The sequence below is a fragment of the Arvicola amphibius genome, chromosome 10 (assembly GCF_903992535.2).
Source record: "Arvicola amphibius chromosome 10, mArvAmp1.2, whole genome shotgun sequence".
In the NCBI taxonomy this organism is placed as follows: domain Eukaryota; kingdom Metazoa; phylum Chordata; class Mammalia; order Rodentia; family Cricetidae; genus Arvicola; species Arvicola amphibius.
In genome coordinates this window covers 30,344,979-30,417,067 of record NC_052056.1, presented here as the reverse complement: position 1 = coordinate 30,417,067, position 72,089 = coordinate 30,344,979, and the positions used below count along the sequence as shown (strand labels likewise).

Here is a 72,089-nt window from a genome sequence, read left to right as displayed (position 1 = left end):
ATGGATCCTTGAAAGCAACTTCAAAAATTAAAAACAGGAGAATTACATCCTCAAGCACCACATAGTGCCTTAAGTCACACACCTTTTAGAACTCTGCCGTGGACAAAATGTCATGATGGCACAACAGCAAACTTTGCTAAGGCGAAGTAAAAAGGGCCTTGAACTGGATTATTAAAAGACCCAACTCTGTATTAATTTGGGGTCGAGGATGTGTTTGTGCTTTTTTCACAGGAAGAAAATAAAGCCGGATGAGATGACTGCAGATAGAGTAAAGGAGTGGCAGTCCTGATGACTTCATAGCTGCTAATGTCCCCACAGAGGACTGGTCCCACTGCCACTGTTCTGCACAGCAGGACACTAAGCTGCTTCCAGACACTTGGGACCCACACAGCCATTGAGGCCCTGCTGCGACCGCCATGATAATTACAACTTACTGCGGTCTGAATCCTGTTTACCTTGGAGCTAGACTAGAAACACAGACTGAACATTTGACTGTTTTTGGAGGCAGAACTCAGATTGACAACAAGGTATTCAGTTTGCTGTTGAAATGTTAAGAGAAACTGAGAACTGAGATCTCAATTTTTCCCTCGGGGCAGTGGGGGGGGGCGGAAAGATTCATTTCAAGGAGTGACTAAAGCCCCTCTTCAGATATGAGGAGGGGAGCCTAAGGGTTTCTGCTGCTGGGATAATTGTTTAAAAACAGCATTGCATTTGGACTCTTACCCATTACAAATGTCTTTTCTTGTATTTTAGTTAGAATGAATTTAAGAGAATTGTGAATTGCTAAGTTGTGTTATGGTATTGACTTGTTAAATCTTGTTATGGTATTGACCTGTTAATGCTTTAGTTCACTATAAGATGTTAATGGTTAGAGAATGATTAGAACCTGTCTAAGGAAAGTTTGACACTAGCAATGAATTCTTGAATTTATTTGTTTGATAAGAGAAATTTAAAGTTTGATACAGCTGAATACTCTAGACCAATTCAAAAGTGGGCATTGCCAATCCTGGTGATCCTACACACCTTTAATAAGGAGATATATTAGCCATTGAAGTATGCATAGCACAAGGTATTATCTGCTTGCTTACCATTAGCTAATTGCTGATAAACTCTCTTGACAGAAACTTGGCTCAAAGACACAGAGCCCGGTACTTTCTCCCTTAACATTTAGTTTACAGAGGTCAGCAGTTAGAGATGGGTTTTGATCCTTTTTCCCCCAGGTGCCTAATGCAGGACTTGCATGGTTAGAATGCATGTTCTGAAGTCAGGTAAGTCGGGGAAATGGAATGCTGTAGGTAGTCTTGCAGCCAGTGGTTACCCGCCCACTGGGGCATGGCCTCTTATTCTATTTATGCTGATGTAGAACATGCGTTTAGCCTGTTTTCCGGCTGTGGGATTCGGTTACTGATCTCCATTTCAGCAGAGGATTCTGATTTGTGAGTCTACCCCTAAATAAATAGCCATCTATTTCTCAATTCTGAGTTAGTGTGGGATTTCTTTTAAGCACTCACTGAAGAAGGATGTTTCTTCGCAAGGCAGATGTGTTCAATTGTTCAACCCAAGGCAGATGAGATCATTTGTCCTGTTGCAGAAGCACAGGTTTTATTAAGATTAATAAAAAGGGAGGAATTGTGGAGGCCCCAAAACACCTATTTCCACATTGAGCAAAGGTCAGAGAGTTGGGACTTGTTTCTGGTTCTTTCAAGGGTATTGTGCTTCTGCCTTAGACAAAGGTCCCAGCTAGTTTTAAATCAGAGAGTTCTGCTCTCTCAAGGTTATTGTCAACAAGTGTGGCTAATTGCCAGACCTTGTGCTCCTGGAATAGGAAAGTAGTTTGTTCCTAACTCAAACAAAAGTCTAAGGATACAACTAAGTTCCAGTTGCCTTTATGGAAATAACTTGGGATTCCACCCAGGGAATGGTTTGCCTACAGAGTGTATTGTTCTAGGGAATAAGCATGACTTGGTTACTTATTTTGTTCTAGCAACAGAATGTTTAGCCATATATGTAGCCTGTGACATTCAATTGGCATGTTCATTTTCTTGTATCATGTTAATGCAATCTTTTGTCTTATTCCTACTTTTTGGGGTCAGGGGTATTTTAAGCAGTTGGAAATTAAACATGGGTGAATTTTCAGTACCTACTGAAAAATTCCCTTCTGGTACTATTCTATATATTTTACCATTTTATTATTTTTATTTGCATCTTCATATTCTCTACTATATTCCTAATCCCACTCCCTTATCCTGACAAGAGGTATTTTTTGTTGAGGCTGGTTCGCAACAGTTTATTAGAGATTTTATGGTCTGTGTATTTCATAAAAGATGTTGGCATCAGTAAATGCAAAAACACTTTTGAGTCATTCTCATTCCACTTGAAATACTGCATAATCTAAATAAAGAATGTTATATGTGATGGGCACAATATTTTAATTTGGCAATTTTGCAAAACTGTGTCTGGCAGTTTATAAATTATATGAACGTACAAAAATTCGACTGACATGCATTATTAAAGAACAAATACTAATCTTTATTTTGTGTATTTTCTAAGAAGGTAACATGGAGGTAAAAATTAACAAGAGCTATTACACAGGATTAGACATTCCTAAGACTCCATATAGATACATTTCTATGGGCTATTCAACTTTGTGTCATTATGAAGAACTTACTGTTCACAGCTCTTTTTTTCTATATGAGCCCCAGGATGGGAAAGACTATTGAAGTTCTACCTGTCTTGTTTTCTAATGACTCTAAGCTGTCAAAGTGCCTTTGTCCTATGCTCTGAATTTCCTTTCTTGATTCTGTAAAGGTTTCTAGGATTTCAGAATATTTTGGGGGGAATAGTTTTTATCTTTACAATTTGAGTCTAAAACAGAGTCATGTGGAATATCAAGACTCTGCTTATACTGCCATTAAAATTTCCCTAAGTAGCATGGCTGAGGATGCTTACCAACAGTTACATGTTTGGTAGTGTCTATTTTATGCAGACACCCAAGGCTTTCTAAGTTGAAAAAGTTTTCAGAACTAGAGGAAATAATAATAAGGAGTTAAATAATAATAACAAAACATCTTCTTGCATTTAGTGATCACCACAAAATCATTCATAGCAGATCAATACATATGATTTGGAGGAAAAGAGCTAAATCTGATCTCTCAAGGAAGACTAGTTTTCTCAGTACTAGAAGATGCTATGCAGGCTATCAAAAGCAGAAAGCAATCAATAGCCTTACCCAGCTTTGATGCCTATAAACCACAACAAAGACCATGATAGCAAAATATCCCTAAGATGTAATAGTGGCATGCATATCTTGGTGTTTAATTGAACTTGAATGCCACTAAACAGGAGGAAAATCATGCCTAGTACTGTAAACCTATCCAACTACTTATTACCAGTGAGAACATGGATCTTAGAGAAGAACATGATGCTGTTAATTTCTATACTAGTGTAATTTCTATTTACATTCTAAATATATATTCTTGTATCCATAGATGGATGTAGCTCTTGGTCTTCTTCAAAGAAGCTTGTTTTTGCTGTAGACAGACCATTACAGAAAGTCACAACTGGTCAAAATAGAGAAAAAAAATCATCATTGACTTCCGATCCCAACTGATCTACAATGTAAGCCTGTACTTAAGCATCACAAAGAAAAGATAGGGAAAAAATGTAAGAGCTAGAAGACCAAAAATCTGATGAATTTGTATCTTTTAGATCAGACAAAGAAGCAACACATATGACATCACAACATTATGGGCCTGATCAAGTACAAGACCAATAAATATGCTAATTTGTAAAGGAACAATCTCAAGAGGTCCCAACCCTAGGCAAAAAGCTATAAGTGCTTAATGAGTGTTGAGAGAAGAAAAATAGTCTTTCATAGGGAAGAGGCTTTCCAATTGGTTATCCAATACCAAATGGTCAGCCCCTAAAACATTATATATATACATATTATATATTAAACAACACTATACAGATGCTATATATATATATACATATATATGTATATATATGAAGAGTTGTAAGAAGGAGAAGGAAGTAGGAAATGGCATAATTTTAGCCAAGATTTGATATCAAAAGAAAAATTACTAAGGATCATCTACATATTTCTTCTCCCTTCCTAAATATGAGAAAGCTTAGACTTTGTCTAAAGCTACTATAAAATATCTAATTGTATACAAGCAGTAAGCTATAGATGAAAGAAAATTTTCGTCTATTTCTTTAGTCTTCAGGTTTTTCATTTGAAAATCAAGAATGTTTATTATTAGAGGTTACTGTACTCACAGTGTATGATCTAACCCCTTCCTTGGAGTTTTGTTAGCCTCAATCATTCTAACATTCTGACAACATGAAAAAATATTTTTTATTGCCTCCAGACAGCTACAGTTCTACATTGTTATGAGATTTATATAGACTTCTTTACCCAGACAAATAGAGCATGTTTATACATGGAGAGAATTCTTTAATATCAGATAATGCCTTGCCAACTATTACATGAAAAGGTAAATAAAGATATTCAGCTCATATATACACATATGTATCACATTTAGTGAGATCAATCTACATCTATCTATCTATCTATCTATCATCAATATCTGTTTATCTAGCATTCAACTATCAAATGATATCTTTCTGTGAAATGTATTTGCAACACTTTATGACACAGGGAACTTGAAATCCACTGATTCCTTCTTATGTTCTAACCATGTCAACAGTCTTTCTAATTCTTATAAAGGTACAGGTGACATAAGAAGATTCTATCGCTATAATGGTATGTAAATGTCAAAAGAGAATCAAGATTGAATTCTAACTTTCAAATTTGTAACCTAATCTAAAGATGCAGATTTGGGGAAAAAAATCACTCAAGGCACTTCTGAAATTATTCAAAGAAGATTACACTGGCAGAAAATTCAGCATTAACATTCAGATTCCATAATGTGACTCTTCCCAATGCTAGAGTAAAAATGTGTCCCAAGGCTATCTGCACAATTCCAGAGGAAATATGAGTTGAAAACATACTTTCATAGAACATGGAGAAAATTTTAATCTCTCAAGATGTTCAATATGAGTGCTTTAGGAAAGAGATAAAAGGAAAGAAGGAAGAAAGGGATGGGGTGGAAGGGGATAAGATCAAGAAAGAAAAGATAATTGGTAACAAATATAGTAAGCATGCAAAACTCTCTTAAATCCCTCACAACTCAGCTAAGAGAATTCACTACTTAAACGCAATGATTATAAAGCCAAGAGTAACCTAGGAAATGACTACAAATATGAAGTTTGAGAATGTGATATGCATTGTCTTAAAAGACATGTCTAGGATGTACCTGAGCATCTATCTCAGCCTGTGCATTGCCATATACTGAGCCCTTTACACACTGTGCAAACAAGTACCATCTCTCTCTCCCCCCCTCTGTATATATGAGAGATTGATTGATCACATAAAACAAACATTAAATGAGAATGTGGTTCCTTCATGTAGAACTGTGAGTAGAGGCATTTGTTTTCAGTTTTTGAAATTTTCCTTCCTGCCCCACCTCTGTCTATATATATATATATTTTCTATTAATATACAACAATATTCATTTTTCAGTCTTATTCTACCTAAGTGTATGCCAGCTTATTTTTGGAAACTTGGCAAAATAGATTATTTGATGAATATGGAGATTATACAATACAAGAAACCAGACTGCACTTATTGAAAACAAAATTTAAGACATAAGGCAGCATGTATTTTGTGCAGCTACAGTCCTGTCTCTGTCCAGGGACAGCAACATTGCCCAGGAATGACTTCTTTCTGGTTTAGTCATGAGCTAGTTTTTCCATTGTACATTTATTCCATAGCTAATAAAACAGGGCAGCTTCGCTTTTTTTTTAATGTTCTGCCAATGAACATACTGCTAAGAACAATAAGTATGAAATGCTTTTTTTTTCAGAGGGAATTAGTTCTTACAATGAAGTTTAGCCAAGTTAGGCCAATTAAGCTTACACTGAAAGCTTCAGTTGGGTACGATGTAATATAGATGCTCTTGATGAGTCCCTGAACAGACAGCTATTTCAGAAATCCTTGCCTAGTCTGGGGAGATGGCTCAGTAGATAAATTGCCTGTTATATGAGCATGAGGATCTGAGTTTGGGTCCCCAGCATCCATGTGAATGCTGGTTGGGTGCTGTGACCTAATGGTAACCCTAGAGTGAAGAGGGCAGAGATAGGAGGGGGCAGAGATAGGAGATCACTAGACACCTAGCTAGTTCGACAAGACGCTGGGTTTGACTTAAAGACCCCACCTTAATACGTAAGATTGAGAGAGCAATTGAAGAAGACACCTGACATTAATCAACCTCAGACCTCAACATGCAAGTGCAAACATATGCAACAATATACATAAAAATAAGCTGCATACAAGTTACACACACACACACACACACACACACACACACACACACACACACACTAGATACTATGACATATACGTTGACCTCAGACCTCAGTCTGCTTTTAGAATCTGGAGAGGTCTATAGATGGAATGCAAGACAGTCAAACTTTTTAAAAATTTACTTTTAGATTTATTTATTTTATTGTTTTATGTGTATGACTGTTTTATCTGCATGTGCGCATATGTACTATGTGTGTTCCTGGTACCCATAGAGGTCAGAAGAGAACATCAGGTCTTTGTGGAGTTACAGACCATTGTGAGCTACCATGTGGGTACTGGAAATCAAATCTGGGTCATCTGCAAGAGTAAGAAATGTTCTTAACCACTGAGTCAATACTCCAGCCCCTGTCAAACTCTTAATTTCAGCCTTATGCATTTAAATTCACAGATGTGTCTTTCTGTTTGTAATTATCCATGAACCAATTCACTCAATTATTTGTTCAAGAAATACATATTTGTGTTCTATCACTTACGAATGTTATGGTCTTGGATAAGTTTCTAAATGCTTTTTTTTACTTCAGTGTCCTCATACATAAAATGCAAGTGATGCCTCTGCCTATCTCATAAGAATTGCTAGAATTAAGCAAACTAACATATGCAGTATTTTAAAAAGTCTGGGAATAAGGTACAAACTCAGTAAGTGATACCCTTCTTTTAACTTACTGGGCTATGGACCAAGAATTGAATGTGTGGTGATGGAAAAGGTAGGACTTACTCCACGGTATCTTGAAACATTGTGGATAGCATTACTTCAAGGCAGTTCCACGTGGGTCACCCATATTTCTGCATGCCTGGTAAACAACTTAACTGATAATAGTAGTACAACTTTTTCAGGCAACAATAAGGTTCACATAGAAAGTAATCTTCGAAGATAGTGTCTTCTTTTAGTACAAAGAATGGGTATGCTTACTATCACATATATCCATGCACACACTTGTAGCACAATTAATAAAACCCAGAGACAGATATTGAGGTTCAAGCTGAAGATCAGAAAACCAAAGGAGTATCAAAGCCACTAGAGAGTGCTTACTTCTACTAAGGCTCAGACAAACAAAGGAATGATTCTGACCTCAGTGTGACTGCAGACTGCAAGGCTCTCCAGCAAACCTCAGACTGCAATGAGCTCTTGTCTCCTCCTGCCTTATATGCCTCTCTCTGCCCAGCCATACCACTCCTGTCTCCACCTCCCTTGTGCTAGGATTTAAAGGTGTCTGACTCCCCGAATGCTGGGAGCGCCTCTGTGTGAGTTCTATTCCTCTTTTTAGACAGATTCAATCTTGTGTAGCGCAGGGTGGCCTTGCATCCTGGGATTAAAAGTGTGTGCCCTGGCCTGTAGTGGCTTAGCTCAGCATTCTGATCTTCAGGCAAACTTTATTTATTAAAAAACAAATAAAATATCACTATATCTACTTTTTCACACACATATTTTAAAGTACATATGACAGTAGTGTATTCCCCAGGAAGAGTGTGTATGCAGGCTTTCTTGAAGCAATTAATGAATTAATGCACTGTGGTTTCCTGAATTTGGGATTCCTCTTTTGCAATATATCTTATTGCCTGAGCAGATGTTACAGTTTGATATCTTAGGAGTCTCATCTCTTGTGTCTTTCCTTCAAGAGATGACTAAGAAATCTGTGTCCTTTTCAAATGCTGCACTCTAGAGAAGTAAAATAAAAATGGCATCATCATCTTCACCCTACTTAATGAGTTAAAGTTTGATTCCTTAATATTAAGCCTTTCATTCCCATCCTTCCATTGGGACAAATGACAACATTACCACTAGCTTTTCTACATGTTTGATAAGTGTTTATAATTGAATAATATTAGCTCTTTGAGAATTATGTACAATGTATCTTGATAATAATTAACCCTCTTCTCCAACACTATCTAGATCCATTCCGGCTTCCCTACCCACCCAACATTGTTTCTTCTTTTAGTTTTATAAACTATTAAGTCCAATTTGTGCTATCCATATGTTCTTAGATGAAGGGCCTTCCATTGCAGTAGGAATGACCTACCAGGGGCCATACCCTTAAAGAAATCTGACACTCCCTGTCCAAATGCTTATATGTTTATCTCCCTTATTTTCTGAGCTGAATAACTACACATCGAGTACGGAGCTCTCATTAAACCATCACAAAGGCCATGCCATTTTGATCCTTTCCTTCTGAGCATCCTGTCAGTTTTTAATGGCATGTAAAGGATAGCAATTTGCATGGAATTTGGTACCTCACATCATGTCAGATAAAGGAACTAAAATAACCTTACTTTCTCATGATTTAAGCTCCAGAGAGGACAATTCCTCTGGGCCTTCATATTACCTAGTGAGAATTATAAGTCACCAGGAAGGGGCTTGCTGTATTCACCCATGCTATCCTCTCTCCATTCCATCTCACCTTGTTGCTTCTCCTTCACTGAGGCCTTCCAGGCTTCAAACAGGCCTCCCCATTCCCCCAGGGCAAAGTGGCAGCTGGAAGCTGGAGAATAAAAATACCAAGCTCCCAGTTTCGAAGCTTAAAAGAACAATAAAGAAGGCTACTTGAAGAGCAGGTTTTCTTTGCCATTTCTTTTTTTTTTTCCACCTTAAAGAGATAAGAATTCTCTGGGGCCTGAAGATCTGTATCTCCTATGAGATAGTTGGACCAGAAGTAGAAAGAACCTTGGTGCTAAAGAGAGTTAGGAAATAGTCTCCTCTCCTGGGCTTCCCTTTGGAACAGTCAGCTTCTGAGAGATGAACAGAAGCATTAGAAGAATCTCTCTCTCTCTCTCTCTCTCTCTCTCTCTCTCTCTCTCTCTCTCTCTCTCTCTCTCTCTCTCTCTCTCTCTCTCTCCCCTCTCTTTGAAACAGGGTTTCTCTGCTTAACAGCCATAGCTGTCCTGGAACTAGATCTTGTAGACGAGGCTGGCCTGGAACTTACAAAGATCTGCCTACATCTGCCTCCCGAGTGCTGGCATTAATGACTTGTGTCACCACCACCCAGCAGAAGCTCTTTTTAAAACTAATAGGAGCCTCTGTACCCTGGATCCTGAGTGCTGGCAACCTACGAAGACCTGTGAGCAAGGAAAACCTGCAATGTTTTGGTTAACGCTATATCTTTAAGTTTACCCAAGTAAACTAAGAAAATTTTGAGTTGACTAAGTTAATTAGTACTTTGCTAAAATTACTTTTCATGTCTTTAGGAAGTATAGACTTTAAAATAGATAATATATAAATGTTATTCTGACAATTGATCATTTGCCATGGATATAAAAGACATTAATTTAAATATCTAGATTTAAGTTACCATCTTATTTGACCTTACAGTAGTTTATCAAGGGCATGACCAAAAACTTTAGAATAAATGATTTGATACTGCGTTATGATTCTAAATATAAATAAGGGACATTAAAGTCCAGTGATTCTCAAATTTCAGTGTGCATAAGAAACACCTAGAAAACCTTCTCAAATGGAGATGCATATTTGTTAAATTCTGTCCGAGATTATCTACTTTTTTAATGATTAGTTGATTTTTATTTTATGTGAATTGTTTTTCCTGCATGTGTGTCATGTACGTCTGTGTGAGGATGTCTCAGCCCTTGGAGCTTGAGTTACAGACAATTGTGAGTTGCCATTTGGGTGTTGGGAAATGATTCCAGGTCCTCTGGATGAATAGTCAGAGTCCTTAACCACTGAGCCATCAGTCCCAAGATTATCTACTTCCAACATAAAGAATAACAATCCTGGAAGACCACAGACCAAACTTTAAGCAGCATTGCTTTAGTTAATGATCGGTTTCTGCATAGTTATGGACCTTGAAGTAACAATTAATATTTAATAGCACATCTCACATTGCCCAAGAATAACTTCCCCATTTCTTGTCTCCCATCTGTTCCCACTAGGTTTCTCATATTCTAAGCCTATCTTCAGTGTTATGACCTGATTATCAATAATTGAAATTACTTTTAGGTTTTTGAAAATACATTGGTTATTATCCACACAGAACATGGTGTGCTTCCAGGAAAAAAATATAAACAAGCAGTTCAGTCTTTAAGAATTTATAAAACTTTAATTCCGTGGAGCTGGCATCAACATGTCATTCTCTCAGTTATCTGTTTTTAAGAAAAAAAAAAGAAATATATATATTTGAATACTCTAAGTAAAAGAACGAGGCAAATGTTGAAGTAGGAGAAGTACTGTGCTTTACTACTTATCCGTAAGCAAAATGAGTAATTACTGCGTGTCTCTTTGGAATTTCAAGAGGTTATATTGTAGGGTATTGCCTTGTCCTACTGGTAAAGTCCCTGACGTCTAGAGTATCCAACACCACTGCAGACTTTTTTTTTTTTTTTTTTTTTTTTTTTTTGGTTTTTCGAGACAGAGTTTCTCTGTGGCTTTGGAGCCTGTCCTGGAACTAGCTCTTGTAGACCAGGCTGGCCTCGAACTCACAGAGATCCGTCTGCCTCTGCCTCCCGAGTGCTGGGATTAAAGGCGTGCGCCACCACCGCCCGGCCTCCACTGCAGACTTTTGAGTTGGTTTTGTCTGCTGAAAAGAAAAGACAAAGTTATAGATAAGAACTTGTGGGTTCTTGTACCCTAGGCAAATGACCTGGATCAGCCTCAGTTACACACCAGTTCTTCTTTCCTTCCTTAGAAGAAATGTGCAGATAGGATAGGAGATATGCTGTGAAAACAAATTTCCTGGATGGATAATGGTGAACAAATCATTTCCTGAGTGGATAATGGTGAAAAATTATACAGTGCCTCTATTTTCTAATCTGTATAATGGCGATAATTATTGCTTTCATTTAATGAGATACTGTGGAGAGGAAATGAGTTAACAAAGCACATTAAGACTTACCTGAATTATTGTAGGTACTTTAAGGATTATGATTCACTTTAAACATCGTTATTAAGGCATTTGCTTTGTTTCCTTGTCTTGCTCATATTCATGTGACAGATAATCAAACGCTTTGGTCCTTTATTGTGGCACTAGCATGAACTTGAGTTTGCAATCAACAAGATGCTACCCTCTGAATGATGAACTACTATCATTCACGTATACTTTCTACAATTCTAGTAAATGTTCTCTATGTTGTGCTCTGAACTGCATTTTATTAAAGAGGTTACTGTCATAATTGCCTAGGGAATAGCAAAATTCAGAATAATTACCCCAAATATCCAAATGCTGACATTATTCTAGAGAAAAATGTATCTATCTAATGTACTATAAAATTTCCTTACCAAAGACTAAAATTTACTAAAATCTAATTCATGTAAAGTTAACATAGAAAGTGCTTGGCATCCCTGCTATTATTTGGCCAAAAGACTGAGGCAAGAGCATCATACAACCATTTATGGATTAACAACAGATTAGACATCATAGTAAATTCAAATGAAACTTGGCAGGTTTACAATCTTTACCTACGTGTAGTGCTGTGCGAGTCACTAACAAAGTATCTAACTCTACTTTTTCCCTCATGGACCTTTCCTTTTCATAAGGGAGGCAGTTATCATAGTTGAAATGATCAGAACAACATAAAGAACAATAACATTAATTTCATACAATTAAGCATTTAAATATAAGGTGCAGGCAAAAGAGCCTATGATGATAAAGAGGAAGTCTATTTTCCAAGGTTAAAATTCTCTGCTACAGAAAGTGCAAATTTAAATGGGCTACTGGAAGTAGGCAAGGTTCTGAACATCTGCCAAGTATTCAAAGGCATCGCAACAGTGGTGTTAAAGTTTCCTTTCTGTAACCTATCTTTATACTGAGGATAAAGAGAGTGGCTAGGGTGAAATTAGAATCTGAAGATGCATACACACTTCTTCTTATAAAACAAACAAACACAACACAAGAAAATCTGGAAATTGCTAGGAATGTTATTTTATTTCTATAAAAGATATTGAATTTCAGAGTCAATTTAGGAAGTTTTCTCTAAATACAAAGTTTGTTTTGTGCTTACTTAACATTTTTTTAAAAAATTATGATTTTTCTCTCTGTTCTATCCTGACATCTTCTGTGCAAAGTCAGAGTGCAGCTCTCAGTGTCACCTTGTCCAACAGCCTGGTAAGAATCTGTGTGAGTAGTTTTTCTCTGTTTTCTCTCTTCTGAATGACAGCAGCATAGACCTTTGGCTTCATTTATTCCAAAATATTTAAATCGAATTATAAAACTAATGTATTAAAAATGAGAAATAAATTCAAACCAGATCCCTCTGGCTGCTGCGATTTATTAGTTCAATTGGTCTTTGTCTGTGGTTAGTTAGCCTGGTGGGTTAGAACATAGTGTTAATGATGCCAAGATCAAGGGTTTAATCCTCCTTGGCCTACTTAGCCTTGTTCCATTCCACAGGCAGAACCAGGCTCATACCCCGCCCAGGCTTCATGTGAATACATCTACTTATCAGAGACAGCATGAAGAATGTCACTGAATTAGCTTAGATTTGTCATTACTACTAAAGGAACAAGCAACAATCTCAAGGTGGGCATGTCAGCTTGGTTGATCACCTTCCTGGACCTGGGGGGAGTTGGGAGGACCTTGGACTTAACATAGAGTAGGGAACCCTGATGGCTCCTTGGCCTGGAGAGGGAGGGAGGGGGGTATTGGGGGAGGGGAGGGGAGGGAAGGAGAAGGAGGAGGGGAGGAGATGGAAATTTTTAAATAAAAAAAAATTTGTTACATAGTCAAGAAGTGATTGTTTGGACTAATCTTTGTTCACATGTAAGTTTTGACAGCATATGGAAAAAGGAAGATACCTAAATATTCATTAGATGGATTTGCGATTTTAAATGTCTTTTTTTTTTTTTTTTTTTTTTTTTTTTCTGTTCAGGAAGTGGTTTATTGTTGCTCCCAGGATGAGCGCTCACACAGGCGACGGCCTTCAGAGCATCTCCCGCATGGCCTGGCTGAGCTTCTAAATCTTGGTCTTCGCAGACATGTCAACGTATTTCTCCCCAATTCGGACAATCATGCCACCCATGATTGATGGATCAGTCTTAACCTCCAGTTTCAATATCTGCCCTTGACTCAGGAAGCTCTTCAGCACGGTCTTTAACTCGGAGAGAACAGCTTCATCTAAAGGAGATGCTGTGGTCACCGTGCACGGCACTTCTCCACGGTGGACACTCATGATGGTGGAAAAGGCAGAGATGACCGCCTGGGTATTGCCTAGCCGTCCGTTCTCAGCAAGCAAATTCATGAGGTTGGCTGTCAGCGGAGAAAACTTTTCCTTGGCTGTGATACTAGCCAGGCTTTTCACTTTGATGGAGCGCTTGATGTAGGGGTTCAGAACCGCAAGAGACACCTTGGGGTCCTTCAGGAGTTGCCCCACCCGCAGCAACTCCTTTTCCACTTGGTCCAGCTTATTCTGTTTAGAAGCAGCAGAATAAAGGGCAGTGGCATAGCGACCTTCGATGCCATATATCTGCACGGGGGGCCTCACAAGCTTGGCAAAGGGCCTGACCACTGATGTACTGAAGCTCCGTACCTGCCGGGAGAGCCCGGACGCTGCTGGCGCCGCCATCTTTCTCCGGGCGGGTGTCGATTTTAAATGTTTTTAATTGTGAAACTGTTTAATCAGGTTAATCCACATGGCCAATCTCTTACTCTTTGCTTACCTTCTCATACACAGGCTTAGTTGTATCTGATATTCATTTATCTCAGATACTATTCTCCATCTTGGACTCTTCTATTTCTAAATATCTGTAAAGCATATCAGACAAAAAGGGCTGTGGAATCATTCAACCCTAATAAAATTTCCATATATATGTATATATATGCATATATATTTACACTTAGCAGAGATGATAAATTGTGTTTTATGAAGCTGCTTCAGTAATAAACAGAGGTACAACAGAAAAATGGGCATAAGCTTTGGCTGAACACCCAAATGTATCAGTGACAGTGTGCAGTGTTGGTAATTGCTATATAATTCTGCTGGGCCAACCAGAAATATTTAAAGATTAACTTCTCAGTTAACAAGTAAAACAATAAGGATTAAAATCACCTTTATTAATTAATGAGGAAATTCAAGTAAGAACTACTACTTGTGTTGTACTTTTTTAGAATTTCATGAAGAGTCAGTAAGAAAAAAGAATTTCAATGTGTTAAAGTCATCAGGCAAAACACACCAGCCCAACTCAGAATACAAATAGAATCTTTTCAGGAAGGCTTGTCTCAGAAATGCTAGCATAAATGTTCTAAAATGTTACAAGCTAAAATACTAAATTTTACTAGGAGGAAGAGACCATAATAATGCAGAGCACAGCAGGTGGTCTATACTGATTCCTACATCTTCTAAACATTGGAGTGTCATTCAAATCACTGGTCTGTTTGATTGACTTATAGATTTTCAACATTTCAGAACATTTTCAAAACCTTGAAAATTGCCCTTAAAATAGGTTTTAGGTGTTCTAGGATAGATCTTAGTTTAGACTTTTGCATATTCCAGAAATTTCTAAGATAGACTTGTGACAGGAAAATACCCTGATATTTTGATGTTCAATCTCAATTAGATTTTACTCTATTAGTTTTGGAAAAACTGCACATTAATCCACACTGAAGCTTTCATAATATTACTGTGACCACTAAGTTATAAGAGGGTATTGGAAATGACAAGAAATACTTTATTTAACAACATTAAAATTTATAGATTTACAACCATCAAAGATTGAAATAAAGGACCCGAATTCCCCTTTAGTTCTCTTACATTGTCCTTTGATCTTACAAATCTGGTGTGATTTTTGTAATTTTCATATATAATTAGCACATGGTTTCTTAACAAGAATAAATGCTTCAACTAGTCATCAACTCAACAGGACATTTCTTCTCAATACTAGCTGTTATATGATGTGCTGTACTTGTGGGAATATAGTAAATGAATATTCAATTTGTTTGCCGAACGTAAGGACAGTTTTAATGTTAATTTAAAACAAATGCAGAATAAGAATCCAAAATAAAGTAGTAATATGCAAAAGAAATTAAAATAGTAATTTAGAATATGTAAGCCTTCACTTGCTTTATCTATTAATTTGTGAAAGCATCTAAAATGCATCCTCAAAAGTCATCAACCAGGAGGAACATTCTGGACATGAAGAGCATTTTGGAAGTGATTTGAGTGGAATAGTGGTGGTAAGATGACTGAAATCTCGTAAGAATGCAGAGTAAGAGGAGAAAGGATGAACTACTAAGGAATCCAACGTGCAAAGTTTAAAAGCAGTGAATAACATTAAACTGAGGAAGACTAGCTAACATGTAAGAAGACAGAGTGAGACAGCAAACTGTCATGGAGGTACATGAGGGGAAGAGAAACTGAAGGGTAGATTACTTTTCAATACCAGTATCCATGAATTTAGATGGGGTTCAAAGAGTGAACTCTGTGTTTTTCAATGTGTCAGTTACGTATTTGGTGGTGAGATCTTATAGAAGAGTAAATAGTAATAGAGAAAGAGAAAACCAAACTTTAAGGATACGAGAACAGTGAAGACAGAGGCAATCCTTGAAAAAGAGCAGAAATCAGTGGAGAATTGTCTTAGTTGCTGAACATTACTGAGACCATTTAAGGCATGTGCTAGGAAAGACAATGGACTAAATAGTCTTATTGCTTTACATTCAAATTTTTATTTCTCTGTTATTACGATTTCACCACACTTAGACTTCCCCTTACTAATCCTTTTCTTATTGTGCCTATCCATGACCATCCCTTCAAACATCTCCTGCCCCATGAAACTATTATTATATAATCCCATTGCTGCCATAACCAATTACTATGAACATAGTAACATCAAATAATGCACGCTTTTATTTTTGTATTTCAGAGGTTAGAAGTCCAAAGTTTCTGTTTACCATTGGTGTCAGAATGTCTTCATTCTTTCTGGATCTTTCAGGGGAGTCCATTTCTTTGCCTTTTCTGATTCTGCAGAATGCTTATAATCTTTGGTTCTTGAGTCCACTCTGCCTTCAAAGTCAGTAACTGCATGTAGAGTGTTTTTTCCCTAGTTTTCATGAATATAATATTAACTCCTATGTCCTGCCTCCCTCTTTTGAGACCCCTGGTAATCATGTGGGTTCTACACAGATGGTTAGGGTTATCTTATTTTAGGATCTACTCATTAGCAAGCTAATTTTCCTACAATCTTGGCTGCCCTTTGCTGTATAAAATAACATACTCTTGTTAGGCATGGCATTGACAACCCTGGAGACCAAGGCAAGAGAAGCTCAAGTTTCAAACCAATGTGAGGTATCAAGCAAGGCAGGGCTGGTTGTCATTACTAAGACAAAATGTCCCCCTACTCTTTATGCTAATTTATCCCAATAGATGTTGGGGAAATTCACGACAGCTTGCCTCTCCTCTTCAAATTTGTTTGGGGGATATGTCTTAATAAGATTCATCTAAAAAAATTCCTAGAAATTTGATAAAGCTTAAAAGTGTATGGACCTCAAATAAGAAAAATTGGCAACATTTATAGTCATTTATCTTTATGAGTACTGCGGTGGCTGGAATATGGAAAGGCTGGGAAGATTCACATAGCTGGGATGGGATGCTACATCAGAACTCAGGGAAAAGCATGGGTAGTAATGCCCACGGAAGGTGAGAAAACAGAAAAGTAAACTATGCAGAACATGATTAGCTAGAAGTCTATACGATTGCACTCGATCCCGTGTTTTTAATCTAAGTATGACTGAATATAATAGTGATGAAAATCTGTGCTCCAGTCATCAGGCTGAATTCTCTTTTCTGAATGACTACATGCCTTTGGCCTGAGCATATCATAAGCCTGATTTAGATGTATTTATCCCTTCATGCGTTTGCATGAATTAACATGTGTGAATATGTGTGGTCACCTGTAATGTACACAGCCATATGTATCATGTATGTTTTATTTATTGAAAGCAGTTGACCCACGCACTCAGCGTTCTCGGCCTCTTTCAGTGTCAGATCTGCTTCCAGCCCCTAGAAGACCTGCATCAGGACCACAGGCTTGTCAGTCTATGAAAGAAATTGCTATCAACCAACAACACTTTGAATTTCTTAACCAGAGTCTCCCTATTAATTAATTAATCAATTAATTATTTTACTAACAAGCCAGTGAAGACTACCATTTTGCTCAACTTATTTCTCTTTCTTACTTCCTGATCCGTTTTTCATCTAGATTGTAATTCTGGACATAATTTACTTTTATACTAGTTTTCTCTGCTATCACTAGAAAATAGAAATAAAATATCACCAAAGAGTTATTTCCTTGTACGAATATTTGGCAAACACAGCCAGCAATGGCCTTTTTTAGTACCAAAAAGTGTTCTTTCCCGTGGTGAATATTTATAGCACAGTCTTGAGTTCGTGTTCTATTGCTGTGAAGAGACACCATGACCATGGCAACTTTTGAAAAAGAAAGTATTTAATTCAGAGCCTACAGTTTCTGAGGTTTAGTCATCAAGATGGGGAGCATGGGAGCATGAAGGCAGCCATGGTGTGGGAGCAGTAGCTGAGAGCTACATTCGGATCCGCAGGCAAATAGAGTTACTGGACCCAGCATGGACTTTATAACTCAAAGCCCAATCCCAGTGACATACTTCCCCCCCCCCAAAAGGACACATCTCTTAATCCTAATTCTTTCAAATAATTCCCCTCCCCGCTGACTCAACATTCAATCCACCACACATTCTAAAGCACACAGAAGGCATGGCAGTTTGAAATATATTCTGGTTTCATATTATTAGAAAACACACATGCTGAACATGTTTAAATTTTCATTTTGGGGGAAATGAGTCAATCGGTTTCAGTAGTTGCCCTGTAGAAGAAACAGATATTTAGTATATAATTTTGCAAAAACTAATTAACTAAGGTACCCCATGGCATTGAAGTAGAAGTTGGAGCTGTTCAGATTGCTGGACAGGATGTCTGACCTTGAGGAAAAGACGCTCTTGAATGCAAGCTTCTTGCTCCACTTCAGTCACTTGGTCTTTTTGGTCTTAAAATTTCTTACAATATAAGGACTTTCTCATTTTCCACGTAAGAGAAAACTTGAACAATCTGAAACCATGTTCCACATTATAATCTTCACTGATCCCATGTGCCCTCTGATCTCTCTAATTTGTAAATTATCTTGAGGTTTCTTTTTTTTTTCTGTTTTAAATACCTTATACAATAGATGCTTATTAAGCCAACTATTGCATTTTTTGGATTCATGTGTTCTTGCACTGAAGCAGCTGTGGCTGTGATGGGGTGATGTTAAAACTGTTCAGCATTGACTCTTTTAAGATATGAATCCTTTGAGAACTAGGAAGAGTTAGCAAGTGTGGAAGATGGGGGTGGATGGCTCTTGACTGCTGAAGAGAAATGGTAGTAGGAGACACCAAGCTCCTTTTTCACCCCTCCCCAACTTTAAGGTTATAACACAATTGCATTTCCTTTCCCCTTCCATATCTCCCATATGCCCTTCCCAGTCTCTTTCAAATTCATGGCCTCTTTTTTTCACTAATTGCTATTTCATGCACAAACACACACACACACACACACACACACACACACACACACACACACACCTATCTTCCTTCGTTTCTCTCTCTCTCTCTCTCTCTCTCTCTCTCTCTCTCTCTCTCTTTCTGTCTGGTCCTAAATAACCCTCTTAGTCCATAGAACTTCAGTTGTATGTATGTTTTCAAGACTAACCATTTGGTACTGGACAACAATTCTGTATGCCTTTCTCTGGGGAAGACCACCTTTCCTGCCTCCCACTTTCCTCTGTTTCCTATGGTTCTTTGTGTAAGGTTGAAGCCTCATAGCTTCCTGGAGTTTTCTTGTCCATTTTGGTATATCCACTGGTGTCACCCAGGCCCAGCTCCTGCCCAGGCAATCATATTGGTGAGACTTTATGGGTGCAAACTCTCTGATCTTCTCACTCTTCAATCTTTCTGCTCCTTCTTTTGAAATGTTCCCTGAACTATAGTTGTAGGAGTGTTTTGTAGATGTACCCATTGTTCTTGGAGAAGAATCTACAACCCCAGTCTTTATATACACAGTTAGGTACAGTCATTATCCCTCATCAAGGAAATTTTGCCACACATGGAAACGTGTAGTAAGAGGCCACTAGTTCATTTCCCAGCTCCCATGGAATATAATATATTATTTGCAATACTGTTTGACCAATAGCTTAAGCATATTGCTAGCTAGTTCTTACATCTAGAATTAACCCATTTCTATTATTTTATATTTGATGACAAAGTTCATAGTCTATCTGCAAAATTCCAGCTGGCAGATAATTGCATCTTTCCCCTTTGGCGGCTCCATGGCAGCTCCTTGACTCCACCTACTCTCTCTCTCTAGATATCTTTTTCAGCCTGGCTGTATTCTGTTAAGCCGTTGGCTGAAAGCAGCTTCTTCATTCATTAACCAATAAAACCAACACATAGACAGAAGGACTTCCTACACCAGAAACCAGTACAGAAAATCACAACCAATCCAAATGCAGAGTTTTAGAGCCATGTTTTTTCTTAAAATAAGGGTTTCACCCATTCAGAGATCTGTTTGAGTGCAGAGAGGGTGGCAAAATAGTCAGAGATGGAGGTTACAGAATTGGGACTATGGAATTTGAGACACTACTTTCGAAAATGTGAGAAAGTTTCAGGCCTCCATTAGATTCCTGAGACTAGATCCTTTGGAATGTGGGTCCTGAAGACTAGGTCTGAAGATGTTTGACTATGTGTCTGGGAAAACAGTAATGAACCTCATCTGAGAGTCTGAATGAGAAAGTCTAAACGAACTAAGGATTACAGCAACAGAGATAAGCAGGAGACCAAGAACATTAGAAGGAATGTAAAATTTAGGATGTACTAAAGTTAGAGCCCATGGGGAAGCACTTTGAGAAGATGAATGCTGGGAGCTTCCCTGGTACTCCCAGTACAACAGGGAGGTAGGAGTTTCGCTCTTTATGGTAGACATGAAAAAGACACCAAATTGGGATGTGGGTAGATGGATGCTCTTATTGCTCTGTACTATATGGAGCTTTGTGGACAGAAGCAATGAGTGTGGATCACAGGAAAAGGGTCTAACCAAGACATATCAACTTGGGACAAAGGAGTTATGAACATATAAAGCAAGTTCTTCTGTATTTCCTACCGGAAAGAACACAGTGTGAAGTCCAAACTACACAACCTCTTAATAATTGTATTTTAAGATTCCGTTAATAAAATAATGAATGGATGAAGAAAACCTGTTATTGGATAGTAAAAATTCCAAACACAATCATAGTTTGTGTGAGTGTATGTGTGGTACAGATATGTGTACACAAATAATTGCACATGTCACCTCTTTAAGTAACTGTCTGAGATACAGAGGTGGTGGTAGCGGGGAATAATGGCTTCAAAGTGTAGGTTTGGCGTGTGTGTGTGTGTGTGTGTGTGTGTGTGTGTTTTACTGACAACATTAATGCATTTGACACCCAAAGCGACATTTCCTTTGAAAAAGACTATGCCTTTTCATCTCTCTTACAAAATTTTCCGTTTGCCAGAGAGGGAAAAGTTGAGTTAGATTTTATGATTATACTGGAGTATAATAATATTCATAAAAATGGAGTTTTTATTTCATTTTTGCAGGGTTTAATTCATTTGCACTTAAACACCTTTAAATCGCAGTTAAATAAGTCACCAATTATTCTCTTGCTGCATGCAAGCCAGTCGGTAAATGCCAGAAAAGGACACACATCCTGTCAGGATTACAAGCCACCAAGATATGCCTTTCAAGAGAAGATGCCGCAAGGAAATTACGCTTTGTTGGCCTGTGGGCACTCAAAGCAATGCTAACTTTCACTTCGTTTTTTTTTTTTAAACGTAGGAACCAATTCTGTATATTAACTTTGGTCTGCGTTATAACTCTCTTTACCCTTGACCTTTCTTTGATCTTGTTCAATCAGCGTCGGACTTGATGCTCCCTGAAAAAGTTCCTAGGACTTGGGCAACCCTGGCCCAGCAGCCAGGTGACCGAGACTGGGTGGGGACCCGCAGAGTTTTGTGGGCGCGGAGCCTCTCGCATACCAATCTCCTCCCACCATCAACGCTCGCCGGGAGGCGGAGAGGGCAGCAAACTTAGCTCCAATCCGCTGCCGCCCTCCCCAGGGTCCCCCTGCTGGGCGACTCGCCCGCAGTGGACTGGAGTTGGTGGAACTTTGCTGATAAACTGCTCCTGAGAGCTGGGGAGGGAAGCTCCCCGCCTCCCCACATTCCGGCTCTCCTTCCCCCGCCTCCCGGTCCTCGCCCAGCCACCCGTGCTGGTGATAGGACGAACCCCGGGCGTGCATTGTGTGTATGCAAAGCATCGCCCGGCTCCTGGGGCAGCTCAAGCTGTGGCTCGGCTGCTGCAGCGGCTGTGGCTGGCGCTGCGGTACTTGCTGCTGCCACTGGTGCCGCCGCCAGAGACTGAGCCCAACGCTGTCATGCTCCTGCCGCGGGGCGGGAGGCAGCGTCGTCCCGTCGCTATATAAGCGCAAAAGGAGGGGGCACCCGGAGGGGCTGAAAATGAAGGTGCCCGCGCATGGGCCGCCGCTGATTGCCAACCCCTCTCGAGCTCGCTCCCGGCGTGGAGCCCGAGGCCGCCGAGGACCCGCCTTCACAGCAGTAGCAGCAGGAACAGCGACGCGGACAGCAACTGCGGCGGCGGTGGCGGTGGCGCCCCTCGCGCCAGCGCGTAAAACCGCGGCGACTCCGGGGCCGCCGCTGGCCCCGCTGCCATGAGTTGTGCGGAGGTGATGTATCACCCCCAGCCGTATGGAGCGCCCCAGTATCTGCCCAACCCTGTGGCAGCTGCAACCTGCCCCACAGCCTGCTATCATCCGGCTCCCCAACCTGGCCAGCAGGTGAGTCACCGGCCGGGCAGCCTTCCGGGGGCGGGGACGAGGGGCACCCGGTATCGGTGTGGGGCTTTAGCCCTGTCCCGCCGGGACCCGAGGCACGGAGGATGCTCTGGGATCTGCGGGGAGCCACAGAAAGAAAAAGATAGAAGGGCAGAACTGCGGGTGTCAGGGCCAGGATGCCCGGAGAGACATTACCTGGCCGGGGGCTTCTTTGAGCTGTGTCACCTGGACTCAGAGGCTGTCGCTCCTAGCTGAGCTGGTCCTTAGGACTCAGTTCTTTGAAGCTCACCAAAGGCATCTGTTTTAGGACTGCGTGAGTAAACTTTTAACCCGACTACTTTGTTTTCTGGGAAAAGGGGAAGTGTACCGCTAAGGTAGCAGAAGTTACCTGAACAGTGAGCTCATGAAATTTTCGTTCTGAGACTTTTAGGGTGGAACTCTGGTCTGATAGAAGACACACTGAGTGTTTCTAGAATTTTTCCGTTGCGTTTCTCACCGGGACTGTGACTTAGATGGCGTGGTTGCCCAAAAGGCTCTTCATTCATTCCCCAACAAAGCACGGGGCTTGTCGGTGTCTATCAGCGGATCTGTGTTTCTCCGTCCAGAGGTAGATTTGAGTATCCGCATTCCCGGGCTCCACCCAGAGAAGACATTTAAATTGTCAGTATAAAGGACCTGGCATCTAGGAGATGATAAGAAAGAGTAGACACTGGAAAACGTGACACCAGGGATCCTTGAGTGGTACTCTACGGCCACATAGCAAGCGCACCAAAATTTAGTAAGCTCTACCCTAAGAACAGTAAACCGTGTGTGTGTGTGTGTGTGTGTGTGTGTGTGTGTGTGTGTGTGTGTGTAAGGAACTGTACTGAAAAAGAGGCCTTCCTGGACTACAGGGATTAGAGTAGGCTTATTTCATTCAGACTTAAAAAAAATAATCTAGATATAGTTAGAAAAATAAGGATTTACAGAATTTATTGACTTGTTTTCATCTCTTAGGGACTGGTTGTTTTATTCTGGCTTTCAGGGTTTGGCCCTTGGAGGAATCTGACCTTTGAATTCCTATTTTTCCTTTTCCTCTGTCTTTTTTTCTACATGTACAGGGCTACTTGTTGAGAAAGAGACTACTACTCTATGTTTAAAATGTAGTGGCTGTTAAATTCAGCTAACTCTGAAAGGGCACAAATTCAGGACTCACCGCTAAAACAGTCCATCTTAATGAAGACCAACAGGAGACATGTGAGAAGAGCCCACTTTCTTGCTAATATTAATTAATTTATTTACTTTAACATTTGACAACTTTACCATTTCAAAGATCTCTGATGGGAGAGATGGACAAGCATTTTTTAAAATTATTTTGTGGTCAAGGGTGACAAATGAAAACATTGGGGCTGCTCACATTTTCTTTGAGATAAACAAAATAGTGCTATTGTAGATTCAAGGGAGGCAAAGAGACTTTGAGTATTACTAACACCCATTGCTCCATCGCTGATGCAGTAGAGGCCCTGAATTATCAGTTGGAATGTGGACGAGCAACAGACCGAGATTTTTTTAAATATCCAGGAAGATAACTTTCTCTTCTGAAAAAGTCAGGAATAGTAGAAGTTGTGAATAAGGTTGCCTCTTATGAAATTATAAAATAAATTCCACTAAAATAGGAGTTTCTAGTAGAGGTCAGCATTGTAATACTCTTTCAGGGGAAAAAAATCAAAGGCTGTTTTAGGCAAATTGAAAGTCAGTAATCATGAGAGCTGGTTTTCACTGAGAACCAGCTCCAAGCACCTTATTTTATTTTGTGATAGCCTTAAGTTTCAACCCCAAATTCCATTCTTTTGCTAAAACTATCAACAAGTTGACAAATGAACTAAAAAGAATAAATCACAAGAAGAGTCTAAACTGTCTGGATTAAGAAGTTACACAATGCCCAGATTCTGCTATAGTCTGAACTTCTATAGACGTCTTTTAAGTAGACGTTTGCTGAGTTTACTGGAAGGGTTTAGTTGAGAGGTGTATATGGGAACTTTCATAATTCTCTGGCTATTTGGCTTATTTGATATTTAAATTCTTCTCCAGCAAACAAACTACTTGACTCTTATTGGCTGATGGACCAGAGAGAGCCGACAGTATCGCTACTGTTCTTTTACTGTTGGAGTTTATTTTGATGACCTATATTTTCTATTGGAAGAAAGAATAAGTCAGGAAATTCTTATCAGCCTGACAACATTTTTAGACTACGCAGTGCGTGGGTGAAGTGGGACTAATATTGACTTGGCCATAATGCAGTCATCTGAGAATACATATTTTGGTTGTTTTTGCATTCCATAAGGTTTTATCATTATTATCCATGAAGGATGTTTTCTCCGTACTTGGGATTTGACCCCTAATAGCAGCTTGCTTGGGAGACAAAAATGAGGACTACAACTCTTACTGCATTAAAACAAAAACAAAACAAAAACAAAAACAAACAACACTTGATTCATTGAAGAGGAAAAAGGAAACAGGAAAAAATGACAGTGTAATCTATAAACCATAATGGTCATTCATGAAGCAAGTGCTGGGAATGAGGATGTTGATATTTTAGGCTACTTGTGCACTGAATTGCCTTTATGTATCCCTTAGTTGCTCTCTCTCTTCAAAACTGGGAATCTAAAGTTCTTGTATGTTGGTTTTTACTCTTTTCTGAAAGGAAAGGGAATCAAATGCAGAGTCTCATCTGCGCTGTACAAGGAGTATAGCACTAAACTACACACACCCTACCTCATTAGTATATCAAAATAGTTAGCTATGATTGATCTTGACCTCGGTAGATTTCCCCTTTCTGAAAACTCCTTTTAGAAGTGTATTTTCCATCCATATGAATTACCATCTTTCCCTCTAAATCAGAAAGCTTTAAGTTTGGGTTTTTTTGAAGTGAACCCATTGTAGGTGTAAGTAGGTAGGAGTTGAGGGTTTTAAAAGCCTAATAATCTGCATATATCTGCTGCACTACAGTGTCTTACTCCAGTTAAACCAATCCAGCCCATCTGCAAATGTCTGAGGATTAAATTTATGATCCTTGGAGTTATTTCCTAGAAACTGTGTGCTGGACTTGAGTCTTCCAGTGAACTTTACAGAGCCGGAACTTTGTGAGCGATTCTGACCAGCCTAGCCCCAGCCTAACCATCTCTCCATAGCCTCCAGACAGCCCTCCTCCATATCTCCCTGGGAGAAGTCTTGACTCAGTCTCTGCACATGCTCTCAGGCTGATGACACTGCAAAACGTGAGCAGAAAGGAATGTGCTTGTATTCTAGCAGTGACAGTAGGAAACAGCACAAAGTTTCGAAATACGTGTCAGGAAAAATTGAGGGCAACAATCTGAAATCATAGATTCCCTTCATACTCAGTGGACTTCTCATCTTAAAGGCAGACAGTCTGTTGTCTAAATCCTCTCCCATATTAAGAATGCTAAATTAGGCTACCCTTAAAGTCTGGCTTTCAGAAGAAGTGACAAACACAGAGAGCAGTAGCTGATTTCCCACCTTTATAGAGATTTTTTTTTTAATGGTCATTTTCAGCTTCCTGTAAGTTAGAACATGGTTACTCTCTTTTCTTCAAGGATAGCAGCTGGGTAAAAATGCTCACAGGACATCTCTTCGAAAAAAGAAAACAGTTTCTTTGGGAGGCAAAACTCCAGTAATGTTTGTAAGGAGGTTTTTCCAGACTCACTGTCTGTCTTCTGCCACCTTGGTTAAGTTACAAAATAACTCTGAGATTCTTTTTCTCACATGGAAAAATCCTAGAGGCTGGGGAGCATGTTGTAAATGGGAAAATTCAGGCCCTTAGGGTTAGAATTCCAGGCTAAAATTTTCATGCTCGTTGGTAACAGAGTCCAGGACCAGTAGATCTCTTTTCTTACCTCCTACCACGTCATGAAATTTCCCATGCATTTCCCCTCTTATTGCACAACAGGTTATTTTTTTGTCTTTAGTACCCCAATCAACTTTTTTTTGATACAGAAGATTAATATGCAGTGGATTTTTTGGCCTTGGGGCTTGATATTCTTTCCAAGTCCTTGGTAGTGTACTTTTGAAAGTTTAGAAATGTCAAAGCCTTTTGCAAATCGTTGTATTTTGCTAATGAGTTTTCCTCTCCATGTTACATACATTTTAAAGAAATTATGTACCCACTTAACATAGGAACTTTGGCTTATTTAAAATAAAATGCAACCAGTGGCATTAACTAGCATGTTAATGTGCCTCCATTTTATTGGCATTCCAACATAGCAATAGATTCATTCAGAGGTAAGAATTCAATTTTAACCTAAATAGCTTCATTACACAGTCAAATTATTTAAGGCTTAGGATTTTTTTTGTAACTGTAAGCAAGGACTTAAGTATATTTGTAAGGATTTATACATGACTTCTTTGAAAAAGAGCAGCCTCTATAATTCCATGATACACAAATTAACTTGACAGCAAAGCCTTAACAGCTTAAGTTGTCTGGAGTTTCATGTTCCTAGTAATTTCCCAGCAAAAAGAAGTCAGAGAGAGAAATAATTAAGCTCTAAAGTAACCAAAGTATTGACAGAGCAAAATGATTCAGAATGGAGATTACAGAGACACCGGAGACCGTGGGATGGAAAGCCACAAAGTTGCACACAGTGAAGATGTATTGACCTAGAAGTCAACCACTAGGTATTGCTAGAAATCTAATAAAACGTATTTGCCCAATATGCAAACCCAGAGTTTGGTAGATTCTCCACAAATCTTGAAGTGGTGCGGGAAGGACTCACATCAAGGGAAGTGGTGTTCAGAGAGGGAGCCCTGCTCCTTTGCCTCACATCTCTTGCCAGTGCTGCAGGTGAGACACTAAACTAACCCTGTTGGACCATCTGTGCACAGAGAATTTTCCAAGAGACAAAAGCAATTATGCACGCGATGCCTAGGGCAGGTCCTGAAGTAAAATTGTCAGGTAGAGGACTGTCATTCCAAAATGAGTTGCTGAGCTGAATCTCATCCCCACAGGGCCTGTTTATAGTGAGTTTCTTTATTTTGAAGTCCCAGAATGCATACTACAAGAAATAGAGTTAATAAAAAAAGAGAGTATTGTCTCTAGAAGACGATTCTTAGTATTGTCATTTCTAGTACTCTGTAGTAGATGATATCCAGCGAAGGTGGTTATTTGGGACAAGACTGTGTTCTGAATTTTTTAAAGCACACCTCTTTAAACAGCTGGTTTTGTGCTTTGACGACTCATTTAGGCAGACCCCCAAAGTGCCTTGAACTACAAGACCCACACAGCTGTTGTTAGATAAACTCATAAATGCCATATTTGTGGACAGTTCAGTGGATTCTAGATTTATGCCAGTAATTTACAAATATAGTCTGAACAGGGGAAACTCAACTATTTTCCACCCGTTTCCCAAAATTAACAGAAAGAGATGATGACCCAAACTCAACAGGTGCCTTTCTTCTTCCATCTATATCATGTGTGCGTGCGTGTGTGTGTGTGTGTGTGTGTGTGTGTGTGTGTGTGTGATTTCCAGATCACTTTTCCTTGAGAGTTGGAGGAGGGCTACAAAGATGTATTCTTTTCTTGTTTATGTGGCTATAGATAAAAGAAGCACCATAGCTAATTCCTGGGAGCTGAGCTAGGTGACAGCTGGAAATAAATGAGGTTTCCATGGTTTGTAGATTTTGTGTTTTGGCTAGTATCCTGTAAAATCAGAAGAGGGAGCCAATATAGGGAAAAAAGTGTGAATATTGTCTAGAGATTCAACATGCTGCTAATTAGAATATACTTTCTAATTAAATGCACTTGTATTATTATGAGACCTGTAGACTAATCAAGTCAGAATTCCCCATCTTCATAGTGGCAGCTAAGGTTCCTCAGGTTCGGTTGCTTGCTCAGACTTGTGGAATTAACTGTTGGTCAAGTTATCTTTGTCCTTTTGGTTTCTAGCGTTGTTTTGCTAAGTGAACCTCCATAGAAAGCTGAAAACAGTTCATAGCTAGCCTAATGTTGTTACCTTGCTTGTCTTATTTTCAAATTTTGGAATACTAGATACTTGCAAAAATGATACAGTTTACCACAGGGATAAACCACAGTGACAGTTTCTGTTGCTTTACTAGCAAGGCTTTTCCAACTATGTGATCAGATGCAGCTCTGGCCCCGGCTGAGCCTTTTATTCTGCATATCCAAGGGTTTGCAAAGTTACTGACACAATGTAAGAATGAATGAACGAACGAACGAATGACAATAATTGTAATAGAGATTATATCCTAAGCCTAGTTAAAAGTTTGTACAAATATAGCAGAAATTTTACATCAGAAACTTCTTTCATTCCAAGTAGTTGCTTTGAGAAAGAACACATTCCCTAGTGATGTGATCACAGTTTAAAATATTTTGGGAATGCAAATTTGGAAATTGCTTCTAAGCCTGTGGCACATTTTTTTGAACATCGTAAAAACTAGAAAATTTTCATTCTTAGAGTGGGTAGGTTAGATTTTTGATAATGGCTAGATTTATTTGGAGCTTTGGAGTCCAACTTCTATCAGGTTGAATAATAATGATTTTGGATTGTTCTTTCCTGCTATTAGAGGATAATTGAAAAAGAAAATAAGCAAATACAACAAACACAGAATCCTGAAGTATGACTGACAGTTCCTTATTGGCTGACTCTGTTCATATTTCCGAAATAGAATTTCCAGAAAAACTGGAAACAAGTATAGCATCAATCTATCCTAAGAGGTGGTCTATATAAAAATAGACATTAATTGTCATCTAGAAAAAAATATATATTAAAGACATTGTATTATTTAGTAACTATATCTCTGATATGTTTTCATATTTGTTAAAATTATTTTTTCTTTAAGGTATCAGGAATCAAACTTAGGGCATCCTGAATCCTAGTCAGTTGCTCTAGTTATATCTCCAGTAAGGCTTACTGATGTTTTTAATTCTAGTTTCTTAATGTTGCAAAAAAAAAAAAAAAACCCTATAGGCTATCCTCGTCAACATGTGATGCCATATTGTTGGCTTCTATTTGTTTCTTCAGTCAGGCTAACTATTTTATAGAAACACTGGCATGATTTCTCAGAACATGCTGTGTGGACAGACAGAAATTGATTCTGACCCCTTGATCTTTACTAGTCAGGCGATTCTAGCTGTGGAAAGAAGTTTTTGCATTTGTAAATTGTGAGTAATCTGAGAAATATTTGCACACTGAGGAACTAAGTAAAACAAAAGATAGATGGGGCCTGAGATAGCTTAGCATCTAAACGTACTTACATTATTACATTATGGCACACATTCATGAGAAAACACACACTTACAAGCAAACACATACATGCACACACTTACACACACAAATGAATAAATCTTGCTTGAAATTTTTGATAAAAATAGAGAAATTCTGTGGCATATTTTCTTTAAACCAGTCAAGCCACATATGCCCTGATATTTCAGCAAATCTCTGAGATATATTTAGAGATCTGTCTTAGAAGTAAATTTTTAAAAAGATAAAGGATCAGTGGGTTGGTCTTATGAAGTGAATGCTTTGGAAGTAGACTAGTCTTTCTTTCTATAGATTCTAATCTTTTTCTTTTCTTTCTTTTAAAACACAAAACACTTAAAGGAGATAGTCAATAGAATTTTATTTTCAAACCCGTTTTCTAAATATCCAGTGATTTCAGTGATTCATTAAAATAGTTTTGTTTCCTTAGGAAGGAACTTTCCACACATGCACAATAAGCATTTGGCATTTTGTGGCTTAAGCCTTGGGGACTTAGTGGTATTTGGCTCCTGACCTGGAAGTCTTTCTCCTGTCAGACAAAATCCTTCCCCTGCACATTCCTGTTGAAGTTTGTTTCTGTGTGCCTGATGGCAGGCTCTGAGGTGATCATTAGGGTTTACACTGCCTAAGCCAACTTTCCTTCCCTTTTCTACCCTTCTTCTTTGTAAGCAAACATCAACTCTGACTTCTAACTCCTTCATTGTTTCACCAAACTGGAATCTTATTACCTGGGGAAAATGATGTCTACTGTGTAGTGGCACTGAAACACTTGTGTATTACCTATACCAACTTGTAGCGTGTATGTGTGTGTGTTTGTGTTACACAAATGTGCATGTGTATGTGTTAGCATGATTGTTGATATACATATGTGTAAGTGGTTGTTTGCATATATGCACTAGTGCATGTGGAAGCCAGATGTTGAATTTGCATGTCTTCCTCCATTTCCCCCACCTAAATAGTGAGGTAGGAGCTGTTGCATGAACCAGAGCTCACGTATTTGGTGTCCGGTAGCTCTAGGCCAGCCAGCTTGCTCCATGATCTTCTGTAAGTGCCTCCCCGGTGCTGGGATTATAGGCGGGTTACTAAGCCTATCCAGCTTTTACATGGGTACTGGGAATCTGAATGCAGCTCTTCAGACTTTCTTGGCAAATGTTTACTCACTGAACCATCTCTCTAGCCACGACTCGTTGTAACCATTCTTTACAATCTTGTAAGAAGAGTACAGATACTTAACAGATATTTGGATATATTATAGGAAGTGACTGCATTTTGAAAAATATACAAACTGGGTGACATTTTGATCTTGATTCTGCATATCTATGTTCTGACCCTTTGAGATTTCATCTCAACCGTAAGATTTATTTATATTTTCCCAACACAAACATGTATCGCTAGGAGAAATGGCATGCGAGAATAAAGACTAAGTGCAAATAGAATATAGCTAACATGCATGTGAGGGCTATGTCTTAAGAAAAGGAATAAGGAATTGGTGCCAGAATGTGGTTGGTATTCAAGTCTGAGAGACTGGGTGGTGTGATGGTAGATATAAGCTGCATGATGTTTTAATGATGTGTTTCTGTTCCTTTCCTGCTGTCCCTTTATTAAAGCACTTATGCACATTCAAGCTTGGTAGTTTTGTTAACTATCAGACCATTTGGACATTTTGAAATTCTTACTTTAACCAGGGATATCTTAGGCTAACTATATATTGAAATGTCCGAATAGTTTCTCTACAGAGTATGAAAGTTTGAGCAAAATATGGAGAGGAAGTCCAGGTAGAATTATAATCATTTGTGTGTCCATTGTTGTTGGTAGACTATAAGCTCACTTTTGATTGAGCTACAAGTATCCACAGTGTCAAAAGGGGCTATTTTGTCATGCATGGTTATATAAGTAGAGACATGTTGTTTATATATGAAATATAAAAATGGACAGAATCGATTAATGAATGTACCGATAAAAGAATGGTTTTTACAAATTAGACTAATGATGGTTCTTTTGACATAAGACTTGGATTATTTCTTACTGCATTGCCTATGGATAAGTACTGGATTTTAAATATTAATTTATTTGTAGTTAGCCATTCCCTAGCTGATAGAAAAAGCTCCCCTGAATTATGCATCATTTACAGAGTTCTGTAACGTTAGATTGAAAAGCTATAATTTAAATCCAGCTGCCAGCAGTTGATCTGGACATGGTTTTCTGATTGCTATCACTTACCACAAAGCATTGTCTTGTTGATGTCATTTCATAGTTTTCCAATATTTTGCTTGAATTTAATTTAATTCATTTAAGAGGTAATTGCCGGTAAACTAGCAGTGCAGCAATTGCTTTTCTTTATTTGGGCAGTTAACGTAATTTTTAAAATAAAGACGTGGGAGAGGCATGTGCACAGCGCACACTCACAAATTCAGACTGTCAAGGACACTGACAGGGGACTTGGTCAGTGAAGTCTGAGCAGAGAAACTGCTCTGTGCGTCAGTTTTCATTTCCTTTAAAAGTGGTATTCCAAATGAGCCAGCCTAGCCAGGACAGAGTTATGCATAGCTATCACCATGTAGGTTTTCAGTAAATGTGCACGCCTCCAGAAAGAGAGCGCTGTGATTTGATCAATAAATCATAGCATTTGTTTAATTTTATAACGAAACTTGAAACTACAAGTCATCTAACTAAATTTCTGCATTGGCATAACCTATCGTAATGTTTTACTTTTGATGTTGTATTTGACCAAACCAGATCATAAGGAATCTAACCAGATAGCGTTACAACTACCTACTCATCAATAAGACACATATACTCACATGGAATAAATTATCTACTCATAGGAAAATACAAACCACATTGATGTGAATTTTCAATTAAAATTCTACATATATTTGTAATTAGGATTTCCCAAATAATGATTAGCCCCTCATTATATACCCTTCTCAGAAACCACCTGGAATAAGAACAATATATTTGTTGTTAGAAGAAAATGATTGCGTAATTGAAGATGCACTTACAATTGGTGGTTATTGGTTTCCAAACTAGTGATTACATGAGAAACATAAAATCTGTTATATGTTGCCAACACATGCAAAACTACTGAGGGTTCTGGAATTATCGGTTTTTGCTATTCATGCTCATTTTGCCAGCATGTAAAATTTCCCCAGAAATAAGAAGAATGATAGGATAAGGTATTAACTTTTGCTGTAGGCTGTGAATATAGAATGATTATGTGGGCACCAGGAATGTATACTTATGCACTGTTTACAGTGAAGTTGTTGGTAATCGTTAGATCATCCATGTGCAGTGAAAATGTTTGGAAAGGATGACAAGCAGGTGTGAGAAGCATAACAACTAGCTACTGAATTTCCATTTAGAAGAACAATATTGATCATAACTACTTGGGGACCTTTTTGTTATAGCAGATATTGTTCCCTTCCCTACCGACATGGTTGTCATGTACATATACAGCTGCTTTCTTATGTATCGTCTTTGTCAGTTATATAAGTTGTGACTCTTGGCAGCTTGCTTAACTTCTCTGTTCCTGACTTTCTTTAAGATGCACACAGCAACACTAACCATGTAATAGGAATGTTAAAATGTTAAATGTTAAAACTCAGGTCATATAGGTGAGGGTTTAGGAAAGGTTCTTGGATAATATATATTAATGATTATACTGTAGGCATGACCAAATGTTGAAATATTCAAAGATACCAAACTCTGCTCCTTTTTATTTGAAGAGTTAATTCTTGCAAGTATTTTGTTTCTATTTTCAGTAAGCCACAATAAACTCTTTCTTCCCCTATGATAATAGTGGTGAGTGGAACATATGAAAAACATGGTCCGTGTAAAATGGATCTTCACACAGACTTACTCCGTCATTTCAGTTTGATTTCTGAGAAATGAGTTCAGTCCATCTGCCAAATCCTTTTATAAGATGGTGCATTCCTGTTTTGATTTTAGTTTATTTCATTTATGAAAAGATTTTTTTCTTCTCCACCCTGTCCCGGACAGTTTGTTCTCACGTCTCCTCCACTGCCCTAAAGTAGAATGTTACCATACATTAAATCTTTAAATGTAAATAAAAATTGAGCATTAAAACGTCTGGAAAGAATCTGTCACTGTTTTTTTTTTTTTAAAGTCATTCATTTATTATAGCTGAGTTTAAAACAAAAGCAAAAGCAAAAGCAAAAAATAAAAATAAAAAAGGAAAAAGCTGCCTGACATGCTGAAATCATACAATTTGATAATAATCCCCTTTCTTTGCCAAATTTGGAATAACAGACTTTTTCTTAGTGTGGGAGGGAGGCAACTGGTTTGGGGAGGGAAAAGATGGAATACAGCAGATGACAGAGAATCAGTTTGCAAACATATGTTAATATTTAGATTCTTTTTTTAAAAAAGTGAAAAGTTAACTAGTTAACGCTTTTCCACAGACTGTCTTTGATACTATGTTTTGTTTATTCTGTCCCAGAAGAAGTTAGCGGTATACAGCAAGATGCAGGACTCTCTGGAAGTCACGCTTCCCAGCAAACAAGAGGAGGATGAGGAGGAGGAGGATGAGGAGGAGGAGGAGGAGAAGGACCAGCCTGCCGAGATGGAGTACCTTAACTCTCGCTGTGTCCTTTTCACTTATTTCCAGGGAGACATTGGGTCAGTAGTGGATGAACACTTCTCAAGAGCTTTGGGCCAAGCCAGCACCTTGCATCCCGAATCTGCCATTTCAAAAAGCAAGATGGGGCTAACCCCCTTATGGCGAGGTAAGAATTCAAGAGCAGATGCCCTTCGGAGCAAGCTGTTTCGCAACTGCCTCTACCAGGCTCCAGCTGGAGGCTTGCCCCTGGAGAACGGATATCCACTTGCTTTTTAATTTTTCAGGACAGCAAGGAATTTCTTTCAGACAAACAGCTGGATCAGTTTTGTCACATGTGGAATGCAGGGTTGGAAAGGATGTACTCACACCCCTTAAATTCCTCATGGAAAAAGCAGGGATACAAGTGGCCCCAGTTTATAGTGGCCAGACGGAGCTCGAAGCTCCTTTCAGAAAGCCGCTGTGGCCCAGTGTGGCTCTCTAAATAATAGGCAAGCCCGAAAACAGCTCTAGAAAACATATTCTTGCTCACTTCACTAGATGTTGTGTGGTGGCATAGCTGAATTCTGATTCGGACCCAGGAACACAGGCTTTGAAAGCTGCCTGTGTTCTCTGTGTGGCTTTTTTTTTCCCTGACTTGTTGTGAACCATTTACAGAGTATGTCCTCTCTTGGCTAGTATGTCAATGACTTAAGCCATTGTTTTACCTCAGTAAAAAAAGGTTTTTTTTAAAAAAAAAAGGTTTCAGACTGACTGGACTCTTCTTTATTTTCTTCTTTGAGGCAAGCACAGTGATCTGCTTACTTCCATGTTCTAGTTTTAAAGTGGGCGAGTGACGTGTTAGAACGGTGATTGTCAAGGCTGGAGAGGAAAAGTAGTGTACACTCTGAAGACAGTTTCAGAGAAATGTGTTAGATACAAATATTTTGTTCCAAACTCACCTGGCTCCAAGAAGTGTCTAGGAAAATGGTTGTAAACTGTGGGCCTCATGAAAGAACCTTTTAGGAAGCAATTTTCTGGCCCCTCTTTCAAGCCCTGAGGAATGGGAAACTGGTGTAGGTGAATTTGTGTTTACCCAGCCCTGGCAGGTGATTAGAAACAGGCTCAAGTTTGGGAATCAGTGACCTGGTGTCCTGGTTTTGAGGACTCTAGAGTAAGAATGTCTGCAGGAAGGTAAAGAGAAACACAGCAACAACTGTCCTGAGTAGTACTTGTGACATACCTTCCACGTCATTGTCCCAGAAATGGCTCTGCTGCTGCAGGAAAGGACCTCAGCTGGCAGCACGGGGCCTTATCTACAGACACACGGTTCCTCTTCCTCCCCATGATACATTTTGTCATTCTCTCCCTTCGGCCTTCCTTCCTCCTGTCCCTCACTCTTCTATTTTCTTTCTCTTCCTTTCCCTCCTTTCTTTTTTCTTTCTTATTTCTCTTCCTTTTTAGCAAATGTATTCAATATGAAGCAGGAATTGTAAGGGGCAACAGAATATGAACTCAAATAATAGAGGCTTGCTAGAGGTCACCCACATGACTCCTGCTTACCTGACAAGTATATGCTGTGAATTTTGCATATGAACAGAGAGCCCTTGAGAGTTCACAATGTTCACAGGAGGAGCCAATATCCTGTTTGATAGCTCAGGAGAAATTATGGGAATTCTTTGAAGAAAATTTTTGTGACTCAGATGGTTTTAGGTAAACAATTTGATGTATCAATAATTAATCACATCAGTACAATTAGTTCTGATAGAGTAATGATACAGTGGGTCCTTCTTTCAGCTACTGGCATTTGTAATGCTGGGATGATCTTGTCTGGAAAGGAGAAAGGATGCCAAATTACCTGAAGCATAAGGTCATCTACAGTGACTAAGCCAGAAGACTTGAGTGTGTGTGTGTAACGACTCTAAAACAATTCAACTGTTCTACGTAGAAATTTAAACAATCAAAGGAAAACTTGGATTCACTCTCTGAATTTTTTTTTTTTTAATTGAGACAGGCTTTGGAGCCTGTCCTGGAACTAGCTGTTGTTGACCAGTCTAACCTCGAATTTACAGAGATCCACCCATCTCTGTCTCCCGAGTGCTGGGATTAAAGGCCTGCACCACCACCCCTGACTAGCTATCTGAACTTTAAAGAGAATGTGAGAAGGGTAGCCGTGTTTTAATAGTATTGGTAACTTTGCCTTGGTATCATCTTAGATTTACCTTCCCATGTGTATGCTGACTTATTAGTTGATTTTGCCACAGATGTTTATTAAGCTTCTACTATGTATTATGTAATTTTCAAGGTACTGGGCTCTATATTTATGGAGTGACTGTTTATTTATTAATTAAAATTTCCACTTCCTCCCACTTTCCTCCCTCTTCCCCCACTCCTCTTCCCCCTTGCTCTCCAGTCCTAAGAGAAGTCAGGGTGCCCTTCCCTGTGGGAAGTCCAAGCCCCCCTCCCATCCAGGTCTAGGAAGGTGTGCATCCAAACAGACTAGGCTCCCCAAAAGCCAGTACATGGAGTAGAATCAAAATCCTGTGTCATTATCATTGGCTTCTCAGTCTGCCCTCATTGTCAGCCACGTTCAGAGAGTCCGGTTTGATCACATGCTTGTTCAGACACAGTCCAACTGGCCCCAGTGAGTTCCCATTAGATCAGTCCCACTGTCTCCGTGGATGGACTCACCCCTCACGGTCCTGACTTCCTTGCTCATGTTCTCCCTCCTTCTGCTCTTCATCTGAGCCTTGGAAGCTCAGTCCAGTGCTCCATTGTGGGTCTCTGTTTCTATCTCCATCTATCGCCAGATGAAGGTTCTATAGTGATATGCAAGATATTCATCAGTGTGGCTATGGAAGACTGTTTTAATAGCAGAGACAAGTAAAAAACAAGGCTATAAAGAGTGACATTTAAGGTGTTACTTTACTAAAAGTGATAATGAACGCCTTCATAAAGATAATTACATTTGAACATAGACCTGAAGGAAATAAGGGCATTCCTCATGTGAATATTTCTGGGAAAAAAATGACCTACACAGAAGGAATGTCCAGCGCAATGGCCCTAAACATGAGTGGAGCTTAGAGTGCTCAATGAGAAGGTAGCATGCTTATGTATGAGGAATATATATCTTTCTGTCTCTCCTCCCACCAAGTCTACAAATAGTGTGTCTCACATTAATTCCCTCAAAACTCAAGGTAATACTTTTATATATGAATATTTTAAGATAAACATAATTCAGTGATTAAATGGTGACATTATATGAATGAAGTTCATACCACATATCAATTATTTAAAAAATCTTCACAGAAGCATCTTTTATTAATTAATCATATGAAGTTTTTGGTACTGTTTCGTCATTCCCTTTTTCATTCTTGCCTTTCTCCCTCTCTCCCTCTCTCCTTCCCTCTCTCCTTTCCTTTCTTCCCTTTTTTTCTACCTTCCTTTCTTCATCTGTATGTTATATGTTTCTCTGACAAGCGTGCCCATGTGTATGCTGATTCACAAGCCTGTGTACCTGCATGTGGAGTCAGAGGTAGTTGATTTTGGGTTCCCTGATTTGATAGATCAAATCAAGTTCTGCCTTATTCCTTTGTGACAAGACTACATACTGTCTAAAACTGGAGCTGGGCTGGCAGGCAGCAAGTCCAGCAGTCTTTCTCTCTGCACTACAGTGCTGGGGTTATAGGTGTCCATATTGATTGCAGTTTTGTTATTTAAAATTAAGGCACAGGATCAAGTAATTTTTGATATGAGGTCAGACAAAAATGCATTGTTTACTTTCCATTTGTGAACTGAGTAGTTCCATTGTTGTCTCTAGTGCAATTTTTTTTTTCAAATCAACCCACAATACTTGATTAGGATTCATGGGAAAGCCATAAAAAGTTATTAAAGAAGAGAACTTCTTAAAGAGGAGGTATGATGAATGATATTCACATATTCGATGAAGAGAAATAGTTATAATATTAATATTATTGATAAAGCTACACAGGATTAGACAATTCAATCTTTGGATAGTATTCAGTTTGGACTCTGGTCATTGCCTTATTCCTTGATGTTTGCAAAGTGGTGTTGGAGCAACAATTTAAGATCTTTGTATGGCCAGCTTCTCCAACAATAGCATATTCTCACTACTACTCCTATATAAGGGTTATTAGAAAAACACGTTGAAGAATATATAAATGATTTCATGCAGAGCTTGAACCAACAGAATCACAAATTCTCTTTTCCTTAACTATTTCCACTTACTTGTGGATAGAAAACTGATGTTGAGTCTTTACCTAGAAACCTTGTTTTCTGGAAGCTCATATTTTCAGCATGAAGCAATGTCTTCAAGATAGTAGGGACTCGAGATTATTAATAATGTTAGTAGAGTCATCAGGGAGTTTTGAAAGAAGCTGCTGGCCACCCCACCTGCATTAAACACTCTGACTTGTAACATGGTTATTCCAGTCCTATTGATATGCTACATATGAACTTACAACTGAGTTATGTTTGAACAATATATTGCCATAGTAAAGTTTTAGACAAAGTGGGTGTATCTGCTAAGAGAAGAATAAGCATAATGAAATTCATATCTTCTTGATAGGGCTAGAAAGTGATTTTGGACCTGTGCATCTGTTAGAAAAAACAGTTAAGGGGAAGAATGATTTGCACCTTGTTTTGGTACAATATATTGTGAATTATATCACAGCTCACAGATAAACAAATCTGATTATCCACTTATTCTCATCTAGCATCTAGACTAAGACATCAGTTTCAGATACACGCATGCTTTATTTACAGAAAATATGTGGGTCAGTGTGTGTATGACTGTGTGTGAATTGCTCTCTGTGTGTTTGTGTGTAAGGAAGGGCAATGGTCAGGTAAGATGGAACATAGTAGGCCTCTGAATTAAAAGCATGGCTTTCTGGCACTTATTGCCATTTATTTTTCTTGCACCTTCAAAATAAATGTATCTGTCAGCTTGGGTCTGCTTGGGAAATCAGCCATGTGGGAGCAACCTCTCAGAATGAAAAATTCAGGCTAAGCAGACCCAAGGAGAAAGGCCAGGAAGGGCTATGTCCTGAGGGACTAAAGGTTCTGAGCAGACTCTCTAGGAGGCCCTCCAGGCTGATGCTTCCAGGAAGTTAGAAAAGGCAGTGAGAGGAAAATGAGGCATGACTCACCTTATGATAGTGCCCCAAGGGTTAGATCTCATTGCAGTCATGAGGTGATTTTGAGCAATGCTGCAACCAAGTGACTGGAGGACAAACTTTGGATGCCATGGCAATGCTTAATTCCTGAATGACAGAGAAGTTTGAAGCACATTTCATTTCTTTTCGGACTTGACAATTTATAGGAACTGGAAGAACCAGGGAATGGGTCTTGAAAAGTATCAAGAACCCTTTATGTTAAGCATTGAGTTTAAAGAGTATTCTTCCTTTTTTTTTTCTTTTTCTTCCTCTTCCTCCTCCTCTTCCTTTCTGAGGCAGGGGCTTGCTCCTCTGTCTACCTTATCTGGTAGAGATTCTCAGCCCAGATTGCCAGTGAACTTGCACGTTTCTTCAGGCACATTCAGACTCTACTTGAGGGCTAAATTACAGGCATGTGCCCCGATGCTCTAAATAGTTTTTTCTTTGTTGTGAATTTTAAAAGAAAATGTTATGTTGGACTCTAATACTTTTCATCTGTATTTACTCTCAGAATGAGTCAGCAGGAGATTACTAAAGATGACTTACAATAGCATTTCTTTGTCTTATTTTCGTTAGTATTGTTATTATCTAAAAAATTAAAATTTGAACCTTCCCTAAACTGTTTCACAGGTTTTGTTCTCGTTCTTGTTTCTTTTCCTTCCTTCCTTCTTCCTTCCTTTCCTCCCTTCTTCCCCTCCCTCCCTCCCTCCCCCTTCCCTCTCTCCCTCCCTTCCTCCCTCCCTCCCTCCCTCCTTCCCTCCCTCCCTCCCTCCCTCCCTCCCTCTCTCCCTCCCCCTCTCCCTCTCTTTCTTTCTTTCTTTCTTTCTTTCTTTCTTTCTTTCTTTCTTTCTTTCTTTCTTTTCTATCTCTCTGTCCCTCTCTCTTTTTGTGTGTGAAGAGTTGCTATAAAAAGTACCCCAGTACTATATACACTTTTAAAAGGAATGCTTGACCTCTATGATCTATGTTCAACTCCTCTGTTTCTCTTTGAAACATTTTTTTCCCTAAAAGTCAGATGGTGAGATTAATGTTACATTTTGAAAGACGGTATTGGACAACATATCAATTTTGCCTTGTCTTTCATTTTTAGAAACAAATGTGTATGTGTTCCTAAAAGTGAACTCAATAAAAATCACATTTAGGTGGGTTTTTTTTTGTTGTTATTTTTGTGTATTATCTATTTTATGTACTATCAGTGCTGGCACCACCTGAATGCCAATATTGCATGAAAGTTGAATAACGGTACTCCAGAATCCCAATTGAGTCTTAATCTTATGCAGTTTTGAATCATTTGCACTAACCTGAAAGGTAACATTGCGTGGAAACAGCTCCTGCAGCTGTTCATCTGCTTTCCTGTACACCAACTGTGGCTGTGATTAAGTACTCGCAAAGAGTCACATAATGAAAAAAATTTACATACATATGAAATAGGCATGCTGGTTCTCCAGCACAGAGCACAGTGTAGCATCTGTTTGTGTCACATTTTCTTTTAAGAAGCAAGATACCAAAAAGCGATCCCGAAGCATAGATTTCTTCATGAGCATATTTTCCGTTCAGTATTGTTTCACTTACTTGTAAAATGCTGCAGTGTTTGTTGAAAAGGGCTGCATAGATCCCTACACACTTTATATTCATCTTAGGAGACCCTATATACACTGGGAAAATATTAAATTGCTTTTAATTTTATTTTTCCTTAAGGAATTTTAAAGAGTGGTTCAACTTTTATGGAGTGCCTTTAAAAATAGATTTCTTCTTTCAGTGATACTAGGTTCATTCATCACAAGCTTCGTAAATAGGACAATAATACTTTGGTAAGCGATATGTCCATTATAAGAATTTGTGTGTGCATATATACAATGTTTAATCAACTATAAAAATAAGAATGGTTCATCTTGGTAAGCATCAAGGGGAAGATAGATATCCAGATAAGTGTAATACTATGTCTGTACTTTGGACAGTTTCCTCAAGAAGTTCAATAAGAGGAACTTTATGAATTAGAGATTGTCAGCTTTCATATTCAGGTTCTGGTTGTATAAATTATGAGCAGATACAAACTATGAGATACAAATTATGAGCAGAATGGTCCCATGGGAGGTGTGTCAGTAAAGAGGAAGATTTGTGGTTGGCAAGCTGCCCTACAATACCCATAAGGCTGATTGATAAGCACTGTCTTTTAATCAGTGGTGATTGTCATGAAACAGTCATTTATTGAAGAGCTTACTGGGAGTGACTGAAGGCTTCAGCAACAATTTCTATCCTTCCCACCTGAAGAGCATCATTTCACAGGTTTCTTCAAGGGTTCTGCTTTCCATAACAAAGCTGAGAAAGAGATAACTATGAAAGTGTGGGTTGCTTGTCACAGGATGAGGGGGTGACTCATGGCAACACTGATGCAGATCTGAAGGCAAGAGAATGGATGTTCTTGTCTTAATAATACCCAATCATTAGGGAACTTAGAGAAGATGCCAAATATGGCAGAGATGCACTGACTTGCTTCACCTCATGATACATGTTAAAATTTATTCAAAATTTTCATACTGAAGCAATAAAAATGTGCTCCTGGGCCGGAGGTGTAAGAAATGATAAGCATGTTAGATTAAATATTTCTAACAATGAGCACCTCTCAGGATATCCTTTGTTCAGTGGGAAAGTCTAGATTTTCTTTATGTTGAAGCTGGCATAAAAATATCAATAATGCATATGCATAAGTAATGCCAATTGCAACCATATGTCCAACTTTAGCAGAAATAATCAATAGAACAGACAGAATGAAAAAATATTGAACAAGATAATTGAAAGAGTATGAATTAAAATGCTGTATTATTTTTAATGGAAGAAAGTGACAAAGAGATCAAGAGTCCACTTATGGTTATGAGAAAAGAAATGTACGTAATGAAAGTGAAGATTCACAGGGCAGTGCTCCCAGGCTCCCTGCGAGGCCTCTTCTAACAAAGTCCCTTTCAATCCTCTGATCAAGAAGCCCACTCTCTTCTGAGTTCTTTGTATCTCCATGTTCTCTCCTCTTCTCTCCCATCTCTCTCTTTCACCAAATTTTGCTTATTGAATTTGATCCATTAAATGCTACTGATGCTGGTGATACTGTTGTGTTTGGTGTACCTGTGTAGACTCTGTACTATGTTAAGTTTCACCTGTTAGACCATCCGTCTAGAACTCCATCTCACCCCTTCATAAGCCTAACTCCTACTCAGACATTCTAATTCAACATGGTTCTCACTTTTCCGGCTCATTTTGTGGGCTTGCTCTCGAAAACATTTGCAGGTCTTCCTTCCTTGTGCACCGAATGACATGATTAACAGTGACAAGAGTCTATATGTTTCTGACTTTCTCTAGTCTGGTCCATGTATGTCACCTGTAAACATTAAGGTGAGAGAGACAGTGAATTGAGGGAGTTGATGGAGGAGGATGCTTCTTCTTCCTTCCTTGCCTGCAATTGTGAGCTTCAGTTTCCCCGAAGTTTCTCATATGACCCGAAAAGTATAGCTCAACCTGAGCCATGCTGGTTATCAGTTCTAGAGAATCTCCAAATCCAGGTAACCAGGTTGCAGTCATAATTGTTCCATCTAGTGTTCATTATGAAGTCTACCATCCTTTGACCATTGAGGCAGGGTATCTGGTTTTGAAGCGTAGGCTTGTGCTTGCCAACATCTTAGACTTTTACCCTGTCTCCATTTTCTTACTGGAGCAGAGTGAGAATTCCATCAGCCCATGAGCACCCTTTGGTCTGGTGTTGGACATTTGGCTACTCTCGTTAAATTTTAACCATTCTTATTTCCAAGACCACAGCATTTCTAGGTTTCCACAGAAGTTAAAAAGATAAAATATATTCTTTTAAATTATCAATGATTTAGTGGGAACAATTACATGTTACTTTGTTATCATTTCTTAATTTTGTCATTGAAATGTATGATTAAATAAAAAATTGTGTTGGCGCATAAAAGATATGAGTGCAACTATTTCCAGTCTACACAAACACACACATCAACGAAACAAATATTCTTTGCCAGAGAAATATATAGAATGCTGTTTAGAACTAAGAGCTACACGGTACCAGCAGGAAATGAAGCCTTTCTGTCATTACATTGAAGGAAAAAACCTCAGCTCAAACTGAGATAGAGAAAGCCCAGCAAAAGCAAATGCAGGGGTCGCATTTTGAATCTTGCCCTATTGCCGGGACTTGATACCCCAAGGGCTAAGCCCGTATCAACTCATTCTTCTTTGTAGACAGAAAACATGCATAGTAATCCTCTTGATTGTAAAACATTACTGAAACAAAAGCAAATATACACCAGAACTGTATCTTATATAAATAACGTGTTTTCTGTCTTCTCAGACAGCTCAGCTCTCTCAAGCCAGCGGAGTAATTTCCCAACTTCCTTTTGGACCAGCTCTTACCAGCCCCCACCTGCACCCTGTTTGGGGGGAGTTCATCCTGACTTCCAAGTCACTGCACCCCATGGCACCTTTACAACAGCAGACCCCAACTCTTGGCCAGGACATGGTCTGCATCAGACTGGCCCTGCCCCTCCCCCTACTGCATCCGAGTCCTGGCACTATCCTCTGGCATCTCAGGTGAGCCCGTCCTACAGCCACATGCATGACATGTACATGCGGCATCACCATCCTCACGCCCACATGCACCACCGCCACCACCATCACCACCACCACCCAGCTGCTGGTTCTGCCCTGGATCCCGCGTATGGGCCCCTGCTAATGCCATCAGTGCGTACTGCCAGGATTCCTGCTCCCCAGTGTGACATCACAAAGACAGATCCGACTACAGCCACCACTGCTACCTCAGCATGGGCCGGAGCCTTTCATGGGACAGTGGACATCATGCCAAGTGTGAGCTTTGATGCAGGTGAGCGAACAGGTTTCCTCCTTTCTGGTAAAAGAAGGAAAAGTTAAGACAAAGGTTTTGGAAAATAGTTTTTGCAAAGTTTTCTCTTGAAGCTAATATGCTTGGAGAACAGAGGCATTTTGCAATAATTCCTGCATTCCTGTGGGAAGTAGAATGACTAGCTCATGAAAGCTCTTCTAAGAAAGGTCTCAGCATGTTTTTCGCATCTCCTATCTGGGGAGTCTGTTACTTTGAACGGGATTTCTCATACCTTATGTTTACAAATAACTTAGCCCTTCTTTAAATCTCCCATGACTCTGCACTCTGTACCATGTGTTCTGCCGGCCAGATTTCAGAGGTAGTGGAATGCTGCAGTTATGCACTGTGAAACAGATTGTCTTTTGGAATGTGGTCTACAGTCCAGACTTAAATAAATAGGGACCATATTTTGAGAGTAGACTTTTTTTCTTTTCTCTTTTCCTTCCTTGCTCTTTGTTTCCTTTCTCCTTCCTTCCTGTTGTTATTCTCTGATTTAAGTAACACATGACTTCAATGAGTACTGTAAATTTATATTCAAACGGCTTCGAAATAGTTATGAAAAGATTTCTTTATAGAACACTTGTCTCTGGAGTTCGCTAGTCTTGGAGATCATGGTTTTAGCTTTCTCGTTGTCCTGTCCTCCTCAACCCTTTTACATTTCCTGCTGAGTCTATGGTGAGGTGAGGACTGCATTTTCTCTCCTGGTAAAGAGTGTTCTGTGGTGCTAAGCATTGCAGGCCACCCTTTCTCTATTGTCAGGTACTCACAGAAGAAAGACGCTTATGCTTTTCAGTGTCTGGGGAAAGATAGTGTTGGATCCTCAACATAGTTGCGGCCACATTGAGCCGTGTGTCAGTTGGAAGTTTGCTGTGTTTCACGTCTTTGGCCTCTGTGGGGTCACACTAACAGTGCTCCTAACAGGCAGGGGGTGACTCTTCCTTCTGTATATTTTGTCAATAAAGAGAAAATGGACATGATTTCTTGTTGCTTTCTGTTTCAAATTCTCTGTTTACTTTTGCTTATTTTTGTACTTGTGAAGTTGGGAATTAGTCTGGCGCACACATTTTCCCCCCCTCAGAATTGTAGATTGAAAATGTCTCATCAAGATGAAAAGCCACTCTTTGTGCTTTTAGAAGCAGAAAAGAGAAAGGTTTTGTTCACTAGGATATCTTGAGAAGATCACTTTTGGTTTATTAACCCATGATTTAATTTTATTTATTAATCATTTACTGTATGCTATTAGCATGTTTTCTTTGTATATGTATGCTGACATATTAGCACATTTATATATTAGAGATTGTATTTATATCATTATGTATATAATAATATAATAATAATATATGATAGCTTTCTCATGCTGTTATGTAGTGTGTTAAATTTCCCAAACAGATCTTTATATTTGATCCAAGAGAATTCTGAGCTAGAAGTTCCATGATTCCCTATGCAGTAGTCGAGTAAAAGTGCTGTAAGCAAGCAAAGTGATAAATGATGTTGTTGCAATGATTAGTAGTTTGGAAGGGAAGCTGTCCTTATTGGATGTATGAAAGGGTTCTCATGGTCAGTGTGATCTTAGTACTTAGATAGTAAAGACGATCCATCCCTAGTCTATGTTTTCACCCAACGGGAAAAACAAAGCAACTCAACAGAGTAAGATAAAGCATTGGCATATTCATTTGAGGTATCTGATTAGAACACCTTCCACAAATGGACTTTTTATTTTCTCAAGCTAAATTTATAACAACACCAGGAAAAATCTGGACTTCAGAGAATCTTTGCATAGTCACCTCTATCACATTTCAGAGTGTCATAACTATAAAAAGAACTGATTTTTGCTTATAGTTTCCTCTGAAAAGAATGACTTAAGGTACAACATGGCCTTTTTACCCTGGAAAGAGCAGCAGAAGGAGGAGACAGCACCTCTGGCATAAGCCAATGATGATAGTCATCTATAACCATTTCCTACTACTAAATTCAGACATAATATCAAATGCCACATTCAAATTCAAACTGGAAAAGCATGGCAGGGATCAATTTTTACAGGAAACAGCCTTTGAGTCAGTTTGTGGCCTAATGTTCTAGGGGATCATATCTTTGGTGTGAGAAAAATTCTTGAGTCCAAGGGATTGGCTTTTATATTTGTACATTTTACATTACAGTTCTTGGATGTGGCTTGTCTCTGGAAAAATGGACATGACACCGATTAAGGTGTCTTTGTTTAGTTGAAGCTAGTTCTCAAAGAGAATTGCTCCTGAGACAGTTTTGAGGCAACAAGAAGAAAACAGAGGCTACAGTCATGAAGGAAAGAATCTGGGTAGTATGCCCATTCACGATGTGGGACCAGTAAGAGTGTAGTAACCACCCTTCTTCTGTTGAGATTGATTCTGATAATGGATGCTTCCATGTAAAATTCAAAAACAAGGAAGGAATTGTGTAACTGAATTAGGGAAGGGGAATGTCCCTTTCTGAAATTCATGGCAGTGACCCTACTGTGTAGGCAGCACCCTACAGTGGCTCTTCTTAGGTCAGTGTTGAGAGACCAATGAACAGCCAAGCTAAGAACGATATGAGTCAGCTGAGGCAGTCAAAACTTTCTTCCAAATCCAGGTATCTGAGCCAACAAAACAGAGACATTTTTCATGTTTCATTTCATGGTAAATAAACTAATTCAACTATTTCAAGAAGAATATTTTGGTAAAGGCCATAACAGTTTCTTCCACAAGGGGAGGGACTTGTGGTTGCTGTCACAAAAGCCAGTAGGCAGAATGACTTCTGAACAGCAGAAAACTGATTCTCATACTTCTGAGACTGCTGGGACCAAGGCCAAGGTACTGGCTATATCCAAGTCATAGGAAAGGCTGCTTTCTTGTTCACAGTTGGTCATCTTTTGGTATACTGACACATCATGGTAGGGTCAAATTAGCCTTGTAGCACCTTTTATATGGCATCAATGCCATTCACAAGGGAGTTTTTCTCTTGATGTAATGGACATGTCGCCTAATACTGTTACTTTGGGGATTTGGATTTCAGTACATTAATCTGAAGAAAACAAACATCCATCCATTGCCAGTGAAATGATAATTATAGCTGCAATTTTGTTTTGCAGAATGCAGAGAAATTAAGGGCCTCTAAGGAGGAGGATTGGATTTGGTATAATATTTAGTAACAAAGGAATTTTAAAGCATTGTATATTGCATAATTGAAGGGTTGATACCATTTTTACTTTTAGGGACCAATAGTAACATTTTATGCTTTTCTGGGTCTTCTGCCCTCTTCACTACTACTTGGCTCTCCTTTAGTGGCACTCAGTCAACCATAGAGAAAACCTAAGGGAAAATGTCATCTCTCAGAATTTTCTGGAAATTTGGGTAGCTCCAACTTTTTAAAGGGTTTTCCCCCTGTAAGTTAGTTGGATAGCCTGAACTTGGAGACAGATTGCCAACTTTTTTAACTCATTGTGGTCTACAAAGTAAAACAAGGTGGGCATTGAGCAAGGTTCCTGAGCTTCTCATCTTTAGAATAAATAACATTACTTTGAGGGTAAAACAGGTCAAAGCAATTGCAAAGCAATCACAAGGGTGCTAGCCCTCATAATTTCTATTTATGGAAAACCAAATTTGATGTATTTAACTTTAAAAGTAATTACTTAATTATAATTTGGAATAACCTATGGTCCATTTTAATGTATATGATTCAGAGGTTGTTAATTATTCACCATCTTGTGTAAAAATCCTTATTATCTAATTCTAGAACATTCAATCACCTCAGTAAGAAACTAATTGCTTGTTAGAGTTTACTGTCTATGTCCTACTACTCTCCATTCTTGGTAGCTATTCATTTACTTGATGTCTCTACATATTTACCATTTTTGTTCTGAGAAGAGAAATGGAATCCTATAATATGTGTAATTGGAGGTTTCTCTGTCCCACCCTGTCTTGCAGCCGCTTTTAAATAATTACTCAGAGGCTTAATATTAATTACAATCTGTTTGGCCTATAGCTTAGGCTTATTACTAACTAGCTCTTATAACTCAAATTGGACCATTTTTATTAATCTACATTTTACCATAAGGCTCATGGATTTGCCAGTGATCTAGCCCTTTGTTTCCCCATTGGCTAATTGCATCTCTTCCGACTCTGCCCTTCTTTCTCTTTGTATTCAGTTTGGCTTTCCTGCCTAGCTTTACTCTGCCTTGTTATAGGTCAAAGCAGCTTCTTTATTAACCAATGAAGAATATATATAATCACAGTGTACATGAGGATCATCCCACAGAAAATATTTGCCTTTTTTCACTTAACCTAATGTTTTTCAAGTGCCATTTATGTTACGTGAGCATAGAATTCCATTCTTTTCAGGAGTTGATCTTACTTTACTGCATGACAGTATCATGTTTTTACTTGTCCATTCATTAGTTGGTGGATATTGGTGTGCTCTTATATTTGATTTAATATGATTAATATTGCTGTGAACTACCATGTACAAATATTTGTATGAATATATTTTTACATATATTGAGTACACTTGTGATATTAAGAGAATCTCGCTTAAAGTTTTTATGTGCTTCCGTATTTGCGGAGCTTAAAAATAATTTACTATATTTGAAATAATTTTTGTTTCAAACTATGTTTTAGCTTTTAAACTGACCACAGCATACCATAATAGAGGCTGAGGTTGGTAGGTGAAAATTTTCCATAAAAATGAAATGAGGTGGCCCTATATTTTCTGAAAGAATATACAATTTAAAATTCTTGATACTAGAGTTGTGCAAATCCTTAATGTTTGTGTTGCTGTTACACTTGGCTTACCCTCAGCCCACTGTTCTCTCTGTTGAACAGGTTTTACATAGTACATGCTGATATAATCACAAGTCACCTGTATCTGCCCTCCTTAGAAAAATCCCCACCTTTATGCAGAGACTGTTATCATGAATCTTACATTAGTCTTTTCCCTTTTTATTGGCAATTTAAAAACTGGGTTCTTCAAGTCCTGTGGAACAGTACTTCCAAATTGTAGGTTTGTCTGAAAGGAAGATCTATGGTCATATAAACTTTTTGACACAGAATATTTTGTAATTCTCTTAGCAATCACTATTAATGTCAACATTTGGAAAGCTTTTATTTATTCTTTAGTAAGTGTTAAGATTTTTTTGTAGGCAGATAGTTTTACACCATGTTTTTTTTTTCTTTTTCTTTTTTTAGGAAAACACGGTGTTTTAAGCATACTTTTCTCAGAATGTACTTTGAAAATTTCACTTAATTTAACTTTTTCCTCATAAGAAACGTCACACTTTTCAATTTGCATAAATAACGATCATTTAACATTAAGCAGATGTGAAGATAGGCTAGGAATAGTAGGGAGGCTGAAGATAATATGGAGTAAGATAAGATGAAGAAAGGATGGAGGATGAACTTCAAGCAAACTCAGAGTTTTGCAGTGGGTTTCTCCATGTAAAGAGGAGTTAAACGTGGGAGTGCACAGCTGTTTGCATTGTATTTATTATCAGGCATACATAGGCTGACTCTGGGCAATACTAATCGGCTCACCTTCTACTGGTCACAATGATTTTCATCTTTCAGTGAAATACTGGCATTCTAGTGTCTAGCCTTCATAATTATGGTAAGATGTATGATCTTGAAATCCCTAGTCATTCTATGTTAACTTTTTATGTAAAGCTTAGTTAATGAGGCATCTTCACTGAAATACAAAAACAACTCCATTTGTAGCTTTCACTTCTTTTTCTGCTTTTGAACTTACCCCAGCTAAATGGAGTTTTGCTTTGTGATTTAGCTTCTCTCTAAACACAAGCTGTTCCTGGCTTCCTCTGTACATCCACAGATTTATTTCTCTTACAAGACCTCATGTTATTTCTGCTACAAGTTTGTTATGATTTTGTTTTTTCTGTGATGAATGTCATAATACCTTGTATATGTGTGTGTGTGTGTGTGTGTGTGTTGTGAAGGTGATCTAAAATTAAAATTCCAAGTAAAATAAGACAACATTCTGTCCTACATCATATGTTCATAAAATCTGGTATGTATGAAAAGTAATGTAAACATATTATTCTGACTTCTTAAAATAAATCTAAAGATCATTACATATAAATTGATATAAATTAATGCTAAATATTTGGATTTAGTGAGTCTTTAGATGAGCCTTCCCAAAACTATAATGAGCTAAAATTTGATTCATCTCTCAGTAACCAAGATATCTTCAGATTTTAAATCAATATTGTGTGTTTTAAGGCAGAGTTTTTTTTGCCAGATAAACAAAATTATTATAGATATTAGAGTCACAGATTACTTGTGAAATGAAGGCTGTAAATTTTCAATAAACACAGAACACCCCATTTCTGTGATGCCATCAAGATCTTAAGGTATAAACTGGATTATTTCCAAAGGAAGCGTTCTTGAGGCCAGTAGGATGGGGTCATTTGGGTAAAAGCCACTTGCCTGAGTCTGATGATCTGAGTCTGACCCCCACAACCAACATGGTGGAAGTTCCGGACCAACTCCTCCAAGGCTGTTTACCTCCAAAATGTGGCATGCATTCTCTTTTGCTCTCTTTTGGTCTCCGGGGCACTGCATCCACATGTACAAACTCATATGCAATGATGCATGTATACACGTAGAAATACACCCATCAGATGCATATCTTTAATCCCAACACTCAGGAGGCCATGTTCATGGATGTCTGTGAGTTTGAAACTAGCTTCATCTATTCAGGTCGTCCAGGGCACAAAAGGAGCCCATCTCAAAGACACATTAAGTTAAAAAAAAAAAAGAAAAAGAAATAAGGAAAGAAAGAAAAGAAAGGAAAAAATAAAACCTGGAAATAGTTCCTTTGAGAACGTAAATTTTCACATGGATAGGTATTGAGTATCACTGGAAAGTAGTAGACAAATGTCTTCATTTATCTATTTATTTCTCTTCATAGGCACTAAAGCTGATAAAACATACAAACATGGTCACATTAGTTTTCTGAAATGTTTATAAAATTTGATGATAAAATTCTGATTTAAGATGAATTTTGTAATCTGGATATTTAATGAAAGTGGATCTTGTCCACAAATGACAACATGTCTTTTAATGTAATTCAGGTTGGAATTATTGTTGCTCTAAATTGTAATATTCTGGAGCTAGGGGAAGAACTCAGTAAGACATTGTGTATGGAGCATGTCTAAAAAAAAGTTCAATACCTAGGGTCATACTGATTCTCTAATCCTTCTCTAAATTGCTACTTAGTGTATAGTTTTCCCTTTAAATAGGCTAAACTGTGTCCCTGCTAGGATTACTGTAGTTTGTACTACACCTTGTAGTGAAATGAATCCTAAAATCTCACTGTTTTTTAAAAGACAGAGAACAGAAAATGAGGATGAAAATAGTTTATAAAAATAAATGAGGAAACTTCTGTCTATTGAAAAAATTGGGAAATCAGGTTGCATTCCTCCCCATCCATTCTGTACATTTGGCATCTGTAGATACATCCTGAAACCTATGCTTGCTTGTTGGTAACTGGTAGTCATGTGCTAGTTGACCTAAGCTACAAAGACTGGATAACTGTTTCGCAAGTGACTTACTAGTTAATCCTGTAGTGTGGAATTGCGGGCAGGCCTGCTTTTCGTCCTGCCCGGCTCTCGGCCACCAGCTAGCTTATGCCCCGAAATAACAACACACAAATTGTATTCTTTTAAATACTGCCTGGCCCATTACTTCCAGCCTCTTACTCACATCTTGACTAACCCATATCTAATAATCTGTATAGCACCACAAAGTGGTGCCTTACCAGGTAGATTCTAGCGTACGTCCATCTTGGGCTGGAGCTCCATCGCGTCTGGCATCTCTCTCAGGAGAGGCACGGTGGTCTGACTAACTTAGGAGAGGCGTGGCATCTTACTGATCCTTCTACCTCACTTCCTCTTCCTGTTCTGTCTACTCCACCCACCTTAGGGGCGGTCTATCAAATGGGCCAGGCAGTTTCTTTATTAGCCAATGAAATCAACTCAAACAGAAGACTCTCCCACATCATTTCCCCTTTTTCTGTTTAAACAATAAAAGAAAGGCTTTAACTTTAACATAGTAAAATTACATATAACAAAATAGTTATCAAGTAAGAATTAGTTACAATATTATATCCATTTTATCTTTTATCATAACAAAGGAAAACTTTATCTATCCATTCTTCAACTCCATCAAAGACTCCAGAAGGAGATAATATTACCTAAGTAAATAAGAAATAAGCAACTTACAAAACTCTAGAAATGACAGAGACATCTCGCTGCCTGGACAGTCACCCAAAGTTCCTTTGTACTGTTGGGGCATCCATCTTCAGCCTTCAGGCCCATAGTATCCAGAGACATTTCCATGAAGCAGGAAATTTCAAAGGCAGTTCAGTCACTTTCTGCTGTGTCCTGCAGAATGTCTCGCAGACTCTTTCATGAATCAGGAATCCCGAAAGATCATCTCACTTTTAGGCAAGTTCAGCAGTCCTCTCTCTGAGGGTTCTCTATGTCCAGTTTATGCAATAGTCCAGGCAAGAGCAGTTTCTTGCCCAAATGGCTATCAAACTCAATAAGGATCCTCTTCGATGCCCATCTTCCTCTTGAAGTAGATTGGTGCTGCCAGGAGCTGATGTGTCTCATTGTCATGAAAATTCCTAAGTTATTAAAACATTAAATGCCATATTTTGCAGTCTTTGAAAGATATGAAGAATGTCTATCTAACTGAAATATATCTCTCTATATATAGAATATCTAACATGACTACAAGCTTAACCATTATTGATGACTATCCATCAACAACCTATATTTCCTAATTATACATTACATTTTAAATGAACTACACAATCACAATACCTTAATCAGTATCAGAAATACATATACATATAACAAAATTGACCTTAAATCTCTATCAATAAAGCAAAATCTATACCAATGCAAATTATTCATATCTATATCATATCTCCCTTTAAATGTAAAAGAACATTTATAAACAATATTTGGGAAAATGGGCGCAGTTATTTCTCTCCAAACTGCTTCCTGCTGAATGGGGACGCTGTTAATTAGGTCTTTCATGGTGTAACCTGTGTGCCAGGTTCATCTCAGTCATCAGTTGGGTGAAGTAATTTTCTGAAGGTGTTCACAGCAACCTTTCAGGAGGGCGTGGTCTATCATACCATATTGGGATAGAAGCAATCCACATGGTCTCATTTTCTGTAAAAATAAAAGAAGAATCTCTTTTCCAAAGTATCATATCCTTAGATCCAAATTCTGAAGTCAAGGTATTTTCAAGATATCTTTCTTGGATTAGTTCAGCAGCATTTATAAACAAGTATCTTTTAGCAGCTGTTGCTCCTTCCTCAGCATTCAAACAATTCAAAGAGAGCATAATAGTATATAGTATCAAGATTCTCTGTGTATTTTCCATCTTTGTGCGGCTTTATTTTAACCTCTATTTTGTTTATTTTTTACTTTTACTTTTTGAGACAGGTTCTCTCTATATTTTTGTCCTGGAATAACTCTGTAGACCAGGTTGTCCTTGAACTCTCAGAGATCCGTCCGCCTCTGCCTCCCCAGTGCTGGGATTAAAGGTGTGTGCTGCAACACCTTGAACTCACAGAGATCTGTCTGTCTCTGCCTCCCAGGCATTGGGATTAAAGGTGTGTGCTGCCACACCTTGAAGTCACAGAGGTCAATCTACCTCTGCCTCCCAAGTGTTGGGATTAAAGGTGTGTACCACCACAACAAACTACTTCCTTTTTTTAAAGAACTTTAACCTTTAGCCTGCATATATTTTTAACACATCATAAACCATTTAGACATTTTCTTCGACTTTGAATCTTTCTTTTTTACTGTATATCTCTCTTTTTCTGACGACATGAGTCTTTAATTTACCAAACAATATCGTTAGGACTAAAGCCGTGACTTTGCCGGCTAGATCCAGCCCATTCCTTAGCTTTCCAGCCTCATGGCAGAGGTACCAGCTGTAGCCATGTTTTTCACCACAACTCTGTGGTGGTTCAAAGTCCCTGCCAGCAAGCAAGCTGCAACAGTGTTAAACACAACACTCAAAAGCTCCATAGTCAGGACCGCCTGCTTGAAAGAGTTACAGTTTGCCCTGGCAGGACGGCCCAGAAAGCTGGCATTTTAAAACGACACAGCTTTTTTCCTGCTACAGCTGAAAACCGAAAAGCATGCGTTCAGCTTTTCATCAACACCGTTTAAGTGTTTTGTGGCAGGACCTCTTAATGAGCTGCAGGGTTTTGCAGCTAAAGCTGAGTCAGGAAGCTTCTCTTAGATGAGAGCACTTGCTAGCCTCTTGCAAGCAGAGCCAGACCCGAGAAATTGCTGTTATCAAGAAAACATGCTTTACTCTAGTCTTTCCCAAGCTTTCTCAGGCTTTCTGTGGATTCAGTTATCCACGTCTGGGCGCCATTCTGTAGTGTTGAGCTCGGCGGGCAGGTCTGCTTTTCATCCCGCCAGGCTCCCTCCCGGCTGCCAGCTAGCTTATGCCCCGAAATAACAACACACAAATTGTATTCTTTTAAATACTGCCTGGCCCATTACTTCCAGCCTCTTACTCACATCTTGACTAACCCATATCTAATAATCTGTATAGCACCACAAAGTGGTGCCTTACCAGGTAGATTCTAGCGTACGTCCATCTTGGGCTGGAGCTCCATCGCGTCTGGCATCTCTCTCAGGAGAGGCACGGTGGTCTGACTAACTTAGGAGAGGCGTGGCATCTTACTGATCCTTCTACCTCACTTCCTCTTCCTGTTCTGTCTACTCCACCCACCTTAGGGGCGGTCTATCAAATGGGCCAGGCAGTTTCTTTATTAGCCAATGAAATCAACTCAAACAGAAGACTCTCCCACATCATAATCCGAGCCAAGCAAAACAGTAACTGTAATTCGGTTATAAATTGACTAATTATATCTAGTAACTTCTTAAAAAATGTTCACATTTACAGAAAGGATTAATGATAACCAAGCATTACTCATCTAAGACACTTGAATATATGTTGAAATTGCAATGCTTCAAATTAAGACTTTACAATAAAGGAGGAGTATTGCAAATTTGGAGAGGAGTTGTCAAAGAACTACATGAGTAACAGCCCTATAACGCAACGGAAAAACAGAGGCACTGTGATATCTTCACCCTCGAGCATAGGAAGCATCAAAGAGACAAATATTGTAGATGTTTCATTCAAAACAATCACTCCATTCCACCTCATCCTGCAAAACACATAATAATCATCTGGATTGTGAGTGATGAGGGATTTATTGACACTTTTTTTATAGTTATGGTAATTTTTATAAATGATTCGTAAGAAATTATAAAATTGTCTTCAGCATTTGTATCAAAAATACAGAAGCAATTTTTAAATATTCAATCTCAGCATAGCGATATGAGTAAAGGCAAACCTAAGACTATATGATTTTTCAATGGAAGTAATATTATTCACACTTTTGAGTATTAGATAGTTTTGTTTTACTGCTTCCTTTTTCTGACCTGACCTGATTATGGAACTCAGTGACTCAGGGAACATGGTTGTGTTTCCAGATGGTGACTGTGATATGAAATAAACTCTTTCATGTAATAAAGACATAATAAAGATGGAACACTTCAAACTGGAAAAAATCACACTGAATGTGTGAATTGTCTTGAGAAACTGATGAAGGTTTGGAATACTTCTATCACATTGTGACTATCTAGCTAAATCTGTTTATACTCCAGAAAATTAGCTGTGATGTTGTTAGTCAAATTCCTCAAGAATAGCATTTAGGAATTAGTGATTTTTTTCATATTAGTTGGGCAGAAAATGAAAATGATGGAACAAAGAAAAGAGAAACAAAACGTAAGAATGTGAGATGTTATCAACATGTACATCTTGAGAGATTTTTAATATATAGCTTTCTTCTTTTAGGATTCTTACTCTACATATAGAACGTGAAGGAGGGAACACATTGGTCTCATCACTATGGGCTTATGTACAGCAACGATATTTATTCTATTCATTCACAGATCTCAAAAACTGTATCTCTAGCAATAAAGTTGGGCTATGAATTAGACTCAAAACAATCCCACTGGTTAACCGCGTTCTGTCAGATTGGAAGTGTTGAGATACCCAGACTCGTAGACTGAGCAACTGCTGGGCTCTCAACTTCTCCAGTGTGAGAGACATTCCTGGACAACTCCAACCTCATAAAAGCCAACTATATATATATATATATATATATATATATATATATATATACACACATATATATATGTATATATATATGTATATGTATATAATGTGTGTGTGTTTGTGTGTGTATATACACATACATGTAAATAGTGTTCCTTGAAAATGTTAAATTCATGTTCACTGATCCATTTTCCATCTTAACATTAATTTTGTAATTGAGTTTCAAAACTCATTCACCTTAAGGATTGCTATATAAATTACACAGCATCTCTTGCTTCTGAAATATAGCTTCTCAAAACTACAAGCAAAATTAGTACCATCATCTTTTGACCTTTTTATTATAAAAAAATTTGCTTGCTTAAATAATTGTACACATCTATAGAGTACAATGTGATGTTTTGACAGGCAAGCAACAGGTACAAATCAATAATGAAATTAGCATATCTAATTCTGTATGTTTAGAAACTCTTTTTCTGTAAGCTGTTGTTTTACCTAGCTGTGGCTTGGAGTTTGGAAAAATTTCAAATCCTTATGGTTTCTAAGGAGAAATTATTCCTTCACCAAAAGAAAGCTATGTAGGTAAAATAAAATAAAGACAAAAACCAAACCAAACCAAGCAAGCAAGCAAGCAAACAACCAAATATACCAAAAACTCAAAACAAAACAAACAAACAAGCAAAAAACAAAACCAAACCAGATAATTCTTGCATGAGTTTCATTGGAAAATAAGCATGCCCTGAAATGTGTTTCATGAGTCAGGGATTTGGGGTATCAGCAAATAATCCTTTCACTATCGGTCTGCTGTTTGAAAAGCTCACGTTGGAAAACATCTAAAGGAATAGCTCAGATGAAGAAATGTGTTTCAGAATTCATTCTTTGGCAATTTTCATCAGCTTTCAAGTAGGCTACAAAGATTTTGGAAAGGAACTCTCTGTGGCCTGAGGAATTTACAGCTATCTTTACTCCCTTTCAGGCGGCCGTACTTTCCTCCTCTTGTTCTATTTATCAACAATATAAAGTTTCACAAACAGTTGTCTGTGGCCAATATGTTCTGAATTCCTTGGTGAAAAGATGACATGCTGAAAAAAAAAGTCTTGCAAAGGGCTGATGAGAGGCAAAATGGGTCATATTTTTTCTTGTGGAAAACAACCTGATATGTGGGAGATTCGAGCTCATTTTTTTTTGAAACCACAGGCATGCGTTCTAAAGCTTATTTCATGCTGACTTTGCTTGTGCCGTATCAAGTGGCACCTACCATCTTCAGCATTACTGAAGCCCTATTTACATTTACTAGGATTGAAGAGACTCTTCTGGAACATGCCAGAGAGCAAGTTTGCATCCTGGTCACAAAGCAGCAAAAAAACTCCACTAATGGCCCAACAGGAACTCATACATTCAGTGCATTCCATTGCTGAGTCTCTTCCAGTACATTTTTTGTCAGTGGAGAGACTGATGACTTAAACCAAATTCATATTAAAACATACGTGTATTTAAGCAGTTTTAAGGTCATTTTTAAATTTTTGACTCTTTTAACAATTCCTATTCCCAGATACAAGTGTTCTCTTTGGAGGAGTGGGTCCTAGAGCAATGGCCTCAGATTAGCCCTTTTTCTGGTTGGATGATCTATTTTTTGAATCGTAAAGCTGTCATGGCATAACCTAGAGATCCCTTTAAAGATGCATATTTGGCTGCATGTGCATGTGTTATCCAACAGATGTCTGGATAGTTAGAATCTCTTGAGAGCATTATAATGTGTGGTTTTTGTTACAATAAGTGATCCAAATGTTTTCCCCCTTTGGTCTTGCTTTGCTCAGATCTGGGAGAAAGTCTGTAGTTTGGAGAGAATTTGCAGAAGAATGTATTTCACTCATGCTTTCTTCTTTTGTTAATATTCATCCCTATGTTAAGATGCCTTCATATCTGCTTTTGAAATGAGTTTCCTGAATTGGTAAACAGTGTCTATATTGCATATCATGCTTCAAATCCCAAGATCTTATCACACAGGAGGTGCTCAGTCACACTGATAGTCAAGCTTGAAACAGGTGTATACCCCTTATTAGAAAAAGGAAATTACCTAGCATGGTATAACTTACATTTGTCACAAGTTCAGTTTTTTAGAGATTGTCTCACATTTGCAATGGTTTCTGCCAGATTTCCATCCAGGTGGACTCTGGAACAGATGCCAAAGGCAAAGACTGGAGGCCCCTCTACAGCAGAGCTTGTGGTTTGGGAGAAAGGAAGGCTCTAAGAGGGTAGATTGACTACTTTGGTTTGTTGTCTGAGCCTGGGAAAACAAGAGCAATGGGAAACACCTGGCAGTAAATGGCTTGTCATCCACAGCGTTTGCCTCAGGTGTGCAGGTGTTGCCCTTCCTACCATAACATAGTAAATTATTGTCTGAGTGCAGTTTCGAGTGTGGTGGGTTTTAGATTTCTACTCTTCTTTTGAATCTGAACTTAAAGGCAATTTGACAAGTTCGGGCAGTGTTCACCTCATTGTTCCTGAACAGTACTGTTTCTGTGGAGAGTTTAAGCAGTTTGTGTGTTTCCAGAAAATGTCTCTAAAAGTAGTAAAGTCTCCTTTTGCCAGTAAGTCCTTTATGTACATACTGAGGTATCATTCGTTGTTCATGCGCAAAAATTGTAATTGTGAATTGATAAATGTTGTTGAAATGTCTTAAGAAATAAATGTAACATAACTGGTTCAAGAATGAGTCTTACTTTTTTACAGCTTAAAACACTGTCAATCATTTATGTACTTAAGTATGAAGTTAAATCATCAAATAGATAAAAAGACATAACACATGAGAAAAAGTACTCATATCTAATGCACAAAAAGTACTTAGAAATCAAGGAGAACTTTAATCTTTGAAAAGCACAAAATTTGATTAAGAAAAAAAGGGTGAGAAAGTCATAATCACATGGTGTCCATATTCATGAATAGCGAAATAAGGCAAATACAATTAGACTTGTTGGAGCTATCATAATTACTGTAATAATAGATTAAATATTTTAAAAATGTGTGCTATAATCATCTTGAACACATTTAGGCACCGCAATTAAATATGCAACTATTACTGTCTATATATGTGGCTTCAGCAATAAAACAAATACGTTTTCAAGAAGTTTGCCACTCCTAAAGAATCCATGCAGATAGCAAACATAGTCCTGCTTATGTGTATGCATGTGCATGTGTATGTATATCTCAATGTGTAGGCAAGTGATGTATGTCTACAGAGGATTGTGACACTGACAAATAATTACTATGAGGCCTCCCAAAGGAATAAAGGTATTTGTGCAGTTTCCCAAGATAGTGCTGCTGCCGCAGTAATCTGCACCACAGTGCAAAGACTGGTGATTGGCAAAGACTATCTCACAGATCTTAAATACACCTTCAGTGTATTTGAGCACATCGGTGGAAGAAACTATGACTTAGACGTTTTACTCTTTAAATCCCTTTGATCATGATTCTAAAATAAGAATTCTGAGATGGTTGGAGATTAACACGATTTGTTTTAGAAGCTCTAAAAGAAATACGATGATTAGACTTGCTCTGTTTGGCTATCCACCTGACATCACATTACAGTTCCCCAGATGGGTAGCTCCCGCTTGTATTCTCCATCACTCCTCAAGGTTAATAGCAAGGTGCTATGTTCACAGAGATCTTATTTTGAATGTCTTAACTTATATTTAACCCGATTACCCCCAGCCCCAGGCAAACAGATGCAGTTGCATTATCATTTACAGTGTTAATTTTATAAAGTCATAGAAATGCATAGGACTGTCTCTGGAATGTCTCTGTGGTCATTTGTCATTCTGTCAACTGGGTGAAAGTTGGGTATTTGGCACAGCATCCAACACAATGTTTGTATGTGTTTAAGCTTGTAATAAGTATTATTTACGTTTAGCATAGCAGAGCTGGCTGTTTATTTTATTTTTAAATACAGGATTAGTTGCCAGCTTGTTACTCTAATAGCAAGTATTATTATGTAAATGACTTGTATGTAAACTCTTAATGTCTGTGAAATGAACAGTTTATACTTAAACTTTTTCTTTCTTTTTAAAGTCATAATATGTTTTACCCCCATTCTTGGGTTTTATATCTAATTTCTCTCCTCTTTTCAACTGTATGTTTTCCATTGTATAGTTATTTCTTTGATTTCTAGCAAAAACAACGACAAAAACATGGAAGCATTTTATTTAAAGAGGTGTGGTTAAGGGCATTTTCAAATGTCCATGCTTCCTTAGAAGTGGGCTATGTCCATCTAGTGTGTATGACGGGCAGTCAGAGAGTCCCCCAACCCAGATCTGCAGCACTTTTCACTTCGTTTTATTATGACTTCTTCCTAGCAGTAGGAAAAGGAGACCCTATTTAGTCCAGACATTCTTTTAAGTATTTTTTAACTCTTGGTTATTTTCCTGCATTGTATTTTGACCATATTCATTTTCCTCTTCCATCTCCTTCAAGATTCAGACCCCATTTAGTACCCACCCAACTTGGTGTTGTCATTTTTAAAACTTGTCCCAGCTCCTATTCATTCCACTGTCACACTCTGAGCTGTATGGTCATCGTGTGCAGTGTGTCAGAACCAACCACCGGAAGACACACCATTAAAGGAAGTTAACCATCTTTGGGCAGCTATCAGTTCCTCCGCTAGGGCTGGAAATTTGTGCCTACCTCCACACTCTGTGCTGGATAGCCTAGCTATTCTTTAATTATCCAGGGATCTTGCCATCTCACCAACTTAAAGTTTGTTTATAGCTGAAATTTTTCAAGTTATTCCTTCATCCCCTACATGGGTCTTAGCTCTTAGTTCCAGAAAGTTATGCACACATCTACTTAGTCATTTGCAATCTGCCTTTATTGTTGCCATATCATTTCTCTTCTGCCCAATTTCAAACCTTCCCCTCCTCCCCCTTTCCTTTATGCATGCTTTATTGTTTATGCAACTTGGCAGCAAGCTCATCTTTGTACTGGTGATCCCTACAAGATGTCAATCCATTTCTTCCACTGGCGGGTGCAGAAGTTCCAGTAGATATAATAGAATCCCCTCTGAGCTAACTCCTGTGTCCTTCATGGGAGTTTTGGAAGCCTCGGCATATTTTCGCAAAATACCTTGGAGTTGAAAAGAAGTTGGGGCGAGAAAGACTTTAGACTTCTAATGATTACATATATACATTCATACACACACACACACACACACACAGACACACACACACAGACACACACACACAGACACACACACACAGAGTTGCTGCTCTGATTCTTATATCCGTAGTTGCCAGACACCAACCTGTGGAACTGTGACATCGTGAAACCTAGAGTAGGAATTATTTTTCCCAGGTGTGGGGATGTTGGTCCCAGTAACCTCCTTGTAAGATTCAGCTAGTGCTGGTACCTGGATGTTGGTGTCCTGTCCAAAGTTTGTGTTGAAATCATAATTCTTACAGCATTGGTATCAGGTGGGGCCTTTGGAAAATAGAGTAAGTGACAGAGGCTGAGTCTGTAGGAATGGGATCTATTCTCTCCTGAAGGACTTGAGAACACACACACACACACACACACACACACACACACATGCATATGCACATGCATGTGCGTGCACGCGTGCACACACGTCCACATTAGGATACAGTGAGATGGAACCTCTAGGACCCAGAAATTAAGCTTTTATCTGGCACATACTCTTCTCGTGTCTTGGACTTAGATCTGATTCTCTAGAATGCTGTTGGTGAACCTCTGCTGTCAATCAGCTGCTCAGTTTGTAGCATTTGTTTTAAGATCCTGAACAGACAGACTGCTAGACTCACAGACGTTGAAATAAAAGCAAACTGCGATGCTCTACCATGACCATTTTTCTCTCGAGTTCTTAATTGCTCCATTTGTTTGCTTGGGTATGGATATTTTCTTCTTTTCTGTGGTGATCAGGTGGTGTTGGTGTTGGAACTGAAGTGAGAAAATGTGTTTCTGGGTTTTTAGTTTCTTTCAGGCTCTTTTCCTAAGTACATCTCACAATCAAACTCAGATGTCAGTAATGTAATATTTTTGTTTCCAGGTTTACTTCTGATTTGTAGTAAACAAGTGAAAAGCCATAAGTCACAAGTTTTCTATTTTTGAAAAGTTCCCACCAGGGAAGTGGATGGGTCTGGAACAATTACACCACAAATAAACACAGAAGAGTCCATTAGTTGATGTCATATAGCCTATTACACCAAAATGGTCTGAAGCATGACGGACTACAATGTAATTCTTAAGTCTTAGAGGCAAATGTCAAGTTAATGTAGTTGTTTAAAAGAGCCTCATCTTAGTCTTAATGTCAGTTCAGAAGACTTGGGGCATATGTGGATTTAAAGAGTTCAAAGGGGTATGTAAGAACTGTTTAGCATTTTTGTGTTCTGATTTTGTGAGATGCTGTTTACTTAGGGGTTAGGTAGACTATGGCTAGTGTCCTATTGCCATTGCTCGTAACCAATACCGTTCACATGAGGTGCACATATATCCTGTTATTAAGACTACAAACAGTCCCTGATACATGAGAAGACCTCTTTACAAACCTGCTGCAGCCATCACTTCCCTGAGTTTCTGCATTGTTGTGTGACGTTTTACTCTTTACTCCTTTAGTCTTTTGACTTTTGGGAGGGGCACCACCCAGCTCCCAAATAAATCACACATGGAGGCTTAATTTTAGTCATGAATGCCTGGCCTTAGCTTGGCTTATTTCATGCCAATTTTTCTTAACTTAAATTATTGCATTTATCTTAGGCCTTGGGTTTTTTATTTTTCTCTGTTCCTATATACCTTTTCTTTCTTTCTTACTCCATGTCTGGCTATGTAGCTGGATGGCTAGGTAGTTGGCTTCTGAAGTCTTCCTCCTTTTTTTTTTCTTGTTCCCAGATCTTTCTCCAAGCTTTCTCCTCATATTTATCCTCTCCGCTGGCTAGCACCGCCTATTCCTCTCTCCTGACTCACTATTGACAGTTTATCTCTTTATTAGACCATCATGTGTTTTATACAGGCACAGTAACATGGGTTCACAGAGTTAAACAAATGCAACATAAACACAAGTAGCACACCTTAAAATTATACTCCCCAACGCTGCCTTTTCATTGAGTAAAATACATATTGTTGAAGCATGACTGAGAAGATTGAGTAGTTTCATGTAAAATTCCTAGTCCAAAGCTTGGCATACCCAAATCCTAAGAATGTTAGCTAGCCTTGTTCTCATGCTTTTTATTTTTTCATCTACTAAAATATAGTGTATGGACTGAAGAATAAAGCCAACATGGCATTGCTAATACAAAGAAAGGAAAATCTGGTGATTTCTGACAGCCAGTGAATATCTTAGAATGTGTCAGGACCTAATTCCATATAGACTTGATTGGCATTGGAGGAACAAAAGAGTCCACATAGGAGCAAGTTTGTAGCAGAGGACAGCCTCTTCTCACAAGCTTTTGGAAAATTGTGATTTGTGTGTAGACCACACAAGGATCATAACTAATAATTTTCTCTCCATTTTGTTGGCTGAAAACTAAGTGGCTGGTTCTTAAGGGTCCTGAATCACCACTGTAACTGTCTTTACTAAGAAAATGGTCCTGCATTTATGGTGCACGAATTAGTAGGGCTTTTGTCACTCTTCTTTGCAAAATTATTTTTATTTTGAAATTTACAGAAAATGATGCCTGAAAATTAAAGCAAAGATTTGATTTATGTCTTCTCACTAAGAAGAAGCTAACCCCCCAGCATTCAGTAGTTGTTTAATACCTGGGAGTTTATAGATGAATTGGCAGATGGATTAAAAAAAAAAACTGTACTCTGGAGTGGCATAGGGACATGGAATCAAACATGGAAGAGATGAATTTATAATGAGAGAATGATTCCTGCTATTCTCGTTGAAAATTTTAAGTCTATCTTAAGTAATTCCATACTTGGCTATGATAAAATGCTTGCATGATCTGAAGGAGTCATATATTTTTGCACATCAAACTAGGGATTGCCTTTATTTTAAAAGGAAAAAAAAGTTAGATCATTCAATGATTACAGCAGTATTCATGACATGCAGTGTTGACATCCTATAGATTGATGCAGTCTTCAGCTCTGGAAATACTATGTCATGTAGAAGATGAGAAGTATTAATAATGAAAAAAATATTTCTGTAGTCAGCAAATTGTCAGTAAAGGTGGCTTAGATTATACAAGTCACCCCACAGAGACTATGTCAGCTTGCAAATTTTTCTACCCACAACGTTATTTGAAAATGAATAAATCAAATGAGGGTTGTGATACATTCCTGATCTTTTTATTTTTTTGCTTCCTCCCTCCCTCTTTCTCTTTTATCATCCTCTTCCTCATCTTTGTAACGGGAGTAAAAATTGTGCATTAAGTGAAATGCCAGTAATCTTAGCAAATGATAAACCATTCTTCTGAAACCCATGTTGCCTTCAGTCAATACTCAAGTGCTTTCTTCTGTGTAGACTGTTCCTTGGAATTCTCATGTGCTTCTTGTGTTCCTTTTATTTTGTCACGTTATGTTAAGAATGATGCCTTAATGTCTGCATCCAGTGACAGAGTTTATAATGATATCTTTATATGATAAAAATTCTTTGATAGTTTGAGGGACAAGAAATATTGTTTATAGTAGCAATCAAAATGTAAAACTATCCTGGATCATTGTTTTTTTTTTGTTTCTAATATTCAGTCCAAATTGATATATTTAAACAAAGGGCCAGAAAAATAGCCAGAGCTATTTTTTTTTGTCATTTCTTTCTACCCACATTTTGGAGGCCTCACTTCACATTTTGGTATTTTGTTCTGAATGACCTAAGAAGCTACAGTCAGTATTCACTCTTCCAAATTATTTGCCTCAGATATAAAAATATAGGGAGCTGAAAGAGGTGATAGACACGATAACTGATTATAGTAACTGTTTCAACATATATGTACATCAAAATATTTTAATACCATACATTATATATATCTGTATGTGTTTATCAATTATATTTTTAAAAGCAATTAAAAATCCATACAAAATGAAACTTGATGTCCTGTGAGTTTGCTGGGAAATCCCCTGCTAATTGACTGTATCAGAAATTAAATGACTGTAGTAGTCCCAAGACAGATTCACATTTTTCTAAATGTTCTCTTTCAACAACTTCCTATTTTACCTATCAGTTAGAATTCTGACATTTTCACATATCTGTTTTATGCTGAATGTAATCTCATTTGCTTGCAATGCCCCTGAGATTTTCTTGAGCCACTCTGAATTCATGATGGGAAGGATGTTGAAAAAAGTAAATTAGCAAATAGGTTATAGGTTGTATTAGTCACACTAGGAACTACTAGCTTAGCAATGCTACTAAACTCCATGCTTTAGTCATACTAAACCACTGGCTACATGTGACTTTAATGATGTCCCACTGAATGAAATACATTTTAAAACACCTGAAAATATTAGTCCATAAGTCTACTTGCACTGGTTGCTGGAAGTTTTTACTGAAGGATTGTTCAAATGTTCCTCAAGTTGTTTATGTCTGTTTTCTCTTCTGTTATCATTTCCTCTTGAAGTTAAGGTACAATTTCTAATTATAATGCACTCCTAATCCAAGAAAATAAAAAAGCAAAGAATTTCTATTGTACTAACAGCATTGTTCTAGTACAGCATTCTTTTCACATATTGTACTCCTAGGCCTTTTTAGAGAACAGGTTGTCCTTAAGTCATTTCTCATGATTGCCAGGGGTTCATTTTCTGTACTCAGTTTATTGCAGGTCAAGAACATTTATGAATGCTTCATGTGTATGCTTGTTCTTCATTATTTTCCATTCTCATCATTTTTAGGTCTTCAGCATCAGGACAAGAGCAAAGAATCAGCTTGGTACTGAATCATGGTATTAGCAAGTCATACTGCAACCTGAATCCAAGGGCCACTGGGAAAAGATGCCAATGAGATTTCCTATCCAGCAATGGGACACAGGAAAAATGGATGGAGAAGAGAATGAATAAGGCCATTGTCTTTATATTTGAATTGTTTCTGGAGAAAACAGAGTGGGTCCTGGTCATTGAAGAGAAGCATTTTGTCTGTTTTCCCTCATCTGAGCCTTTGTCAGCTGTGCAACGTCTCACTTTACTCGCCTTTACCAGAACCTGCATTAGTTTTTGTTTTCTCTTTTTTCAGTTTGAACCAGCCACCTTGTCAGAAGATGAGCCAACAGATGAAATGCCCATTCCTTCAGGAAAACCGTTTTGTAGCTTTCTCTTCTATTTTTGTAGAAATACAGAAACTTTGGTTTATCATGGAGGGGAAATTTTTGAGGGATGTATTTTGTTTTTTAAATATTGTAACAATTGTTGGGTTCTGTTTAAAGAACTTGCTCTCAGAAAAGCACTGGTCAAAACGTGTTGAAGTGCAGCTCTTTAAAGTGTCGGGGATACTCTGTGTCTGTACTTCCAGGGGTACCTCAAGGGTTTCAGCCTATCTCAGTAGTGGCGCTATCATAGACAAACTAGTGCAGCATTGGGTTTATATTGAGTCTCAGTGAAGATTTAATTCCATTATAGCTCCGTTTGTTTGCAGTTATATATGTGCAGTTTGAAAAGGTACTTTCTTTTAAAGGGCCACAGATTATAGCATATATTATTACTTTTATTTTTCCCAAAGATTTCTTGGAGGTTGACTAACAAGATAGTTTAGGTTAATGAACAAAAAGTCATCTCTCTATAGTCCATCCAATCTTAATAATTAGGAAAAAACATTATGCACACCTTCATTCAATACAGGAAAAACAATGCATTTTGCCATGGTACCTGTAGATATTAGTGACTATCTTTCCTAATTTCTAACCGTTCATTCATGGCAGTTTTGAAAGTCATACTTTGAATGAATTTATTCCCTGTAGTGAATTCAAATAAGTAGCTTCAGGAAAGGAGGAAGGCACGTGACAAAGCACTGACTGTTCCTCTCCCTTGTAAACTGACAAGTAATGTATTCTATATGTAATGATTTAATTGAAGCATGTTGCAAGATTTTAATTTTCTTTTAAGTGCAATTAGTTTTGAATAATTGCAGAAAAATCAGAGTGGCAATGAATTTAATTTTATACTTCAATTGCAGAAACTGAGTTAAAAATTGAAAGTTTGCGAAATGAAACTCACATGGGCCACACATTAAAAAAAAAAAGTGAAGTTGGGATTATTAGCCTTAAGAGAAGATTAAGCCAAGATTACGACTATGAAGGTAGCGGTGACTGGCAAATCAAAGAGACTGTCTCTTGTTCCTTTCAGTTGCTCCCAGCCGTGGGTTATATAGGAACTGAGTATGGTACAGATGTTTGTGTTTGATAATTTTCTCATCTCTCTCAACCCACACAAAACAGAATGTTGAGAAACGTGCTACTTTCTGTTTTTGATTGTGTGCGTCGTGGGTGTGAATACTTTACACACTAACGACACAACAAGTGGTTCAGCGGAGTCCTCACAACTCCTTTCCTAACATTTCCCTTGGCTGTATCATATGCATTAGTTTCTCCTTCTTCTGTGTTTGCATTATCTCATCGCTTGGCTCTACATACTCCACCATTTCTTCATCTTGGCTTTCTTTAACACCGTCTTCCCATCCCCCCACCCCCTATGGAGTCTAGACTTACAGTAGCTTCCACTTGCTGATATATAATTTATATATAATCCAGACAGTGGCGTCATTAAATTCTGTTTCTTTTTGTCTGGACTTTGCTAAAAAATGATTTTATTTGTTATCTGCACAAATATGTGGACCACCGAGTAGAATGAATCTGTCAAATTCATTTTGGCTTGAGTCCGCCTGAGTTTTGAGACCCAAGCTCTCACAGCACGCAGGTGGGAGATTCACTGGCTGTTGTCTCATCCTGTCTTGGAACATACTGACTTACACTGCAGCCTGTTAGGATGGTGCCACACTTGAACTCAATGAGCTTCTTTCATTGGATTTTCCTAGTTAAGGTGAGGTTAAGAGGGCCAACTCTTTGCTTCTTTCTTTCTTTATCATCAAATTGGATGGAACGAGAAAGCAGACAATTTAGTGATTTTGCTCTTATCTTCTCTGAACTGTGGGCAAAACATAATTTGTCTCGAGGCCTAAGGAAAGTGGAAAATCTGAATCTTCTGCGTGCAGCAAAGACGTGTGCTCTCCCTCCATTAGACAGCAGTCATGGGCATGAGCGGCACACTGTCACCAAAGGGATACATCAAAATTTAGTGAAAGGATAGGGAACATGTCCAGTTGTCCAGCATCACTCAATGTTTTGACATTACTGTAACAGCCAGAAATAGTAAAGGGAGTTATACCATAGCAAAATGTATAATCTTAATTCATTTTCATGTAAAGTGCTATTATACTCTGAAGATGGATTTTTCACTTCAAAGTATGGCTGCTTTGTTGAAAGGTTGATACCACCTGCCCCTCTGACTTCATTAAACCCACTCTACCTTTCACTGGTTTCCAACTTAATTTTCTTTCAGTCTATCTGAAAACCTGTAAACATGACACTGGAAAACTTTATTATTCTATATATAATCTATTATTCCACGAATGGACTATCTATTCTAAGAAATATCATAATGTTGGCTATATGGGTCCACACAGGATATATGATCTTTCTTTGTGAATTTGAAAAGGGCCTCTAAAGTTTAGAGTCTAAAATTTTTATGAACGAAGAAAAATTTTTTTTAACTTTTCCAACTTTCCTTGTATCTATCTTTTTAAGATTTGCAGTATATTACCTCCACAAAATAGTAATATTGCCCCAAAATATATAGAGTGAGAATTAGTGAATTGCAAAAATATTGAAGAATACATTTCCTAAATTTATATGATTAAAAATGTTCTATAGGATGCTTATATGAGTTCCTCGTTTATCTTGCAAATAGTATTTGTCCATTTCTAAGCTTGCAGAATATGGGAAAGGAAGTAGCTTTAAGCTCACTGTGTGACTGAAGGTTGTAATTGTAATTTCAAGTGACAGAGACTGTATCATTAGAAATTGCATTCTGTCTCTTATGAAAAGCATCCTGTGTGAAATAGTATTTGCTGAATTAGCCGGTGGGAGCGGCAGTAAGTGATGGATAAGACAAGACCCATGTTACTGTTTCGACTGAGAAGAGAGTAGGGGAGCAGGATGAGTTAGTGTATATTTGTTCTTCACTGAATTCTGACTTAACCATGGCTTATTGTGTGATTTGGAACGTTATTTATTTACCTCATGATAAAACTGAGATAATGCTACCTAATAAAGAGGGCTGCAAAAGTCTGAAAACATACAGATGTGTCTGACTTATAGTTCAAATAACTGACAGCCTCCACAAATGAGCATCAGTTCAACAAGTTGGTTTTTAAAGTTGAACTCTTCAATATCCTTTTCTTTTTCTTCATGTTGCATATTCATTCATTGAGCAGTCAAGTAAACCAGTGGCTGCTTTCCTCTAAGGAGTCATGGCAAAGAGAATCTTTTTCTCTCCTTACTTACAGAAGAAAAAAAATTGCTGACTTCTTAATTAACTCTGAATTTTTAATATGGTGTTTTAGAAGGAAAGTTAATTAAACATTTAGTGGTATGCGGGCTGAGTCTGAGTCATATTCATTCACAACTCCATACATTCCTGTCTCTGAAATGAGGAAGACAGTGCCTTTTGCCTTCAAGCTGCCCAAGTTGTATTTGTCAGATATACATTGTGTTTCCGTGGCACTCGATTAAGAATGTTCTTTTTCAATTATTCTCTCCCCCCCCCACCCCTTGTTTTTACTTGTCTTGGAGGGAAAGTTGCACAATATGGTGGAAAAACACTGCTCGCATGGTAAGGGAGGGGGGAGCACCCCTTTTACGATCTCAGTCAGCGGATTTACTCTATTCGAGGGAAAAAAATGAACCAACATTATTGGAAGCAGATGTTGACACTGTGTCAGTTATTGAAGATGGGAAGAGTTGACTCAGTCGTTGCAGTTACAAAGGGGTATTGATGGCAGTCAGGGACCCTGTGATGGATCACCTTCCCATCTGTGGGAGGACAGCAGAAGCTGCATGGAACCAAAAATGAAGTCACTCTGTGATTTTAACGTGCAAAAGACACCAAAGATTAAGCTTGCTTGGTGTCTTTTTTTTCTTTTAACCCTTCCCTGTAAAATGCATAACGGACATCTTTCAGATATTAAGGCTAGAGAGACAAGTTAAAACCAAATCTCTTTAAAAATCTAGAGTTTGAAGCATTCTTTCAATCCACCATTACAAGGCGAAAACTTTGATTAAAATAATTTTTGAAAGAATAGGCTATTTGTATCAGCAACTAGCTGAACACACATATACAAGCCATGAAAGAAGGATGACTTTGGTGTTTGGGGACCGAAGGGAGTCAGCAAGGGAACCTTGGTTTCAAATAGCTTCCCAATGCTAATCGCCATGGTCACATGGTCCAAGAACTAGGTCACAGATCCAACTTGTAGAATATTGCATAGTAGTTTTACTCTTAGTGCTTTCTGGGAATTCTTAACTTGTAAAATTAGTCATAGTTAGGTATCTTAACTTTTAAATTTTTGCTATGAGCTTTTATTTGCTTGAGACATTTTGTGATGTGAAGTGATTAATCAAGGAAATATTCTTGAAGTTTTGACCAGTTTATATTGATCCAGTGATATTTTCTAAATCTGCCTTTTAAACCGCAGGGAATTCTAATAGACTTAAATGTAATCTACCAATTCTGTTATGTTGTGTAAGGCAACAGGGACATCTCCTCTTCTGGAAAGGGGCACACCATCACCAAGAAGTTTCTTTTAGAATTGTTTTTGACTACTAAATTTTAGACTAAGATTAGTTCCTTTTGAATATAAAATTCTTAATGAGGTTTTCTTCTTTTTGGCCTAAGATGTGAACTTTTCTCTTTATACTGATAGAAGTAGATTTATTTTGTTGTTGTTCTGTGCTGTGGCTAGAGCCAAAGGTACTGATTTTTACACACTTGGTTTAATTTGTAGAAGATGTATTGTGGACATTCTATTTGACTTATGAACACTATTCCATATAGGTACTTTTCAAAATGTACAACATAGGGTAATCTTCATGTGAGTTCTTTGTATCATTTAAGAATGCATATATTTAAAGGGAAACGCAGATTCCTTTTGTTTTCATCATGTATACCTAGGTACGGTGAAATACTTTTGTAAAGAAAAAGATACACAATATGATAAACTTTATATTTATCACTTGATAACGTAGACTGAAAACTGATAATAGAACTCATATCTTATAACATTGGCATACAGTGAGATTCCAGGTTTGTTGTGAGAGAAATCACGCCACCTTGATTCCACATTTCCAGAAAGGGAAGCCAAGCAATCTTGGTTATGCTGTCATTGTTAACGAATGAATAATGTATAATTCTTAAAACTTTTGACTTTATTATTGTAAAACCATATGATTTTTTGCTGTTAGTCTTCAAATGCAGGACTCCTATCTGTGTCACTGATATAAAATCATGGAAGACTTTGTAAGAAAAATGAATGACATTTTCCTTAATTTGCTTAATAAATAATTTAATGTGACTTCAATGATCGAGTCTGCACTTCTGGTAAATAAGCCTGTTTCCTCTGTTTTTTTCAAAGCATGTATCTATTGTTCAAAAATCGCGTCTTAGACTTTATAAACTATGAGGTTACTTTCCAGCGCCATGAAATGTATTTGTTACAGTTTGGAGTGGATTATGAAACACATGTTTATAATGGAAGAACAAGTGAAATGAA

General features: G+C 38.2%; 2 protein-coding genes across 2 annotated transcripts; one reads left to right on the top strand and one right to left on the bottom strand.

Annotated features, from left to right (window-relative positions):
• Positions 1-13,233: 13,233 nt before the first annotated feature.
• LOC119825399 (ATP synthase subunit O, mitochondrial-like) lies at positions 13,234-13,942 on the bottom strand. Its single transcript, XM_038346243.1, has one exon. The coding sequence runs from the start codon at positions 13,928-13,930 to the stop codon at positions 13,322-13,324; it is 609 nt and encodes a 202-aa protein (XP_038202171.1). The 5' UTR covers positions 13,931-13,942; the 3' UTR covers positions 13,234-13,321.
• An 8,188-nt stretch (positions 13,943-22,130) lies between these two features.
• Positions 22,131-66,283, top strand: Vgll3 (vestigial like family member 3). Its single transcript, XM_038346729.1, has 4 exons — positions 22,131-22,256; positions 33,984-34,269; positions 43,605-44,132; positions 66,167-66,283. The coding sequence occupies exons 1-4, from the start codon at positions 22,131-22,133 to the stop codon at positions 66,208-66,210; spliced, it is 984 nt and encodes a 327-aa protein (XP_038202657.1). The 3' UTR covers positions 66,211-66,283.
• Positions 66,284-72,089: the final 5,806 nt, after the last annotated feature.

What these genes read in the sequence shown, in the direction of transcription:
- LOC119825399 (XM_038346243.1), bottom strand. Translation starts at nt 13,930, where the DNA reads ATGGCGGCGCCAGCAGCGTCCGGGCTCTCCCGGCAGGTACGGAGCTTC.
- Vgll3 (XM_038346729.1), top strand. Translation starts at nt 22,131, where the DNA reads ATGAGTTGTGCGGAGGTGATGTATCACCCCCAGCCGTATGGAGCGCCC. An exon ending in CTCCCCAACCTGGCCAGCAG is followed by an intron (nt 22,257 to 33,983) that starts GTGAGTCACCGG and finishes ATTCTGTCCCAG; the next exon opens with AAGAAGTTAGCGGTATACAG. An exon ending in GCTAACCCCCTTATGGCGAG is followed by an intron (nt 34,270 to 43,604) that starts GTAAGAATTCAA and finishes CTGTCTTCTCAG; the next exon opens with ACAGCTCAGCTCTCTCAAGC.